The 71,498-nt window shown below is 44.5% G+C and overlaps 1 protein-coding gene across 2 annotated transcripts; it reads left to right on the top strand.

Annotated features, from left to right (window-relative positions):
* Positions 1-30,420: 30,420 nt before the first annotated feature.
* On the top strand, positions 30,421-61,647 carry GATA6 (GATA binding protein 6). Of its 2 annotated transcripts, XM_012746253.3 has the most exons (7): positions 30,421-30,626; positions 31,998-33,163; positions 37,477-37,643; positions 41,368-41,493; positions 42,446-42,533; positions 42,629-42,732; positions 60,254-61,647. In XM_012746253.3, the coding sequence occupies exons 2-7, from the start codon at positions 32,035-32,037 to the stop codon at positions 60,419-60,421; spliced, it is 1,782 nt and encodes a 593-aa protein (XP_012601707.1). In that variant the 5' UTR covers positions 30,421-30,626; positions 31,998-32,034; the 3' UTR covers positions 60,422-61,647. The 2 variants fall into 2 exon arrangements, with proteins under 2 accessions (XP_012601707.1, XP_075849712.1); XM_075993597.1 differs by lacking the exon at positions 30,421-30,626 and having other exon boundaries at positions 31,750-33,163.
* Positions 61,648-71,498: the final 9,851 nt, after the last annotated feature.

Below are 71,498 nucleotides of genomic sequence, written 5' to 3'. Positions count from 1 at the left end.
TGTGGCCAGGTGAGGTGGCTCATTCCTGTAATCCTAACACTCTGGGAGGCCGAGGCGGGAGGATCACTCAAGGTCAGGGGTTCGAAACTAGCCTGAGCAAGAGCAAGACCCCGTCTCTACTATAAATAGAAACAAATTAATTAGCCAACTAAAAACATATATAGAAAAATTAGCTGGGCATGGTGGTGCATGCCTGTAGTCCCAGCTACTCGGGAGGTTGAGGCAAGAGGATCACTTGAGCCCAGGAGTTTGAGGTTGCTGTGAGCTAGGCTGACACCATGGTACTCTAGCCCGGGCAACAGAGTGAGACTCTGTCTCAAAAAAAAAAAAAAAAAAAAAAAAAAGCAAAAAAACCCGATGCAAACAAAACTTACCTGTTGTCATCCCTCTAAATAACTAGTTTGATAGGCATTTTTTTGTTTTTGACAGTTGACTTGAGTCCTAATACACCGGGTGTGTTTTATTTTTATGGTAGGCGTTTTGATGGTCGTGTTGTAGAGTTTTGATGGTCAGGTTGAGAGACAAACTGTTTGGCATGGCTGCTGCCAGCATTCATGTGACTTCGAATGTAAGACATTTAGGAAAATCTTAGTTTAAGTCACAAAGAGTAGAGTTTTATAAATGTTTCTGTTACATGTAAGAAAAAATAAGAAAATAAAGAAGAAATTAATTATTAAAAAAAAACAGAGTTTTATACTCTATCCACTAGGGCTGGCTGAGCTGGATTATGGACAAGGATTGACAAGGATTTCCAACCATTCACAAAGATATTGTAACAAAACACAATAAAACATATTTAAAACAAAAACATCCTAGCACTCTGGGATGCCGAGACGGGAGGATCACTCAAGGTCAGGAGTTCGAAACCAGCCTGAGCAAGAGCGAGACCTCGTCTCTACTAAAAATAGAAAGAAAATTAATTGGCCAACCAAAATATATAGAAAAAATTAGCCAGGCATGGTGGCGTGTGCCTGTAGTCCCAGCTACTCGGGAGGCTGAGGCAGGAGGATCACTTGAGCCCAGGAGTTTGAGGTTGCTGTGAGCTGGGCTGATGCCACAACACTCTAGCCTGGGCAACAGAGTGAGTCTCTGTCTCAAAAATAAAATAAAATAAAATAACAAAAACGAAACAAATTTCAGAGTGGACTTCAGTTAGGGAGGTAGAGGGTTGCAGAGGCAACCATAAGAGTCCCTATGGTCAGGTGACTTTGCAGCTCCTGAAGTCTGTGCTTTGTGAATAGAATATTTAGGTCTGAAGGAAGGGTTTGGTCAGCCTGGAGGAGAGAAGAGAGAAAGGAAAGGGGCAGGGTAGCTGCTCCTTGTCCTGGGAACAGGGGACGGGAGCGTGGCCAGCACTCCTAGGCTGGGACAGGGCAACAGAGACAAGACCCGGGTGCAGGCGCCGGTGTTTGTATTCCTGAAACACTTGTACAGCACTCCTAGGCGAGGCGTTCTTCCTCTTCACTGTGTCAGGCAGGATCAGAAGGGTTTCTAGGAGATGCCGGAGACCCTGGCTTCTTGGAGCTGCCCAAGTAACCTGGATCTTTCTCAAACATTTTCCAAGTTCAAAAATGACTACTTTCAAAGATGCATGAACACAACTTGAGGGACAGAACTGAACTTTGCTTTGATCTTTTAAACACGGACACTTTAAGAAATATATTACTGTGATCACAGATGTAGAGGGAAGGGAGCCTTAAGCATCTTCATGAATTGTCCAAACAAAATGGTCTCTTGCTCTCTGCTTTACAATTGGAAACTCTGTAGATTGAGATAATTAGAAGATATTAAGTAAGAATCCAGGAGCCTCCTTAAGTGTTTAAAGAGGGAAAACAGAACAAAACAGAATTACTATATTTCTTAGCAGTGTAGTTTCCAAAACTGTCATATCATATTGTCATATCAAAAATTAAAAAAAAAAAGATTTTCCAGGTCAAAGATATATTTCTGGAGTTATAAAGTAATGCAGGAAAATAATTGTGTCTGCACAAAACAACTCCATTCCAAAGAAGAAATAAAAATACCCTTAGGAATGGCACAGAGGCCGGGCGCAGTGGCTCACGCCTGTAATCCTAGCTCTCTGGGAGGCCGAGGCGGGCGGATCGCTCGAGGTCGGGAGTTCGAAACCAGCCTGAGCAAGAGCGAGACCCCGTCTCTATATAAAAAAAATAAAATAAAATAAAAAAAAAAAAAAAAAGGAATGGCACAGGAAGGGAGCTGTGCCTGTGCCCAGCATAAACAGGCAAGATTAGCATTATTAACAATCACTCCTAGTGCAGTAGTGTGTGCACCACTCACCAAAACAGTTCCCATTTCCACTGGTTTCCTCCTTAAGAATCGGACTTTCTAATTCCTTTCAGGAAAGAAAATGAAAGTGGATATTGCACCTCAATTGTTTTAAAAGCATGGCCCCATGTTCAACTGAGAGCTCCAATACTGAAGGTAATGAATGGGTTTGTCCTGAGTTCTTTTTTTTTTTTTTTTTTTCATGGCAAGATCTCATCATGATGTCCCGTGTCCTGAGACAGGAGGGATCTCCCCCACTGGCCTGCCCTTCCAGCTGCAATTTGTTTTAGGCTCTTCTGGTCTCGAGAAGGAAACAGTACAGTGGCTCACGCCTGTAATCCCAGCACTCTGGGAGGCTGAGGTGGGCGGATTGCTCAAGGTCAGGGGTTTGAAACCAGCCTGAGCAAGAGTGAGACCCCTGTCTCTACTATAAATAGAAAGAAATTAATTGGCCAACTAATATATATATGTAGAAAAAATTAGCCGGGCATGGTGGCACATGCCTGTAGTCCCAGCTACTCAGGAGGCTGAGGCAGGAGGATTGCTTGAGCCCAGGAGTTTGAGGTTGCTGTGAGCTAGGCTGACGCCATGGCACTCACTCTAGCCTGGGCAACAAAGCGAGACTCTGTCTCAAAAAAAAAGAAGGAAACAGTAGCTCTCAGGCTTCCCAAAGCATCTAATCGTCATGTCACATGAATGATGCCAAAACGTGCCTCCCCTTTAGGGAAAAAGGAGAAAGCCGGCCGGGCGCTGTGGCTCACGCCTGTAATCCTAGCACTCTGGGAGGCCGAGATGGGTGGATTGCTCGAGGTCAGGAGTTCAAAACCAGCCTGAGCAAGGGCGAGACCCCGTCTCTACTATAAATGGAAAGAAATTAATTGGCCAACTAACATATATATATATAGAAAAAATCAGCCGGGCATGGTGGCGCATGCCTGTAGTCCCAGCTACTCGGGAGGCTGAGGCAGAAGGATTGCTTGAGCCCAGGAGTTTGACATTGCTGTGAGCTAGGAGGAGGCCATAGCACTCACTCTAGCCTGGGCAACAAAGTGAGACTGTGTCTCAAAAAAAAAAAAAAATAAATAAATAATAATAATAAATAAATAAATGGCCAATAAACACAGGAGAAAGTGTTCAACATTGTTAATCATAAGGAAATGCAAATTAAAACCACAATGACATACCACTACACACCTACCAGAATGAGAAAAATTAAAGTGACTGACAACACCAAGTGTTGGTGGAAATGTGGAGCAACTGGAACTTTCATATACTTCTTATGAAAGTGTAAATCGGCCCAGCTCTTTGAAAAACTTTTAGTCAGGATTTACTAAAAAGGAAAAAACATACCCCCTACATTTAATGATTTCTCTCCTAGGCATATACCAAATAGAAACGCGTATATCTGTGGAACAACAGACACATAAAGGAATGCTCAGTAAAGCACCATTTGTAGTAGTCAAAACTGGAGATGATAAAGTGTCCATCAACAATGAAATACATAAATATGCAATTGTATTTATGCAATGGAACACTACACAGCAATAAAAAACCTGCTTACTGCAACAATGTGTATGAATCTCACAAACCTAACACTAAACAAACGACAAACACAAAGAAATATATTTTGTATGGATCCATTTATATACTTCAAAATTAAACAAACTTATTTATGGTGATGGAACTTATTTATGGTGATGGTTACTTTTTGTGGGCAGCGACTGTGAGGGGACACGAGTGGGCTTTTGGAGTGGTGGTGATGTTTGATTTCCTTTTCTGAGTATTGCATGCATGGCTGTATTTGCTTAGTGAAGATTTATTGACCAATAAATCCATGATTTTATACTCTTCTGTATGTATAAATATCAAGAAAAGTCCAGTCTAAAAACTTTCATTTAACTAGGAAGATGATGTATTCATGATGCTCTCAGAGAGTTTAATTCTTTTTCTTAAAATGAGTTGGAATAAAAGCAACATTTCTAAATCACCATATTTTTTATATGTGATTTTAAATGTAGAACAAAAATTAAAATTAAACATTATAAGTAAAAATATATAGTTGTAAACCTTGTAAAAATATTGCAACCATTTTATTTTACTTAACATAAAAAGCACATTTTATGTTACTAAAAATTCATCATAAGTATAATTTCTGTTGTCTAATGTAGAATCAAAATTTGTAAACATTTCTCCTCCTGTGAGACTGAGTAATTTTAAATTTAACGATATTATTAAAAATGCTGCAGTGAATATCTTGATGTATAATTTTTTTCTATAGTTCAAATTATTTCCAGATGTGGAATTACTGGGTTAGAGAGTATGGAGATTTTTAACTCTTAATATATATTACAAAATTGCTCTCCTAAAGGGCTCCTCCAATATATGCTCCTACCAGCAATGTATGATTGTACTTCCTAAAATTTCACCAACACTGTTCTTTTTTTTGAGACAGAGTCTCACTCTGTTGTCCAGGCTAGAGTGCCGTGGCATTAACTTAGCTCACAGCAACCTCAAACTCCTGGGCTCAGGCGATCCTCCTGCCTCAGCCTCCCATAGCTGGGACTACAGGCATGCGCCACGATGCCCAGCTAATTCTTTATATATATATATATATATATATTTTTTTTTTTTTTTGAGACAGTGTCTTGCTTTGTTGCCTAGGCTAGAGTGAGTGCCATGGCGTCAGCCTAGCTCACAGCAACCTCAAACTCCTGGGCTCAAACAATCCTTCTGCCTCAGCCTCCCAAGTAGCTGGGACTACAGGCATGTGCCACCATGCCCGGCTAATTTTTTCTATATATATTAGTTGGCCAATTAATTTCTTTCCATTTATAGTAGAGACGGGGTCTCACTCTTGCTCAGGCTGGTTTCGAACTCCTGACCTCGAGCAATCAGCCCGCCTCGGCCTCCCAGAGAGCTAGGATTACAGGCGTGAGCCACCGCGCCCGGCCTATATATTTTTTTTTGTTGGCCAATTAATTTCTTTCTATTTATAGTAGAGACAGGGGTCTCGCTCTTGCTCAGGCTGGTCTCGAACTCCTGACCTTGAGCGATCCTCCTACCCTGGCATCCCAGAGTGCTGGGATTACAGGCGTGAGCCACCGTGCCCAGCCAACACTGTTCTTTTTGTGTATTTTTTAAATCTTTGATGGTTTGACTTGCGAAAAATGGTGTCTCACTATGAGGATAACACTTCAAAAATACTGCATTTGCTGAAAATCTCTTGTTTGCATTTGTGTGCAGAAGAGTTTTGGTTTGTTTTGCTTTGTTTGGGACAGAGTCTCTCTCTGTCACCCTGGTTAGAGTTCAGTGGTTTCATCATAGCTCACTGCAAGCTCAAACTTCTGGGCTCAGGAGATCCTCCTGCCTCAGTCTCCTGAGTATCTGGGTATACAGGCACATGCCATTATGCCTGGCCAATTTTAGTATTTTTTGTAGACATGGGGTCTCACTATGCTGTCCAGGCTGGTCTTGAACACCTGGTCTCAAGCCATCCTCCTGTCTCAGCATCTCTAAGTGCTGGGATTACAGGTGTAAGCCACCATGCACAATCAGAATAGATTTATTAGCCATATAAGAATGGTTTTTACACAAATAACATTTTTTTAAAGCCAGTCAAATTTAGCAGTGGGGGGTTGAATACCAACTTTAGTGACACTAATGTTCATAAGTTCTGATAACCCACTACCATCGGACCAGCCTACACAAATAACATTGACTAGCTTTAAAAATGCCTATGTTGACCAGACACTTGAAGAGTCATTTCAAGCCTTTTTATTTCCAGTTGTATCTTAGAAATAAAATTATTTGTAAATATTTCAGTATATATCCTAAAAGAACTCTTTTTAAAAAAACATCCTTGATTACACCTTAACAAATATTTAATTTCATTAAATACCTCATCAACATTCATTTTTCCCAATTTTCATATAAATGTGAGTAGTTTTTCCACTTGTGATTTTTTTTATTATTTTATTTTATTTTTAAGTTTTGTTGTTGTTGTTGTTGTTTTGAGACAGAGTCTCACTTTGTTGCCCAGGCTAGAGTGAGTGCCATGGCATCAGCCTAGCTCACAGCAACCTCTAACTCCTGGGCTCAGACGATCCTTTAGAACTAATATAAATAAATTGAGAAGAGCTATATAGTATGGGTAAGCAAAAGTGAGAGAAACAACCCCCTACATTCCCAGATCCTACACAATCTCTGTTAGTGTGTCACATGTCTATCTGGGTGACGTGCTAAGCACACATAAATATAAGTTTAGGTTTTGGATAAATATAACTCGTGGTTTAATAATGTCTATATGCATATTTAAAGATCTATACAATTATTTTTAGTCTTAAAAAATTGTTATGTTTGTTATTGGTTTTTAATCCTCCAAATGACTAGCGCAATGCATAACACACGCGTAGGTAAGGCCATTTTTAAGTAGGGAGCCAAGGAGTAGAAAGATCACATGATTTAGCTGAGGTCACAGAGGAAATGTCAGAGCTTAGAGGAGACCTTGAATTATCTTGTTCTCAGACCCAATTGAGTCCTCCTAGGGGTTCTTTTTTATTTATTTATTTATAGGACCTTCAATCCTGCAGACCTCCTAGGAGTTCTTTTGCCCAGAGCCTGAGGGCAAAGCTGCTGGGATTACCCTGAACCCTTGCTGGAAACATCTGATAGTCCTGAGGTATAGGGGCAGCATTACTGGCCTAACCCCTTTAGGGCAGTATTAACATCCCAAAAAAAGGAATTCAATGTGGAGTTTTTGAAAGAACAGAAATGTCACCCTTTAGGGGACTAAATCTTGCCCACTTTTCAACAGTATTTTAGAGCTCAAATTACTCATTCCACTTCAAGAGTGGAAAACCTGAGAATGCAGTGAGCTCTGAATCTGAGAAAATTGTCCCCAGAGACCTACGGAGACCCACGTTTGGAGCCAGGTGCCATACTTTGATATCACCTGCTGCCACTTCCCAGGGGTGGGATTTGAACACCTGCTAGCAGTGTATAGAGCTATTGAGTGGGAAAAGTTCTGGATCTCGGATTGGGCAGACAGGCCAGCAGGCAAAGCTGTGGAGAGCAGACCTGAGGCTTGGGAAGGACCCTTCCTGGTGACGGAAGCTGGGATATTGTGCTCTGGTGACGCCCCCCCCCCAATACTCACAGGGACCCTTTCAACACCTCAAGGGGCTTTAGATCCCTCTAGGACTGCTGCCCTTCGGGAAGGACTAAACTCACCAGACTCAACATCCTAGGTGCTGTGACTCAGAAATCTAGGGACCTCCTTTCAATGAATCTTGATTCCTCAACCTTTCTCAAAAATTTCTGAGCCTTGATAAAAGTTGAAAGAACGGTACACTGGACACCATGATATCATGCTCCTAAACTCACTAATTCTTTCAACTGAAATTTATTGAGCATTTATTATGAGCTAGATGCTGTGATAGTCTTTGTTTTTTTTTTTTTTTTTTTTGTTTTGGCCAAGGTCTCCAAAATTGATGTGATAGTCTTTGGGTGCACAGAAATGAGTGAGTTCTGGTTAACAAGCTCAAGCTGCTTGGGCTTATCAGAAAAAGGAGACCATAAAACAGAAAAACCGTGATATGGCCTGATAATGCTTTATTACTGACAGGCATAAAGTACTGTAGGAACAGACATCAGAGAATACCCCTGGTGACGGTGGCGTTCCTGGGAAGCAGCGTGGCTGAAGGCATGGAGATTTGGCACGCCTGGAGGATTTGGAGAATTGCAACTCAATGATGAAGCGATTCAGAAAGTCCCAGCTCTGGTCCGGGTGGGCTGCAGCGGCCTGGCGTTCAGCAGGACCAGCATGGCTTGGAGGAGCAGTACGTGCACGATACACTTCTTTCAGGATCTAGGAGATCCCAAAGCTGACTACCCTAAAGGTTTTAAGCCAAAAATCTTTTCTAAAATTAGTAAGGGAATTGCCTACGCTCCTTTGGGAAGGAAAAATAAAATGTTTGTCAGGGCTGGCGGCTGTCAGGGCCCCTGCTTGAAGATCAAGGGTTGTTGAGTTACTTAAGGTGACTCAAGCGTCTTGGGTTACTCAGAATAGATGCGCCAGCAGGGGCACCCGGAATGCACATGTTGGGGACACCTGGCCTCAGCGAGCTCTAGCAATAACTTGCTTCCCAATCCTGGAATCCATCAAAAGTGAGGCTTGTATATAATTACTCTGAATTGTTACAACTAATTTCTGAATGAAAGGGTAATGAACCTTCTTTATTTATTTGAAAAGGAGCAAAGAAGACATTTGACATGTAAGGAAGACTTTTATTTTTTTATTTATATTTTTTTGGACACAGAGTCTCACTTTGTCGCTGCAACTAGAGTGCAGTGGTGTCATCAGAGCTCACAGCACCCTCAAACTCCTGGGCTCAAGCCATCCTCCTGCCTCAGCCTCCCGAGTAAATGTGACTATAGGCAAGTGCCACCATGCCTAGCTAACTTCTTCTATTTTTAGTAGAGACAGGTTTCTCTCTTGCTTAGGCTGGTCTCAAACTCTTGAGCTGAAGTGATCCTCTTGCCTCGGCCTCCCAGAGTGCTAGGATTATAGGCGTGAGCCACCGTGCTTGGCCCGAGGAAGCCTTTTAAAAGGATACAAGACTCATTTTCCTTCCAAAGAAAATGACACCTTAATTTTTCTAAATGTCTGTGAATCAGTGGTTGGTACTGGGTGGCCATAGCTGCAACCTCTCATCTCTGGGAGGATTTCATTGTCTTTCTTATACTGTAGTCAAGAGGACTAAGTCCTCCCGCGCACAAACCATATTTGCTTTAATGTTTTCATTTAATATTTAAGAAAACAACTCATGAGGACTAAAAGCTGTGACCTCTGGTGACCTCTACTCAGATATCTAAATTGTATCATCTTACTGGTCAGAAGGAAATTCACCTGCATTGGACTTGTTAGATACAATCCTTTCCTCACATTTGAATGTGGGCCTGCAAGACAAGTGGTGCTCTCACCTTGGCCATCAAGCTGTGTCACAGCATCCTGCTGGGCACAGCGCAGTAGTTTCACTGGTCAGATGGCATGCTCCACACCCACAGGGATGGGCTGCTAAGCATTACTGTTATCTTAGCATGAGAATGCTCATTTGGTTAATCTCCTTGCATCTCACTACTTACGTTTGTTGAGTTTGAAAGAGGGAAGGCCTGATACAGGAGTGGCAGGTCGTCAAGATGTCTTGTTTTACTGAATTTGGATTTACGGATTGAAATGATGGCCTTTTGGTTTGGGATGAGGGGCATAATAAGGAAATAATAATTCAGTTAGGAGTTTACTGGATAAATAACAATTTTTCATGGAGCTTTAAAAGAGAATAGCTAAGAGAAAGGGAGGAAAACAGCCAGGCAAACCTGTGACCCAGCTGCTCTGAAGAGAAATAGGCATAACGTAGAAAGAAGAATGAGGGATTGGGAGGTGCCTGGTGATTCACATGAGAAAACAGCTGAGGAGGAGGCCAGAAACAATGCTCAGGGACTTAGGTGTCTGCGTACAAACACACAGGGCACAGGTGACAAGTAAAGTCAACTTGGGGTTATAACAGCAGGTGATAAACATGACTGGTCTCATTGAAACCTCGTGGGACAGGACCTGAGACTGACACTCAGTTAGGAAATCAAATATCTATGCCCTGCTTAAAAGAAGCTTACCTATGAGGTAGGGAAGGCGACTGGTGTGTGTTGTAGAGGAATAAGTGCAAGCCAATAGAAGAGCATAAAGATGAATGTTTAGAAGGAGATTTAACATGAGAACATTAAAGCAAGGCAGGGGGCTGTGGCTCATGCCTGTAATCCTAGCACTCTGAGAGGCTGAGGAGGGAGGATCACTTAAGGTCAGAACTTCCAGACCAGCCTGAGCAAGAGTGAGACCTCGTCTCTACTATAAATAGAAAAAATTAGCTGGGGGTCATGGTGAGCGCCTGTATTCTCAGCTACTCACGAGGCTGAGGCTGGAGCACCGCTTTAGCCCAGGAGTGTGAGGCTACTGTGAGCTATGATGACGCCACTGCACTCTAGTCAGGGTGACAGAGCAAGACCCTGTCAAGAAAACCCAGAAAAACCAAACAAGACATACACACACACACACACACACACACACACACACACACACACACACACCCCACATGGGGGCTGCCAGAGGTGGGCTGCTCAGACAAATGCATTGAGATGAAAGAACATCTTCATGTAATCTGCGTTTACACCTGATTTTCTGAGTCTTCCTCAGATAATTACAGATCATTCTGCCAAAGAATCAGAAGTGTTTTTAGATATATTATCCTTAAATCGTCACTGTAAAAGGATTAAGGAGATACAATTGCCACTTCCATTCTACAGATGAGAAAAATAAAACCCTGAGATGTGGATGCATTGCCCTGATCAGCTAGAGACACAGGCGGGACTACTTTCCAGCATGGGAGAGTTTCAATGCCTATCTGAGACCTCTGTAAAAATCACATTACTTCTATTTGGATATGGATAACATAGTACATCTTCAAGAAAAGACATTTGCTTCTTCTTTTTTTTTGAGACAGAGTCTCGCTTTGTTGCCCAGGCTAGAGTGAGTGCCGAGGCTGCAGCCTAGCTCACAGCAACCTCAATCTCCTGGGCTCAAGTGATCCTGCTGCCTCAGCCTCCCGAGTAGCTGGGACTACAGGCATGCGCCACCATGCCCGGCTAGTTTTTTCTATATATATTAGTTGGCCAATTAATTTGTTTCTATTTATAGTAGAGACAGGGTCTCACTCTTGCTCAGGCTGGTTTTGAACTCCTGACCTCGAGCAATCCGCCTGCCTCGGCCTCCCAGAGTGCTAGGATTATAGGCGTGAGCCACCACCCCTGACTGATATTTGCTTCTAAACAAAATCTTTATCAATAGGACTACCATTCTTTTGGCTAATTATTATGTGCATTTTCACCCATTATAATCCAATCTATTATTTGCAAACGACAATACTTATATAAATAGAATCTTCTTGAAGACATAAATTACAAAAATTACTTTTACCTCAAGCTGAATTCTTTTTTTTTTGAGACAGAGTCTTACTCTGTTGCCTGGGTTAGAGTGCCGTGGCATCAGCCTAGCTCACAGCAACCTCAAACTCCTGGGCTCAAGCAATCCTTCTGCCTCAGTCTCCCGAGTAGCTAGTAGGGACTATAGGCATGCGCCACCATGCCTGGCTAATTTTTTCTATATATTTTTAGTTGGCCAATTAATTGCTTTCTATTTTTAGTAGAGACAGGGTCTCACTCTTGCTCAGGCTGGTTTCGAACTCCTGACCTTGAGTGATCCTAGCCTTGAGTGCTAGGATTACAGGTGCGAGCCACCACCCCGGGCCCAAGCTGAATTCTTAATGGCAAAAGTAATTCTAAATACAATTTTGAAGTGATGGTCCTTACAAAAAATAGAAAAAAAAAATACATACCGAATCTTCCATTTTTCCAGAACAGTGATGAGTTTCTGGTTAATTGAACATTATCATATATAGCAGAGTCACCGCTCTTCAAAGAATCCCAACACGAAGCTTCAGGGAAAATATTTACTTCTTTATAATCGGACAGTGTCTCACATCAGTATGAACTGCAACTGTCACTGCATAGTCCCTTTTTAAAAGGATGTAGATCAGCTGAATTTTTGTAAATCCATCCCTTATGTTACCTTGTTTTCTACTCATTTATCTTCTTCTTTTCCTAACATGACAGGTAGGAGAAAATTTTTAAATTATTTGGATTTTCTGGCTATTGGTGTCTTGGATTTTAAAAAGTTACTATTATATGTTGTTAAACTGGCTTCTTTTCCTTAGGACCCCAGCCTACAGGGGACAGAAAGCATGGACCTTACACAACACTCCAAGCTCATTTTGAACTCTAAGTGCCTCAGTGAAGCAGCCCTTCCTGGTGGGGGTTGTTTTGTTTTAGTTTTAAGTCATTTGTGTTCCCAGTGTTTGTCCCCACGCCTGGCACAACGTAGGCAATGGATAAATATTTGCCGACTGACCTGCTGACCCACTGACAGCCAGACTGACTTCACACCCAGGGCGAGGGCCCCGCTTGGGCCTTCCTGAATCCCTGGAATTTCTTTTTTTCTTATTTTAAATAACAATACATGCTCATTATAGAAACTTGTAAAATAGAGAAAAATCATATGCACGAAAAAGAGAAAATAAAGCTCTCCATATCTTACCAGCCATAGAGATGATTATGCCATAAAGATAAGCATTTTCCCTTTCATTAAATATTCTGCAAAACCATGTTTTTAATGGCATTTTAATGATCCATTGTGTGGATATGCCATATTAACTGTTATTATGTTGTGGAACATATAAATTCTTTGCGATTTGTCGCCATTGGAAATAATGTAATATTATGCAATAAACTCTCAGACTGTAAAAGCTGATGATCAAGTTACTTTACAAAACGATTATATCCATTTAAGCCCACTTGCTAGTGTCCCATATATTTGAAATGTTGACAGTTGAGACCAGGGATTGGAAACAACCCCTTTCCATTTAAGCAGCCTTCATCCAGGATAAGGAGAGTGAACTTGCCTTTTCCTCCAGACGTAACCCTGGGCCCCTGGGAAGGGTGCGGTAGATCATAGGTGAGTAGATCATTTGGTAAACATGCCTTGAAATCTCAACCTGAATTTAGGAGAGAGGATTAGCCAGAAAGCATTCGCCCTTTTAAAAAAGCTTATGAGATGAAGCCAAGGAGCATTATAAGGACATGCCAAACTAGAACTTCATGGTCCCAAGAGTCAATACCCAGAATTGAGCTATTAAGTAACACAAAACAACTAATATCTTTATGTTCATTGTTGTCACTTTATCTCTGACTCCAAATTAAAAACCATTTTTTTTATTTTTTCTTTTCTTTTTTTTTTTTTCATTGGTGTTTTCAGTTGTATAAAAACCATTTTTTTTCTAGGCTGGGCACCATGGAAAAATCTCGGCATTTTGGGAAACCAAGGTGAGGGGGATAGCCTGAGGTGAGGAGTTCAAGACTAGCCTGGGCAACATAGTAAGACCTCATCTCTACAAAAAAATTAGAAAAGAACCACTTTTTCTTTACAGAAGAGAATATCACAGTATTTAAAAGGAACAGATGTTTGGGAGAGAAAATAGAAGGAGAGAGTATTTTTTAAAAAAATTACATTCACTTCTACTCTGAGGAACATACCTGTTTCATTCTGAAACCAAAACTTTGTTTTTTAAAATAATATATAATAAAAGCCAAAACTTTCAAAAATTACTTGCCATTATTGTGAAGAAAATTCTATTTTAGCAGTTGTCTTTTTCTACCAGTGCATTCCTCCTCAGAGACTGGTAGACCACATATCAGAATGGAAGCTTTGCTCAGTACCTACCACAAGTATCCTGCTTCACTTCAGCCCCTAAATGCAGCACATACACTTCTTGTTATTTAGTCAGAATTTAAAATCACTGTAAGCCATTATAAACATCTAAAATAGTAGTAGTATTGCAATAGAATAGCTTAATTCTTTTAAATGTAACCCTTAATAGGACAATTTATTTTCAAGCTTCCAGTCAAGTAAAGGTGGTTCTACTTGGAACCCTGTGGAAAGTTCTAGAGATAGAGTCCTGGGCTCTGAGCCAGTCACTCCATGGGAAACCACCATTTTAGAAAGTGGGATTTTAGGAGTAGAGTGTGAGTGAGACTGAAAGCAGTCTTTATGTGGGGCAGTTTTACTGAGAAACCTGAATAATTGATCCTTTCTTTTACTTTCCTGTTGCGATTGATCTTCATGCATCCAATTCCAGCTTAATTAATCACAAGCCTATTTATTACCTTTTACAACTTAGTGGATCATGAGTGAACACTGGAACCACCCTTAGTTAAAAAGAGAAGGATACTCTGCAGAGAGTTGGATACATTTACTTTTGTTGATAGTAGGGTACTTGGGAAAGCAGGGTTGATCCATCCCACTTCCTTTGTATAGTTCTTTAGGTATGGCTAACCTTGTAAATTCTTAGTGGATGATTGACTAAAGTCAGACCATCAAAAAAGTGGCTTCCAAGCCACTGTAGTTTTTGTTTGTTTGTTTGCTTGTTTTTTGAGACAGAGTCTTGCTTTGTTGCCCAGGCTAGAGTGAGTGCCGTGGCGTCAGCCAAGCTCACAGCAACCTCAAACTCCTGGGCTCAGCAATCCTACTGCCTCAGCCTCCTGAGTAGCTGGGACTACAGGCATGTGCCACCATGCCTGGCTAATTTTTTCTATGTATATATATATATTAGTTGGCCAATAAATTTCTTTCTATTTATAGTAGAGACGGTTTCGCTCTTGCTCAGGCTGGTTTCGAACTCCTGACCTCGAACAACCCGCCTACCTCTGGCCTCCCAGAGTGCTAGGATTACAGGCGTGAGCCACCGGGCCCAGCCGAGCCACTGTAGTTTCTTCCCAAAGCATGCTGGGAAGTCAGTGAGCACCAGAGCTACTTTGTCAGGGGACAAAGAATGAGTTATATTTCCAGCACCCTTATGTTTCTCTTGGACAAGGAAGTGGAGTTGAGAGGAAGATGGAAGACATGTAGACACATGATGATGCAGGGGAAGATGTACGTTTCTGTTGATATTTTCCTTTCTGGTGGAGGTGGCAGACCCTAAGTTTTGCACTGGCGCGAAGTAGTCTCTGTAGCTGGAGTTGAGACAGAGAGTGGGTGTCTGTCTGTGGTCGGGGAGTTGAGAGGCTGGGGGTTGAGTGATCCTGGGGTAGGGTGAGCGGAAGTAGAATCCTTCCGTTTCCTCCCTCTGCTCCCCACACGTGCGCCTGCCCAGATGATCTAGCTCCCTTGGCTGTGCCCCATAGCACCTTCCCACTGTGGTTGAGTGGGGACAGTGGGAAGAGGTGGCTTAGGGGACATTGTTGGTCATCTATCCATTTCTCCCCTTCACTCGTCTCACAATTTTATCTTAGTTTACGTCATCACCGAAGTACTTTGGGGGGAGAAGACCTCAACCCTGACGCCCCTAAGGTCATTGGCTCATGGGTAAGCATGTGACTCATGGGGTCCAATCAAGGTGAATCTCAGGACTCCCGCTCGGGATCCTGTGATAGTAGTTTTACCTCTGTCGTCTGGATGCCGGGATGTGCAGGAGCCACCACAGTCCCTTTGCCACCTGAAAAAAGCCACTCAAAAGCGAAGTCAGAAATAAGAGAGGCACATGCAAGAGAATTGCATAGGAATTGGAGAGCCTGGTTAAACTGAGTCTAAAGCCTACTCTTCTCTGAATTCCCAGCTCCATGAACACACGAATGTCCTCACTGCTCAACCAGTAAGAGAAGAGTTTCTCTAACCTTTTACAGAGGGTTGTAGGTGGCTCCACTCTCCCATCCCTGGGGTCTGCGTCTTCCCTCCGGCATGATGTTATGGATGGTAGTTGGTTGCTCATGCTCATCTCAAACATAGATTAAACGCGCACACTTGCAGCGAGCAATGGTATAAAACAAGTGTTCAAGTATACAGCACTACTTATCGAGGAGGAGAAGGGCCGCATTTGGGGCTCTAAATATTATTTATCACATTATTTCTATGGGGAAATCTGTTCCAAGTTCCACATAAGCAACTTACAAATAAAAACATGGGGACTGTCTGGGTCTCAGGTTTCTCATGAGGGTATCATATTAGAGGAAGTCGAAGGTATCTCCTAGCTTTCATAGTCTATGATTCTTTGTTACTGGTTCATTTTAAGTAAGTTTTCAGGGAATTCCTGACATAGGGCAGCATTCTTGAGTAACATGGCGTTTGAAGAGTGTTCGTTCCCCATTCAGCAAGCTGTATCTTGTTTGTTTTCACTGCAGTTGAGGATTTACCATCATTATTTTAACCATTTTTGAAATTCTAGCATAGCACTCGCATCTTACCACTGAATATTTATACACAGAATTCCTTATTTGTTACAGCAAACTCATTATTTTGATTTGTCAGCTTTATGGAAACCAGAGAACCAAACAGGCTCACATTTCAAGCAAAAGCAAATAGTAATTTCCTCCTTCTCCACCCAGGGGTTAGTCAAAGCAGGGACTTTTTCTAAGAGTAGAGATAGTGGCTGTCTTTAGATAGTTTCAACACAAAAATGTAAAGGTTCATAATACTTTTGATTCAATATTTAAGTTATAGATTGAAAAACAAGTGATCCAGTAAGCGCTGAGAGTGCCTTGAAATAAAAAAATTCATGTTTGTAGTCAGAATCAGGCAAAACCTACTTTACCCATAGGTGTGGCAGGTGATTGCCTACCTGGTAGGAATTATAATAAATGTTTCTTAGAGACTACCTCCAAAAACTCTCTCCCAGGACACTGCCACAGAATCTGAAATTCTACCAATCACTCCTTTAAAAAACCATATCACGCAAAAACAGTATGTCACCTCTGGAGGGCTGCCTTTTTTTTTTTTTTTTTTTTGAGACAGAGTCTCACTCTGTTGCCCTGGCTAGAGTGAGTGCCATGGTGTCAGCCTAACTCACAGCAACCTCAAACTCCTGGGCTCAAGCAATCCTCCTGCCTCAGCCTCCCGAGTAGCTGGGACTACAGGCATGCGCCACCATGCCCGGCTAATTTTTTCTATATGTATTACTTGGCCAATTAATTTCTTCTTCCTATTTATAGTAGAGACGGGGTCTCGCTCTTGCTCAGGCTGGTTTTGAACTCCTGACCTCGAGCAATCCGCCCGCCTCGGCCTCCCAGAGTCCTAGGATTACAGGCGTGAGCCACTGAGCCAGGCCTGGAGGGCTGCCTTTTAACCCTTTCACTCCAAGTAACACGCTAGCTGAGACCAGCCCGATGGCCACCTGTTTGGGAGTGAGTGCTGGGAGAGAGAACAAGGGAAGGACAGAATCTAGGGAAGCCTAATGAGAGTCCCTGTTGGGTACACAGAACTGGGTATGGGGGCAGGGGACCAAAGACAATTCGACCCGTTTCGTAGCTTTGCTTTGCTTGGGTGTTCCCTATACATCACAATTCAAAAGAAATCAATGGATCTCAGCTGGGCGTGGTGGGTCACACCTGTAATCCTAGCACTCTGGGAGGCTGAGGCGGGAGGATCACTCAAGGTCATGAGTTCAAGAACCAGACTGAGCAAGAATGAGACCCCCGTCTTTACTAAAAATAGAAAGAAATTAGCTGGACAACTAAAAATATATAGAAAAAACTAGCCAGGCATGGTGGTGCATGCCTGTAGTTCCAGCTACTCGGGAGGCTGAGGCAGGAGGATCGCTTGAGCCCAGGAGTTTGAGGTTGCTGTGAGCTAGGCTGACGCCACAGCACTCTAGCCAGGGCAAAAGAGTGAGACTCTGTTTCAAAAAAGAAGGAAAGCAAGCAAGCAAGCAATGGATCTCATTCTCCTTTTTTAGTCTCAGAGGGTTCAGATTAGAATACCTCTTCCTTCTACATCATTCTCATTCTCTGCCCTGTTGTCCCTCGTTGTCTGGTCACCTACAAATATGTCTTATTGGGACCTCAGTGCTGTGGCCTGGCAGTTGTTGTTTAGGCAAAAAAACATCTGTTCAGATGCTGCTTCTGCTTGGATTGACTTAGTGTGGGTTATGTCCAGAAATGCCTCTTTGGAGAACCCTTGATTTGGTGCATGCGGGGAGGAAGTGAGAGACACTTCTTTTGCTTCTTCCTTATTTCCAGTCTATTATACTCCTAGTATCTGCGTAAGAAAAAACGTGATGCTGACTTTTGCTCTTGACATTGTGGAAGAGAAGCACAGGAGAATTGTTGTGAGTCTGTCTGTGCTTTGTATCTAGTTGGAGTGCATCTAATTAGGTAGGATATTTTATGGTGACAGTTTTTAAAACAGGATACTGTAGGGCAGAGACCTTATCTACGGTGTGCTTGTAAGGGCTCCACCTTTAGTTTCCTTAGCAGGTCTTGCCCTGTGTCCCCTGTATTTGGAGACAAGGAGAGATGGCACGGTGAAGGGATCAGCCTCTTGGGCTGGAGACTTGGTGTGGACCTGGGCAGGGAACTGGGCTGGAGACTTGGTGTGACCAGCTCTGTGGTTAAGCTTTTGAACTCTTTGGGCCTCAGTTTCCTCATCTGAACACCAGGATAATAAGAGTACCTGCCTCACAATGTTGTCATGAAGATTATATTGAGATAATTCAAGTGAAGAGCTTGGCTCATAGAAAGAGCTGGGGAAGTGTTATCTGCAATTCCCACTACTGTTAGTACTAACCCTAAGTGTTCAGAAAAACATTTCCACATTTGAAAATTTGTCATTGTGAAGGCAACCCATTGGAAGGAAGATAAGATGTTTTCACTTTTATTCTTTTCTTTTTTTTTTTTTGAGGCAGAGTCTCACTGTGTTGCCTGGGCTAGAGTGCCATGGCGTCAGCCTAGCTCACAGCAACCTCAAACTGCTGGGCTCAAGCAATCCTCCTGCCTCAGCCTCCTGAGTAGCTGGGATTACAGGTATGTGCCACTATGCCCAGCTAATTTTTTCTATATATTTTTAGTTGGTCAATTAATTTCTTTCTATTTATAGTTGAGATGGGGTCTCACTCTTACTCAGGCTGGTTTCAAACTCCTGACCTTGAGCAATCCACCTGCCTCGGCCTCCCAGAGTGCTAGGATAATAGGCGTGAGCCACCGCGCCAGCCAAAACATTTTCACTTTTAGATCAGAAGTTTTGACATCATGGAGTTCCTGTCTAATGCTGGGCCAACATTTTGGTTGGCATCTATGACTGAAAGATGGCAGAATGTGGTCCTCATTATTTGCAGGTTCCATATTTGCAAATTCACCTACTCACTAAAATGTATCAGTAACCCCCAATTCAATACTTGGGTGCTTTCTTGATCATTCTCAGACTCGTGCAGAGCAGCAAACCATTTGAGTTGTCCAATATGCTTGTTCCCAGCTGAGGTCGAACAAGGTGACTCTCTGGCTTGTTTCAGCTCTCAGACTATAAACAAGTGTCCTTTCGAAGTCTCTGCAGTGCCACGTTTTTCCCATTTGTGTGCCTTTTGTTAGTGAGTTTGCTGTTTGATATGGCCTCTAAATATAGTACCGAAGTGCTGTTAGTGTTCCTAAGTGCAAGGAGGCTGTGAGGACCCTTACAGAGAAAATACATGTGTGAGAGAAGCTTCATTCATGTATGAGTTACGGTGCTGTTGACTGTGAGTTCAGTGTTAATTAATCAACACTATATATGAAATAAGGTTTCTTTAAACAGAAACACACATAAAACAAGGTTGTGATTGGAGGTTCAAAGAAACCTAACCCTGTACTTCCCCTAGGAGCAATGGTTCAGTGGTCACTATTCAGTATTTGTGGTAACTATAGAACATTATTAATATGATTAACTGTATGTGTGTATATATATATATATAACATATATATGTGTATATGTGTGTATCAACGTATGTGTGCATAGATACATACATGTATACATATGTATATATTTTTGTTTTTACAAAATCACTGATAAATTTGTAAGAGAATGAATGAGTGGGGCTCCTTTGAATTGAGAGTCAACTTTGAGTTGGGCCAGCTTATTGGAACAAAGCCAGGATGTTGGGGTTGGGGATGGAATCATATTTATAAAGAGATTGTTTTGAATTGTATATTAAGTGAAGAATTTTAAACCTAGCTCCTCTTTGAGTGGTTGCAGGAAGAGGATATTGATCTTGTCCTAGTCCCTATTTTGAGAGATTGGTTTTTAAAGCCTCCCATTACTGTAAGGAAAATTCCAGATCCAACAGATGGATCGGCAGAAGTGTCTGAATTGGTTTCAGCTGCTGATGGGAAGGAAGAATCCATAGCGTGACTGTGAAAGATGTGACAGTACCTGCACTCTGGAGCCAGGCTGCTTGTATTTGAGGTTAATCTCTGTCACTTAACTAGCGGAGTGACCTTGGGCACTTTTCTTAACCTCTCTGTGCCTCTCCTATAAGATGAGTACCTACCTCATAGAGTAATGCAGACAAGTTGTAAAAGTTCTTAGAACAATGTCTGGCCCTTGGCATGTGCTCATCAAATATTATCTTTTATTAGCATCATTAATCTTCCGAGCTTCCCTCGATCTCAGTCACAGCACCACTCATTCTCTCTCCAGACACTGAGCATGTTCTATGTGTCAGTAACATGACAAGCTAACAGCTCACTAGAGATGTGAGGTTATAGATACACAGGTATTTTAAACTCTCCTTCACACTTGCTCAGGCTGTTCTCTAAGTCCTGACCTCAAGCAATCCTCCTGCCTTGGCCTCCCAAAGTGCTAGGATTACAGTTGTGAGCCACTGCACCCGACCTCTTTTGTTTTTGATCACTTTCCTACCTCACTTCTTTGAGTCCTTGGTACCTCTTCCCTTTCCTTCACCTCCCTTCCCCATAAGAAGTGGCCTGAAATAGATGTTTGTGTTTCTGCTTATTTATCAAACATTTCAAATAGCCTGTATGTTGAGCCAGACACTCTTCTAATCATTTTATAAATATCAACTCATTTAGTATTCACGACAATCATACCAGGCGGCTACTGTTGTTACTACCTCCTTTTTACAGATGAGGAAAATGAGAAGTAGAGATAATTACAGAATTTGCACAAGGACACACAGCTAAAGTCAGTGAGCTACATAGCTGGGATTTGAACCTATAACCCTATGCCTTCAACCTCCATCATGGGTGCTTAAACTAGGTCCAGGTGCAGTGGTACACCTGGTTTCTGGTGCTGGTCCAGAGAGCTGGTATGCTCTTTTCTGTTCACTCGACTTTTTCACTTCTGCCCAAGGCAGGCTGAGCTCTTGACAGAAAGATGCCTTTGAAATGTAAAGGTTGACAGCTTTATTTTGTGGATCCACACTGTGGTTTTTGGCTAGAGTTTGCTAGGTACTGGCTATGTGGTAATCAATCTTTAAAAATGGTGTAATATTCACATTGTTTTTGTTGGATAATTACATACCTTAATTTGTGATGTTGCAAACAGAGCAGTAATCTGGCTTAGGAGAAGCCAGAAAAAGTTATTTGATACGCATTAGGTCAAGGTTCCATCTTCAGTCACCTCTGCGGACGTGAATACGTGGCCAGGAAAAAGCAACATTGTAATACACTCTACTGGTGTCTTTTGACTAGATAGGTAAAATATGAAATAAAATAAAAATAAAATCCTTTGAAGACGGTAGGCAACAACCCTGCTTCCTTCTCTAATAGGTTAACACAATTTCCCCCTTAGGTATTATGACAATTTAGTACTCTTTCGGATATGAATGTTAAAGGGGAGAAAATCACATCTTTTTAGTTCATAGACTTGGAACAGTGATTTTTTTTTAAAAAAAGACCTACTTAAAATTGCTGCTACCTAAAATGTTTACCCTAATCAGAAAATTCTGATAATTCAAGATAAATGAAAATATTAACTCATGCAAAAACATTATCTGTTTGGTAAATACAAAGTCCCCATATAGTAATCATGTTGAAAATAACAGTGTCCATCCTAAGTGATTGGTTTTGTTCAGTGTTCTGGGGTTTAGTGGATATTTACAGACACAGAAGAGATTATTTAGATGGTATCTTCCATCAGAAGACATTTCAGTGGTTTGAAAACTTGCGTCTAAGTTAACTAACTGTTCAGCTTTTGGAGATGAATTGTCCCTTTTGTTTAGCCCACTGGTGTAGTATTTAGATTAACATGTAAGTTTGTGTTGAACCTGACGGAAACCAAAGAGCCAGATGAAACATATGCTAGCAGTCTTCTTGGAGCTCTGGCAGAGGTACATGTGGGAAAGAGGACCCAAGTCATTAGTTTGTGATTAATGTTTGTAGCAAGTAATATTTCTACCATTTTATGGATGGAATAACTGAGGCACCAAGAGGTTAAGTGTCTTGCTCTTGATCACAAGGCTACTTAGGAAAATCCAGCACTCACAAGCATTAACCATGATTTTGTACCCAATTCGCACCGATTCAAAGTTTTGCAAATTACAATTCCTATATGGGCCCACAGGCAGGTACAGACTGGAAATTAGAAGTAAAACAAGAGATGTTGATAATCACTTTCTAGGGGCAGGAAGCAACCACAGTTTGCTGCGGATAACTGAGTTGACAGGATAACTGAGCTGACGCGGGGTTGACGTTCCCTGTGGGCCCGACCCTCTTGGACCCGCTGGCTCTGTGCTGATCCCCAATGGCTTCTGTCCATGAGGATTCAATCAGCCTCGGGACGGCTGGCCGGGGTGGGGGGCAGGAGGACTGTAAATCTGGGAGAACTACAAGTATTCAGGGTCTTGAACTTTATCAGGTTTGAATGTGTGATTGTGAAAGTAAAGAGCAGAGAAATGACAGCACTCAGTAAATCAAATGTAGAGAAGATCAGAACTGTCAAAGACAAGAGAAAAACAGGCTCTGGGCACAAACCCGGCAGAAAAACCTCAGGGAGGGGAAGACTTTTATGTTCCCTCCAGACTTTGCCTTCTGAAAAACAAATCTCTTTCTCTGTCATTTTATCTAGAGAACAGTGTTCTTTGTTATGTCCCATGGATTTCTTTTTTTAAGTTTTTATTATTGGGGTTTAGATCTTGTTTTAGAAGGCAGAATACAATAAGAAAAGAACAAAAAACAAAACAGAAAATCAGTTGAAAAATGTCTGGAGTGGCCTATCAGTAATGATGTTGCTAATTTCCTTATCAATAATATATTCCATAGCTTCTCAGAAATATTTTTCTTCCTTCAAAAAAATGTTATTAAAGTAGAATAAGTCTCCTGCATATACAGCAGTACCAAACTGAAAGTATTTGTACAAATATGTACAAATATAAAGTTAGATGATTGTAACTCTGTACAATCAAAATGTACAAATATAAAGTTAGATGATTTAATTAGTTCTGTTTTTCCTCCTAGTATCTAATGCCAGTCCTCAAGGTTGCCCTGCTTAATGGCCCATCTATTAATTCACTCCTGTCTACTGCCAGAAAGAAGTTCCCAGGGAGGGGTGCCGCTGTGGACTGGGATTCTTTTGTTGGAACAGAGGAGGAGCCTCAAGATTACTATCTTTGTGCTGTAGGAGACCCTGCAGTCTGCTGCTGGCATTTGCAAGGGGAGCAACAAGGAATGTTTCCTCTTCAAAGGAACCAAAAGCAAGTAAAGGACCTATGTTTGTCTCACCCCTCACCTCCTTTCCTACCATAATGCAATAAATAAAGTCCTCGCTGCTGGCACGCAGAAAAGCCTTGAGATCTCTGGTGAGTGGTGGGTCCCAAAGTTGAATGGTGGTGGCTCAAAGAAGTCCTCTTCTAGGAATTAATTTAGTCCCGGGGGACAGCTGGGTCACACAAGAATTTGAAATTTGGTGTAGTATATGCAAGTCTATTACAGCATAGATATTAGTAACACCAGGTCACACTTATAAAGTGCTTACTATGTGCCAGGTAGTATTAGCTAGCAGTTTACACATAAGAAATCTTTTAATCCTCTCAGCAATCCTGTAAGGGAGGTACTTTTATTATCCCCATTTTACAGATGGGGAAACTGTGGCACTGAGAGAGTTGAGCTACTTGCCCTGGTCACACAGCAAGTAAGTGTTTGTTGCATCAAGACTCAAACCCAAGCAGGCTGGCCCAGAGTTCTGTGTTCTTTGTGCAGGCCCAGCGGCTCCTAGAAATTTCCTCAGTGTGAGAGCTAGAGTGACTCCTTTTCTTTTCTTATTTATTTATTCATTCATCCATTTAATTTATTTATTTAGACAGGGTCTTGCTCTGTTTCCAGGGCTAGAGTGCAGTGCAATGATGACATCATAGCTCAGTGCAATCTCCAACTGCTGGGCTCAAGTGATCCTCCTGCCTCAGCTTCCCAAGTAGCTGGGACTACAGGAGTGTGTCACCACGCCCAGCTAATTTTTCTGTTTTCTGTAGAGAGGTCTCCCTCTTGCTAAGGCTGGTTTAGAACTCCTGGCCTCAAGCGATCCTCCTGCTTCAGCCTTCTAGAGTGCTAGGAACTCCTTTCTTTACAAGCCCACTGGAAAGCCTAGAGGACAAACTGAACTTGAGTACTTTTCTAGAGAAAGGAAAAAGACTTAGTCATCTCCTTCCATCTTGGAAGTTGTCTGAGGGACTTTGCCTAACTGCCTTTACAGAGGAGCCAACCTTCTAGACTGTAAACACTTCAAAACTAGGAGCTAACTCTTTTATTTCTTCTCCACGCAGTGTATACTCAGTATATGTTGGACAAGTGGCAGGAAACTGGAGGACTGCATGTTGGTAGATAGCCCTTTGGTTCTAATTCTCTGCATATTTGCAACATAGCTGAATGGAAAGGTCATATTTCCGGGTGGCAAATGCATTATTTTTGGGGCTTTTTCCCCCTTTAACTGACTCAAGAGGGACGTTCATAATTTGGCAAATCTCTGAAAGCTGATTTCCTTCTTTTTCTGCTTCCCTTTAGCAATCCTGCCCACCCATTCAAACAAGAACGACAAAAAACAAACAAACAAAAACAAACCACCCAGCAGCCAACAAGGTCTCTGAGCTGAGAGGCAGCTTTGGAGCAGTGGTATCTGGACCCTGGCCCTAGAATTGGCACGGTCTGCACACCTAGTGATACCAGAGAAATCTAGGAAGATCTAGGTCCTGCCTCTCCAGTGGTTTGGAAATTTCTGCATCCATATTGTCTTTCACCTTCTTTGAAGCAGAAATGATCGCTTTTCCTCTATTGCTTTGGTTTTCCCAATCCCTAGAGACTAAGTTAGGGGCAAAGATTAGATAAGTAGATGACTTTGGAGTTTGGCTTATTTAGAGAGGGACAATAAGAAAAGAGAAACGTCTTTAACTTCTGGGTCCAGTGTGAGGTGACAGACAGAAGACCCTGGATTGCCTTTTGGAATTGAGAGTCCCGCCTCCAACATCTGTCCTCAGAGAACACATTGTGGAAGGCAGACGACTTGGGAAAAAGCCCTACTGCGGGGAAGCCAAGGAGGTCTCATCTCCCTGCCCTCCTGCCCCCACCCCCAGCTTCTTGCCCTGTCCTATCTCAAAGTGGTAGAAAAAGCTTGTGCTGGGCTGGAATATGGGGGAATGCTCCATCTGCTTAAGGGGAGGAGACAACTTCAGAAACATCAGCATCTGACTCTCCAAGCCACTTCCCAGCCCTGGATCAGGAAACTGGATATTCCCTGCCTCACCCTTTAGTGAAAAGGAAGGGATGCCCCCAGGGGCAGGGCCTCCGCCCAGCTGGCAGCCCTAGGCTTCGTGTGGTGATGCCAGCAGCAATTAATAATGATAATAAACACCACACTTCATAACCAAACTCTACCTGAGGATGACTGAATGACTGGACCTCTGCCTCCCACCTGCGGGCTGTTAGTCTGCGAGTCCACACCCTCGAGGCCAGCTAGCCTCAGTCTAACCCAGCTGCCCGGTTGGGTTGTGCCAACCACCTTCTGCCTGGGGTTCAAAGGAAGGTCCGCTCACCACGACCAGAGGTGTGGAGCATTAGGTCGTCCCTTAGAAAAAGGAAGTGGGGCCGTGTAGGTGGAGAGGGTTGGCTTTGTCTCTATAATATTTAGTACCATAAAGTAATCAAAATGGGATAGTCATTTAGGCCCTCTGAGCTCTGCTTTTCTGCGACGCGCAGGGGGCCATGTTGGGACCCCCAGCCCCGACCCGACCCGGAGTTCCACAGCGCCCGGGAACCCCAGTGTCTGCCTCCGCCCCCCGGACCTGGCACTCCCAGGCCCCGCAGCCCCGACACCCACATTCCCCGGCAGCGGCCACACATCGGGGATCTCAGGGTGTCAGGGCGCAAGCAGGCCGCGAGGAGGGAGGCCGGCGCCGCTGTGGAATTTCTTTATCGGGATTTGCGAGCCGCAAGCTTCTCCTTCGCCCCTTTAAGCGATCACCGAAAGACACCTTTCGATCTTTTGTCAGACATCTTGGCCCTTAATAGCTCGATTTATTTGGTTTAAAGCGGCCACGGGAGAAGCAGGGGGGGGAATCTTTCGTCGGTCATTGGGTGGCCTAGATAACAAGCTTTAAGAGAGAGAGGGAAGAAGAAAGTAAAAAGGTTAATGGACGAGGGAGGGCTAGGGCGCCCAGCGTGGGGCTTTTACAGCGACGCTGCCCCGGACGCCCCCTTATCGCGGCCCTAACCTACCCGCGGCGCACGGAGCACATTAAGCCGCGTAAACAGCGCGCGGAGAGGAATGCCACTGCGGTGACCTTTCGCGCGCCGCCGCCGCGAGCCCACCTCCGCGCCGAGCTGGCGGCCGCCGGCGGCGCGGGGTCGGCCCGGGGCTGCGCCGGGAGAGGGGCCGGGCCGGGCCGGCCGCGCCTGGAGCCGCCGCGCCGCGCCGCGCTCCCGGGCCCCGCGCCCCCGGGCCTCGACTGCCAGCGCCCTGGGGACCCCGGCGCCCGCTCCGCCAGTGCCTCACCCACAGGGCTGGCGGCGGGGAGCCGGGGCGGGGGTTGGGCGAGCTTCGCGCTTCCGCCCCAGTCACCTGACGTTGCCAAAGAGTACTTCTAATTCTTTTGGGAATTAAATGTAAAAGAAAGAAAATCACCATCAGGCCTCTGGGCAATGGCCTGCGTTGGACTTACGGTCGCTGACTGTGGGGGACACGACACCCAGACCCGGCTACTGGGCCTGGACGCTGGCGGCGATGGGGGGCGCTGAAGTGACCCCGTGTCCTTGGGTAATAGCGTCGCCGGGACAGGAAGAAATATGGTATAAGCGAGAAGGCCTCATAAATCTGGCTTATAAAAATCTAACGCTAAAACTATATTTCAAGTCAGAAGTCGCGATCTTTTTCTTTCGGAAACGCCGCTGGAGCAGCCAGGAGCCTTGCGAACTAAGCCAATGAGCTTGAGTTTGCGGGGCTAGACGGGTAAGGTGGGTGACGGTGACGCGGGTCCTCGCTCGGGTCTCGCCGCTCCTCCGGAAGCGGCGCACGGTTGGGTCCCTGAACACCGTCCCGTGTGGCAGCAAAGCCCCCGCCCCCTGCCCAATTGGCTGCTGTGTTCTGGCTGGATTCGAATCGCGAATAGTGGTGTGGCGCGGCCCAAATAAATCAACCCTGGGGACAGGCCGCGCCCCGGAGCCAGCCCTCTCTGAGCGCGAGAAGGACGGCTCGCTCCAGAGGGGCTGCTCTTTGGGTCTAAATAGTCCGGAGGGAAACAGTTTCGTTAAAGATTAGTAAATCCCGAAAGAGGGGACAGGCGGGGGTGAAAAAAAGGAAAAGGAAGAGGAAAGAAAGCAAGAACGTCTAAGAGCCTGTCTACCTGGGGCACTGTGGGGCTCTTCTCTCCAGTTCTTGGGTTTCTCCCTAGTTTGGGGTGCACCTCTTCCCTCCTTACCCCCATTCTGCCTGCCTCCCAGACCAGCTGGGGCGCGCCGAGGAAGCTCAGCTCGCGGGGCCTTGGGCCCAGGAAGGTGGCTTTGGAAACTTGCCTCTCCCCCGCGGTGTTGTCCCCAGCGCCAAGGCCAACGCATTGGGTAAAAGGCAGATCCGGGTCGGGCAGCCTGGTTTTCTGTCTGAATCAACTCTACGAGTTAAACAGTTTTCTTTTATTTTTAAATTAACTGACATTAAAAAAAACACACCCCATTTCACTACCCATTCCCCCGTTTGGTTGGAAAACCAGTCTAAAAAATAAATACAATGCGTGACCCTGAAAAAGAGCAATTACCTATTTTCTCCTTTGTTCTGGGCACTACTAAAAAAGAGATGGAGAATCCGGAGAGTAAAATGCGAGATCCTTTCTCGAGCCCTTAGAGCCCGAACGTTGTCGAATCGGTCAATGTCCGTCCTGCCGCCCACCGCCGTCCCAGCGGCCGGGGCTAGCGCGCCCTCCCCGCGCGGCTGTGGCGCTAAGGAAAGCGCAGGTCCCGGGGGCTAGCTATTGTCCAGGGAAACCCACACAGGCATCCTCTACTTGCAAATATAAAGAAACACACGGGACAGGAATCAGGCTCGCGCCGGGGCTCGATCTATTTGGGGATTGGGCTGGGAGGCCATTGACAGCCTAGACGCAAATTTAGCCAAATATTTTATTTTTAGCAAATAAGATATGAAGTTTTTCTTCTTTAAATTGCTTTTAATAGTAAACCTGAGAAACATTATTTCAAAACAGTGGACTCAAAAGAAATCAAACGTCCACAACATTTCCGTGACTGCTTACAAATGAACTTCTGCAAAAACCCAATCCATTTAAAAATTTGGCCAGAACTCACGGAAGAGCCAAAAACAAGGCATTCCAAGTCCTGGTGGAAGTTGAGCGGCTGCCGAACGCCAGGCTACCTCTTCTGGTCGTCGCATTCGATCGAATTCAGGTTAAAATTTAAAGCCCCTGGATCCTGCTCCAGTCGCCAGTCTCTCCATTCCAGAGTTTTCTACCTTCAGCCTTTTAGAAATTCGGCCATGCTGAAACTGGGAGCCGCCGCAGTGATTGGGGGGGGGGGGGCAAAGAGGAATGTAATAAAAGTGACTAAATAGTATGAAAACGGTTTATAGACCTTCTCGGTAGCAATTTAAAATTCAGAAGTGTTTAGGAGCAATTTACAACGAAGAATGAAAAAAGAAGAATTCTCGCCAACTTCCTGGATAGCGCGCCCCCTCCCCCGCACAGCCAAGCCCTGTCCCTCCTGTCCCTCCTGCCCCCTCAGGACCCACAGGTTCACAACTCACAGTTACGCTGAAAGGAAACCTACACTTAGCGACGAGGTCTCACAATCTCTCGAAACCGTATTTTACAGCGCACCTACCTACCCCGACTCGACTCTGCTTAGGCACCCTCTCCCTTCCCTAACTGGAAAAAAGCAAAAATAAAACAAAACAAAACCAAACCAAAAAGCAGAGCCTAAACGCTTTCAAAGACACTGACCTTTAGGAAATCATTTACTTCGATTTACCTGGGAAAAAAGTGTAAAAATTCCATTCTCACAAAACAACTCCTCTTGCCCTACTTAAATTCTCTGGGCAGCCTTCTGGGGTCACGTCTGTCGGAAGAAATCCTTTTTGTGAGCGAACGGGAGCGGGGCATATATCAGGGCTCGCGCCGCGGGCCGGCCTGCAGCCGCGCGGCTCTCCGCTGACAGATCGGCGTGATAACCCCGCGATGCTCATTTCCAGTCCCTTTGCCCGCTGAGGACCGTGTCAGTTTGCACACAGTTGTGATAACCGTTTGGAGGCAGCGAAGAAGGGGTGTGTACATGAGGGTGGGGGCGGGGAAGCGCTGGGTAAGGCAAGGTGACCCCCCACCCCGCGCCCCGCTTCGCCACCACTCTCCTGCAACTAACCCGAAGTTGCCCAGGGCAGGCTCAGAGCGCACCGGACTTCAGAACTCGGAGAGCGTCCCCGGACGTGACCGACAAGGAAGCCCTTTTCCACCCTGCACACCCCATAGACTAACCTTTCTGTACACGACGACCTCAGTTAAAAGTTCCCAAAGGTTAGCTGGGGAATGTCGTCGTGAAGCTCCCGAAACTTCCCAGGAATTCAGTATATATTTTAAGAGCAAGGGAGAGATAGGAGCTGGGCACCTGGGTTCCCTGTTTCCCAGATTGGGGGAGCCCCAACCCCTAACGGCCACCGTGACCCGAGCCCTAGCATCCCAGAGAGGGTCGGGGAAAGTTTAAGGTCACACACGACTGCAGAGCAGAAAGCTTACGGGGGGAGAGGGAGCAAAGCCTTTTCCCCCTCATCCTGGGGGCGCGCTGACCCGGGAGCTGGCGCGCCCCTCCCGCCGCGACGGCGGCGCAGCGTGCACTGCCAGCTCCTCCTGCGCCAAGGCTCCCTCCTCTTTCTGCGTGTGCGTGTGTGTGTGCGCGCGTGCAACTGGGGGCGCCGGAGGGTGCTCGGCGGCTGGATGGGTGTGGGTCGCCAGCCAGGTCAGGCGTTCTGTCTCCTCCACCCCTCCCCCGGCGTCCCTGGGCTCGGCGCCCCCAAGGTGGACTCGCCCCCACTCCGGGGACGGTGCTCGCGGCTCAGCCCACGCCCGCAGGCTGCGCAGCGCTCATTGTCTGCCAGGGCGGCGCGCTCCCCTCCCCCTCGCCGTCCCCTCCCCACCCTTTTTCTCCCCTCCCCTCGATCCCTCCTCCTCTTCACCTCCAGCGCCCAGCGGCTCGCAGAGCGCAGTTCCGACCCACAGCCTGGCACCCTTCGGCGAGCGCTGTTTGTTTAGGGCTCGGTGAGTCCAATCAGGAGCGCAGGCTGCAGTTTTCCGGCAGAGCAGTGAGAGGCGCCTCCTCTCTCCTTTTTATTCACCAGCAGCGCCGCGCAGACCGGGACTCGCGCTCGCCCGCTGGCGCCCTCGGCCTCTCTCGCGCCCGGAGCAGCCTCGGCCGCCGCCGTTCTCCATGCGCCGCGCCCGCTCGAGGTTCGGCCGCTTCCTCCCTCGCTCGCTCCCCGCCTTCCTCCCCTCCTGCCCTGCCCGTCTCGGGCCTCCAGGCCTCGGCTCTCTGGCCGGGTCGGCGCCGAAGCGTCTCCCTCCTCCCCTCCCGGAGGGCTGTAGCGGCTCCCAGGTTCCCGGGACACCGCGGACAAACTTCTGGTGTCTTTCTGTCCCCGTGGCGCTTATCTGCGCGCAGCTTATCTCCGAGTTATCTCGGCGCAAAGGGGCGGGAGCCGGCAGTCGGGCGGGCAGAGAAACTTCTTTCTTGCTATCTAGCGGAGGTCTGTGTATGTGTGGGCATTAATTTTAGTGTGGTAATCTCCGCTGAGCCAAAGCGATTGGAAAAGCAGCCCGGAGGAGACCAGCCCTGCTGCATTTTGCCTCCCTCCCCCACTCCCTCCGCGTCTCCCTGTCATTCTTCCTGCTCTCCCCTTTGGGGTGGCCTTGGCTCCGGGGCGGTCTCGCCACCCCCCACCCCGCCCTGCGTTTTCCCCTCCTTTTCTCTGCGCTGCGCCCCACCCCGCTACGTCCGATTCCGGAACGGTTCGGCTTTTCCGCGGCTGAGGATGACCGCGGGCTGGGCCGGGGTGGCCGGGCCGGCGTGAGCGCGCGCTGCTGCCTGCAGGCGCGGGCCCTGCGTAAGGTGTGTGGCGCGCGGGCTCCCCGCACCGCCAGTGCCCGCCAGTGCCCGGAAGGTCCCGGCTGCGGGCTCCGCCCTGGCGCCCGCTTTCCCTGCGTTGGATTGCATTTCTCTCTGGGGCTCGCGCTCGGTCTGGTCGGCGCAGCCGGGGAAACTCTGGGAGAGCCAGCAGGGAGAACGCGGCGGTTTCGTTTTCGTGGACAGGTCGCCTTCTTTGCGCTAATGATTTTCCCGCGGGGAGCCCTCACGCCGAGGAATTACGAGAGAGGGGCGTCCTCAGGGAGGCGGGAGGCGGCAGAGCCGACACGCACTGCTACTTAATTTCTTTTGTGTGTCATCAGCCCCGAGGGAGACTCTTTGGGGCGGAAGGAAAGCCTAGGCCAGCTTCACCGAGATCACCCCTGGGATCTGGCGCGCGCACGGAGGAAGGATGCTGCCGAGGGGTGCGCGGGGAGGGCAAGGGGATCCTGGGGTGCCAGTGAGGGAGGGCGGGTCTCCCAGTCCTTTGAGGACCTTTTGGCGGCTGCGCAGGCTCCATTCCCCGCTCCCTCCCCAATCCCCACGCCCTGGGCCGACCTGGGATCTTCAGGGAGTCTTAAAGGTCCCATTTGACTTAGATCCCATTAGAGCTAGGAAAGGGAGTGGAGGTTGTCATACGCTTTTGGTAACCCGTCTTTATTTCTCCTCCCGTGTCCGTCTCCTCCGCTTCGCCTCAGGAGCTAGAAGTTAGCTTGGAGCGGCGCGGGACCGTGGATGGCCTTGACTGACGGCGGCTGGTGCCTGCCGAAGCGCTTCGGGGCCGCGGCTACAGACGCGGGCAACTCCGGGGCCTTTCCAGCGCCGGAGCCCTCCACGCCACCTTCCCCCATCTCTTCTTCGTCCTCCTCCTGCTGCTCCCGGGGCGGGGAGCGCGGCCCCGGCGGCGCCAACCACTGCAGGACGCCGCAGCTCGACTCCGAGGCGGCTGCCGGAACCCCGGCCCGCTCGCTGCTGCTCAGCCCCTACGCTTCGCATCCCTTCGGGGCTCCCCACGGACCCTCGGCGCCCGGGGTCGCTGGCCCCGGGAGCGCCCTGCCGAGCTGGGAGGACTTGCTGCTCTTCACTGACCTCGACCAGGCCGCGACCGCCAGCAAGCTGCTGTGGTCCAGCCGCGGCGCCAAGCTGAGCCCCTTCGCACCCGAGCAGCCGGAGGAGATGTACCAGACCCTCGCCGCCCTCTCCAGCCAGGGGCCAGCCGCTTACGACGGCGCGGCCGGCGGCTTCGTGCATTCTGCGGCCGCGGCAGCAGCGGCCGCGGCGGCGGCGGCCAACTCCCCAGTGTACGTGCCCACCACCCGCGTGGGTTCCATGCTGCCCGGCCTGCCCTACCTGCAGGGGGCGGGCAGCGGGCCGGCCAACCACGCGGGCGGCGCGGGCGCACACCCCGGCTGGCCCCAGGCCTCGGCCGACAGCCCCCCGTACGGCAGCGGCGGCGGCGCGGCGGGCAGCGGGGCCGCCGGGCCCGGCAGTTCTAGCTCGGCCGCGGCGCACGTCTCGGCGCGCTTCCCCTACTCCCCCAGCCCGCCCATGGCCAACGGCGCGGCGCGGGAGCCGGGGGGCTACGCGGCTGCGGGCGGCGGGGGCGCGGGCGGCGTGAGCGGCGGCGGCGGCAGCCTGGCGGCCATGGGCGGCCGCGAGCACCAGTACAGCTCGCTGTCGGCGGCCCGGCCACTGAACGGCACGTACCACCACCACCACCACCACCACCCGAGCCCCTACTCTCCCTACGTGGGTGCGCCACTGACGCCCGCCTGGCCCGCTGGACCCTTTGAGACCCCGGTGCTGCACAGCCTGCAGAGTCGCGCCGGAGCCCCGCTCCCCGTGCCGCGGGGCCCCAGCGCAGGTAAGGCTAGCGCCGCAGTGGGGGGCGCGGGCCCCGGCGCTGGGGCTCAGCGGGTGTGGAGCAGTTGATTGACTGGGGCCAGGATTTCAGGGCTTTCCTGTCCCCTCTGCACAGAGGTCGGCCTGGCTGCGGAAAGGATGCGCAGGCCTGTGTCAGGGTGACAGAGTCTGGTAGCGCTGATGCGATTCTGTTGTGCGGACTCTCTGGGTTCCTTTACACGGAAGAGACTAAGTGCACGTCCCTACCTCAGTGCCAGAGGGAAACTCGCGGAGTTCGGCTATTGGGGAAAAATGAGGCTGGGAGAGAACTGACAGGGCCTGAGCCTGCTTTGGGTGAGTGGAAAAGTGAGATTCCATGGTGGGGGTAAGTTTGGGGGTGTGTTGGGCGCTTGATCCGCCCTCTCTGCAAACACACACATGCACTTGCAGTCTCACCCAATCTCGCTTTCCAAAGGCGAGGAGTTGTGTGTGTGTTCCAGGAGAAGGGTATTTTTTTAAAAGAGTAGGACAGAAGGACCTAAGGGCTTAGGTAGCTCGTAGGCATCTCTCCCCAGGGAGGAGAGGGAAAGAAAAGGTGAGAGGACACCTGGACTGGGCAGCCCTTAGGCTTGGCATCAGCTGGACCTGGCTCTGTGGCCAGGCTGTGACCCTCACATCCTGGAGCTGGGGCACTTACGCTTCCTTTGGAGTTTAGCCCACCAATTTCTCAGCTTCCAGTTGCACTCATACTCTAACTCCTGTGTCTGGGGGCCACTGAGAGGTAAACTGGGAAAACACAATTGTCAAAAATACCCGGAAATACCTCATTTTGAAGAATGTTCTGTTCTGATCCAGCAGGGAGGAGGGTGTGAGCCCTGCGGTTTGGGTTCTTTCTCAGGCACACCAGCCGCAGCATTCCGCTTCCTCAGTGCTTTCACTGGTCGCTCTTGCTTTGTATTTCACCTTTCCTTTAAGGAGAGACAAAACCTTTTTTATTGTTGCTGTTTGTTTGAGGGGAGCTGTGGAGCGGCCTTTAGGTCACCTGGGTGGCAAGGATAAGAGAGACCCACCAGGCCAAACTGTCCCGCTCCAGTGTCTTGTGTACCCCAGGTCTGGGCTTCTTGTGGGAGCCTCGGTGCCACCTCAGGAACAGCAAATCCTTTTAGGGACCCTGATGCGTTAAGATGAAGTGGAGCATTTGCCTATCTTGTGTTCAGAAGACATACTGGAAATGCTAGTGGCCTGAAAGTGAAGGGACTGATTTGAACAGCTCCCCACTAGGAAAGTTGAGAGGGGCAACAAACTTCTTGGTAACAAGCCCTTCTTCTTTTCTCCCAGGAGCTCCAAGACTTTGGTCACAAAATTCCCTCTTCTTCCTTCTGCAAAGCTGGTTCTGGAGACCATCTTTACTGTCTGTGTCTGGAATGGGGTTGGGGACCCTGTTGAAATTTGCCCTGTTAGGTTGGGCTTTAAGAGAGCAGAGGGCTGCCACCCTTCCTGCTGCATAGGGACCCATATTTGGCTCCCGGGAGCAAAGAACGGGAGACCTCGGAGACTGGGAATCTTCAAAGGACGGGAAGAGGGTGGTGGGTGGGTGTAAAGTTTCTTTTGTCAGTCATGGAGCCTTATAGGGAATCTGAAAGGGTACGTTAGTTGGGTGCAGTTAGAGCACAGTCCTGGGGCTCTGCCTGTTTCTCCACACACCTTAGCTTGGTCTCTAGATTCCTTTCCCCTCGTCTTCCAGCATTTTACACGGCTGAGAGTGAGCTAGTCCAAAGGCTGATCAGGAGAGTCTTCAGATGTTTACAGTAACTGGTTCTGTATGAGAAATCCTTTTAGGAGCTGTATGGCACAGTTGCAGGCGAGTAGTAAGTTTCTTTTTGTTTTAAACTGAGCCTGTCCTTTCCTTGATTTGTTTCACCTTCTGGGCATGACATCACAGTTAGAAAAATCTTCTGTAGACCCAGAGTACATTTAAAAAAATATGGGAAGGGATTTGGAAACACTCAATTTTGCATGAAAAGTCTGTTAGGAAAGCAGGAAGCCACTGGGACCAAGCCAGTGTTTGGGGTGGGTGACCCTAATTTTTGTCTGTCCTCATAGGTGTTCTGATGCCAGCTTCCTAGCTAGATTTCCTGTTTCTTCACTTCGATTTTTTTAACAAAACAAACCATTTTTTGGAGGCAGACTCTTTAATTGATTTGAGCAAACACAAGGGCTAAAACCCAAGTGCTAAGCGTTATCAACCTGCACAGTTTGGTTTTTCTAGAAACCCACTTAGTATACCTCTCCCTGCCTGGGGGTGGATGGGGTGAGCTCAAGGTCCTCACAGCTCTTTATTCCCTGGGTGCTGCACCCTCCTAAGCTCCCGCCCCAACTGTCACCCGCAGCAGCACCCCAGCAGCCCTGTTACAAAAGGATGATGAGCTGAATGAGGGGAGCTTGGTGAACAAGCTTTCAGCACAGATTTTATAATTTTTCTAAAACTTTTTTTTTTTTTCCATTTTAGTTGGTTATAGAATTGTAGCTGCCTGGTGGGGGTGGGAGGGAGGGAGGTAGGGAAGGAATGAGAGAGATTTTCTTCAATTAGAAATAAGCAAACTTCCTAGATTTTGTTTACCCAAAGCGGACTTTAAATGAAATTTTGTCTTTGGGTTTTCAGATGAAGAAAGAGTTCTACCTGGGGGTTCACGCCACCGTTTTCTCCTGGGCGTCTTTATTGTTCCCAGCAGAGAGGAAGGAGGCCAGGCTTAGGGCTGGGTTTTCCAGGGAACGCCCCACTCCTCCATCCAGAGGGGCTCTGATAGGTAACATTTTAAAGTCAACAACAAAGACGAATACCTTGTTTAACTTCAGCGTCCTTGAAGTCCTGAGCATTTTACTGATTACCGTAGTCAATAGTGGCTTTTAGGGCGGAGAAGAATAAATCTTTGTGATGTGTTGTAAGTTGCAATATCCCCATGACAACTTTGAACTCGGGTTGTGTAGGATGCTAGGTTCTTTTAAACTTAAGACATAACTCAAGAAATCAGGAGAAAAGAGACTTGTTTTGTAGGGTAAATAGTATTGATGGAATTAAAGAGTTTCTATGCTAAAGTCATATTTAAATATCTTTACCACACAGTTGATGGTAGGCACAAGCTATGAATTGCAGGGGAATGTGTGGGAGTAGAAAAACTCTAAAGCGTAATGTGTATTTACTTTAAAAAGTAATTCAGAAATGCTTTTTCAAGAATGCCAAACTAGAACATTTACACCCTCAAAGAACCCTAGGAAACATTTTTTTAAAAAAGTCTACATAAGAACCTATCTCATTTTTGAGAATAGATATTCTTATTTAACCTTCTTGAGGAAAAGTAATAAATGATAGAACCATGAACTCTTAATTAAGAATTTGTTTTTATTAGCAGGCTCAGGTTAGTTGTGAATTCTAAAAACTAACCAAATAATAAAAATGATATAAAATAGACACAAGTTTAAATAGATTGCATAAATTGAAATTTTAGTGTAGGAAACTCAAGACTATTATTTATCATTGGGAAGTTCTTGGTAATTTTCTCAATCAGTAAAGTGTCAACCTTTTGTAAAACCTTTGCAGTTAGAAGCAATTAGACACACTTCTAAATCAGAATATTTAGTGTTTGATCCCGTGGCAAAAAAGTAAAACTTAAACTCTGTACTTAATAACGTTAGTGCTTTTTTTCCCACCTGAGAAGACCGGAGTAATTTTCCCATTTATAATTTCTAATTATCGTAAGTTCCCAAGAACGGTACTTTTATTTCACTTGACTATTTTAAATTGGAGAAAAGGTGAATAAGGAAGGGTGGCAGATACAGAAAATACCTTTTAAAAATTATTTGAGACAAAAGTAAATAAGGCATCCCCACTGCGTCCCGGGACATTTGTGGGTTGCAGCGGGGGTCAGTGATCTGCGTTAATAGTGTGTGGCTGGGGGTTGGCAAGTGGCATCTTGTAATTCTGATGGATTTCAGTTTTAAAAAGCTCAGGGGGAGCCTGAGAGTAGGGATCAGGGGACCAAGCCGACCCCTGAGGTCCTCTGCTTTCAGCGCTGACTCCGACCTTCCCAAGGTCTCTCCTGGGGCGCCCACTCCTGGGGGTGCCGGAGTATCGGACAAATGGTCCGCAGATCAATAGCGACCGAAGCAAACCCGGGCTCCGGGCGTCGCGGCCGGGAAAGCGCCGCGCGGAAGGGCGCGGCGGGGAAGCGGGACAGGCGCCTGCGGCAGCGGGTTCGGGGTCTGGGGTGTTGGGGTGCGGCGGGGAGGCGGAGGGGCGGCCCGCGCGGCCTCACCCGGTCCCCTGCTCTCCCGCAGACCTGCTGGAGGACCTGCCCGAGAGTCGCGAGTGCGTGAACTGCGGCTCCATCCAGACGCCGCTGTGGCGGCGGGACGGCACCGGCCACTACCTGTGCAACGCCTGCGGCCTCTACAGCAAGATGAACGGCCTCAGCCGGCCCCTCATCAAGCCGCAGAAGCGCGTGGTGAGTGTGACCGCCGCCCTGCCCCGCGGCCAGCCCCGGGCGCCCCGCGGGGACAGGTGCGTCGCCCTGCCCTGTGGGTCCCGCCGGCCGCCCGGCCCCAGCGCTCACCGGCTGGCGCCCGAGCAGAGGTCACCCTGAAACCCGCGTCTGGGAAGCCAGGGCAGCCTTGCCCCGTATTTGCACTTAGGGAAGGATGTCCCTAAATGACAAAAAAGGGAAGGTGCTACCATTTTTTAAAAGTTCAAAAATCTATATTTACACATCTCTAGATGTACTTGCCAATGCACTGAGATAATTCTGGAAGAACGCACCAGAAATTGGTAGTGGTGGTAACCTCTGGGGAGAAAAGCTGAGTAGACCGACCGCGGCCAGGGGAAGGAAGATTTTTTTCACTGTGTACTCTTTGGTCTGGTTTGGATTTTATTCCCGAAAAACCACGCTCACTTAGAACATTCCCCTCAAATAGAATATGACAGAAACACACCCACCCGCGTGCCCTCGTCACAGCCTCATTCTGGGCCCCTTTCACTTTGTCCTTTCTGCTTCTTGGTCCCTTCTGTCTGTTACCCGGGAGAGGGACAGGTTTAGCCCCAAATTCCATATGTCTTTTGGATTGCCCTTGAGGCTGAAAATTTAATCTTGTTATTTTGCAATCTGGTTGTTGAGAGAACTACATAGAACTTGAGAAACCATGTAGTCTGTATGCTCTCAAGTTGAGAATTTTCACCAATTTGGACACATTTGACCATGTTTGCTCGTATGGGAGTTCTGATTTTCTTCTAGAAAGTTATCTCCTATTGTCATTGTTAAGTGTGCTTATTAGCAGGAGAGGGTATTTACCACTGTAGTGATTAGAGAAAATAAAGTTTTCACAAACCCCATTGTAAGGCTAACATTTGTTTAGCCAAGTACTCATAATCTAATAACCTTTTAAAGCTAAATATTTTACAGTTAGATGCCAGACGTCTTAAGTATCCAAGTAATTTATTTAATTGTTATACTCTAATTAGCAGGAACAAATGCTATACACGTTGTTTGTGTTAAATAGATTAGAGTGAAATTGCATCACAATGTAAGTCTGACACCTTAAAGAGAAGCAATTAGTTTTATGGTTGTTTTGTTTTTAATGCATTTAAAATAAAGTGGCCGAGGTTAATTTAATGAGTATGTGCCTTAAGCTTGTTACAACCTCCCACAGCTTAAAATTTTCTTTAAAGGACACACTTTAATTTCATCGTGTGACTCTCTATGGTTTTCATTTTTCTTAAATGTATCACATTAAAAAAGAAAAAGTCGCTGGAAAATATTCCACAGTTCCTTGTTTCCATGTATTAGAGAATGCATGAACAATGAAACTGATTATTACCATTTTGAGGGGAAGGCAACATTGAGCTGGGTACTAGCTGAGCTCTAAAAGGTAACATTTTTCTTGAGATTGAGCAAAATCTGGTATTTGGAATAATAGCCATTTAGGTTCTAGTTGCATTATAAATTTGATCTAATAACATCCATATTTAGATAGTGCTATTTGTTTTGTACGCTTACCCGTAAAAATAACTTCCCAGAAAGAAAGCGGTTTTTTAAACATTTCTGAACTCATTAGTTTTCTCCCTGTGAGGCAGGTGTCTTGGCAGTAACCAAGGTCAGCCAATATGCTTTGTAAATGGGTTATAAATGATACCAATTGAAGGGTGTGTTGCTATCAATTAGTTCTCCTTGTGGGCTTCTTATTTATGGTTTTGATGGATCTAGCTTAGTTCTCAGAAACAGAATGTTGAACTCAAGTTTGTTTAGCTAGCAGTACAGAACCAATCACTGTGAATCTGAACTTGTAATACATTGCAAAATAAGAGATTTATGGTGTAACTTGAATTCCTTGTCAGTGAGGAATATAACTGAGATCACTTGTTACAAGGAACTTTTATAACCCATTCACCTGCATTTCACATGTTTATGAGGACTGGCTTCACTTATGATCTGCAGTTGACAGTCATAAAGTTCTTTGTTATAATGGCAAATTCTGATAACAAGTTTGCTTCACATTGGCTCTAAATTCCACTGGAAACTGTCATAAATGGCCTGTTTAATGAACCTTCCTGTCCCTCACCTAGAAAATTATTTTATTTTAACCATAAGGAGAAAAAAGAAAAGCCTTGATGTGGAAGGTTTTGTTAATGTTTTCATCATTTAGCAAAGCAATTTCCCAAGTAGTTCTTCTGTCAGCCAAGCATATTCATTTCAACCAAAAGTCAAATTGATTGTTAGCACTGACTTCTTAGAAATGTTGTAGTGCTAAAAGGTTTAGCAGTATCTCTTTGTTTTTTAATTTGTCTGTAAAGAGTGATGCTAAAGTAATGTAACAGGGTATGAACTATAAATGAAAAGTTCAATTTCTTCTTCTAAATTTGCAGGCAAAGATTTTGGAAATCTCTCTTATAATCTGAATGTTCAGTACCTGCTCAGTTTACATTTTTGTTTTCTATTCCTTTACAATTTCTTTTCTTCTCAAGTTTTGTAATTTTCAGTTTGCTTGGGTCCCTGAGTTTTCCCCAGAAAACTTTTTATTGAGGTTGCAGCACAATTTTTATAGTAATTTAAAACAACTTTTTTAAAAAATTTAGATTTGGTAATTTTAAAACAAATTTTGTATTTTGCCATTTGGGGTAGGAAATTATATACTAGCTTAAATTTTCACTCTTTATAATTGACATGCAGTAATTTAGAGAAAACATTTATTTTAAGGGTGTTATGGACATAAAGAAGACAGAAATGGGAGTGATAGTGCCTGACAGGTAACTTTTCCCGGTAATAACAATTAACCTTTAGTATGAACAAAAGTAGAACATAACAGATGGAGCAAATAAAATATATTTGTGTCACTGTGTATAAGACAATGCCAGTGTTAAAGCAATGCTGTGAAATTTGCTTGTACCTTTTGTGAAACGTATAAAATAAAAATTCAGGAAGTAGGCAGTCACAATGATAATTATGGAATGTATTAAAATGTATTTCTTTACAAAAATTTTATACCTTTCTTAAGTCCATTTCCATTAATGTATACAGACCCTGGTAACATTTCTGGTTTATTCCTCTACACATATCTAAGAAAACTGATTATCTCCAGTTTTCAGGGGAATTGGAGACTGCCCAAAGCCATTTAGCACATTGGCAGGTGGCTTGTGATTGCACTGCATGACTTATATCTCAGACCCGTGACAACAGTGCACAGCCAACTGCTGTGCGTGGACCGGGTGGGGGGCTTTAATTTGAGAAGTCTAATTGTATGTTTCAGAATGTAACTATTTGGGCAACTTTTAGAAAGTGTGTTAATTCTCCTTAAAAATTAACGGTAGTAACTGAGAAACAGATTCTTGGAGAAGAAACCATGAGCGAGGCTCTCCGTGTTACAGTGCTGGTAAAAGCTTTGCATGGAGTATGAGCCAACCGTGTGACTGCTTTCCAGTTATTCTAGAATCTGTGCTGATGCTCTGGAAGAGCAAATCAAATGTATGGTATCAAGCACACTTTGCAAACCTCAGGTTTCTCGGTCCAGGAAGGTCAACCTAATTACACTTGAAATTTTTTCTCAAGAAACATTTCATTTATGTAATTAAGCAGGCACATGCTTGTTGATGACAGGGACATGATACATCAATGTATGAATGTCGAGTATACATAAAAATCATTTATTATTTTTCTACTTGCATTGTTGTGCTGTTTCTAGCCTTCGTCACGGCGGCTTGGATTGTCCTGTGCCAACTGTCATACCACAACCACCACCTTATGGCGCAGAAACGCCGAGGGTGAACCTGTATGCAATGCCTGTGGACTGTACATGAAACTGCACGGGGTGCGTCGATTATTCTGCTCACTCATAGATGCATAGTGTCTGGTGTGTACATGGTTTCAGTTTAGAAAACTGGACAAATGAAAGGGTGTTAAAGTGAAAAATTTGAATGCATATTTTATTGACTATACTCTGTATTCAATATATATGGAATATATCCACTTTATTGAATCTATGGTGCTATTAATTATAACGTAAACTATGCACCAGTAAGAAACAAACAAACAAAAAATGCTGCCAATTAGACTATCAGAAACATCCATTGTAAGACACATTGCAATTTTAGAAACGTTAAAATGTGGAAAATGTTCATTTTAGAATTAATAACATAGTAGTAAGCCTGAACAGTTAAAGAAATCAACTAGGCGAGCAATAACTAGAAGTAATCAAAGACTTTTGTGCAAAGGAGTAATATATTTGGTAGTTATAGTTTGAAAGATTTCATTTCATTTCTTTTTTTTCAAAGATTCTGTTTCCAAATAATCATACTTCATTTTAAAAGGTTGCACAAAATATTACAAACACCTGAATCTTAAAAAGAAAATAACCTTGCATCCGTCAGAGGAACAGAATATTTGATCTCTTTAAAAATACTTATTTAATAAATACTCTATAATTGAAGTCATTTTAAACAATAAACATTAAGTTGAAGGAATTAAATTCTCCTTGGCAAATCACCTCATTTCCCCTGAAAGAATCTCTACATTTGATGGGGAAAGTGTAGTCTTTGTGCACTTGGAATCTATTGAGTGTGTATAAAAATTGGATTGAAACTTACACCAAGTTCTTTTTATTTATTTATTTATTTATTTATTTATTTATTTATTTGGCTACATCTGTGGAATACACCAAGTTCTTTTAAATGGGGGCTTTCAGTACCAGTGTTGAATCTTGAGTTTGGTTTTTCTTCAGTATAATATTGATTAAGCTTATGGCCTATGTGAAAATTTTTTAGGTGCCTCGACCTCTGGCTATGAAAAAAGAGGGAATTCAAACCAGGAAACGAAAACCTAAGAACATAAATAAGTCAAAGACTTGCTCTGGTAAATATAATAAAATGCCATTTGATTTTAAAGTATTTGCCTGTCTTAACAGTAGCGTATATGTATATTTATAAGGTTCATTTTGAATGTTGCAGGTAATAGCAATAATTCCATTCCTATGACTCCAACTTCCACCTCTTCAAACTCAGATGATTGCAGCAAAAATACTTCCCCTACGACACAACCTACAGCCTCAGGGGTAAGTGTTGAAACAATGTAGACTCCTTCTAAGTTAGTGAGTTGCTCTCTAGTAAATTATCTCAAATTTTATCTTATCTGGTAGTACAATAGTCTAAACCAACAGTTCAGTTTAGTTAGCTGATACCTAAGAATAGTTTTTAGAGGAAATTACATTTAAATGTCAACAAAATGACAAACTGAAGTACTTTACAAACCTCTTAATTAAGATCGATATCGTTTTTATGGTTAAATTAACCCAAGTAAAAGCAAGAAGTTTTGGTTTTAAAGAGCTTTAAATTGTTTTATTTCCAGGTTTTTATTAGAGCTGCTATGTATGTATGTATATGTGTATTTCTAATATAGATCAGAAAAGCTAAAGGCCAGTGGTTTCATAGGTTCCAGTGTCCATGACATTAAGTTGGTTTTGCTTATAACATCAACTCCAGCTTTCCTTTTCTTCTTCCTTTTTTTTTTTTTTTTTAATCCAAAGCAAAACCCATAAAGTGTTATGTGCTGCAGTATTCAGTGATTTTTTTTTTTCTTCTCCCAATTGTGCTCTTGCTGGGAGACCTTCTTGTCTTCCCATGCACCTTAATTGTTCTGGGGTTTATTTTCAGCCACATGACAAACCTGGCAGCGATTTGTGCCCCTGTAGACAGGAGATGCCAGGGTCTTTGTGAAGATCACAGTTTTTGTAAAGCTGTGATTGAAACTCAGTTTGCCTCAGCTAAAGAGCATTTTCCCTCCCTAGTGTTTCCCAAATTTACCTGGAATGCTCTTGAAAAAAATTGCTGGGCCCCACCTTAGACCTTGGTGAGCCTAGGGCAGGGCCCCTGGGGAAGCAGGATTTTAAAAATGTGCCCTGGTGATTTTTAGGTTTACGCGGAGACTAGCCTAGGAGACTAAACGCTAGCATTTGAATCCCTATTTACTTAGTGATTGTTTTCTACATTTAGTTTTGCATTGGAACTATTTGGGGTACTTTAAAATACTACAGATTCCTGGGCCCCACCCTGGGTTTTCTGAGTCAGAGTCTCTGAGGGTGGGGCTTGGAAATTAGTATTTTTGAACAAGCGCCCCAGGTGAAATTGAAACTGCTGCCCTGGAGGTGTTTGGGAAGCACAGACCTGGTTTCTTTGCATTGTATTTTTACTGGGTTTAACAAACAAAAATTAAATATTTAAAAGAAAATATTTGAACTGTGCTTCTCTTTGTCCTCCGACCAAATTCTTTTGCACTTTTTCTGTAATGGAACAAGACGTCTGTTCAGAGTTTCACAAAGGAAAAAGCCATTTAGTTGTTTTTGTCTGTTACAGATACAGTTAAAGAATGTTTCTAGTCTTTTTAAAGTTGGATTCTGGTATATGATTTTTTTCTTACAGGTGGGTGGGATGTAACTTTCAGGGTCTAAGGTGGTAAATAGAATGTGTTACTTGTGGGGAAATGAAAAGATCAAAATTTTAAGATATTCTTTATTATGCATTAGTCCTCAGAGGCAATTATGTAGCTAAGTGAGCCAGAATAGGGTCTGGGTTTTCCAGAGCATGGAAGGAGCAGCCAGGTGTGTGTCCTCAGCGCCCGCATCTGTCCCAGCTGAAATGAGGATTGTTGCCCTCTCCCGCTCTTTTTTTGGTGACACATCCAAGTTAAGAGAAGCAAAAACCTAATTTGAATGAGAACTGGCACTGAAGTAGAGATTATTTGCCTAACAATGGGCTTTGCGGACTTGGAACTTTTGTGGGTGGGGTTAGTTTTGCTCTAGTGGTTTTGTGATGTAAAATTCCCAAATTCGCTATTAGCAAGTCCTATCAGTTGCCCTCCAGATAAAGAAGAGTAAAAAGGCCGCCCGGTCTGGCTGGAGGGGGCGCCTCGAGAGTTCCACAGCTGGTCCAGGGCTTGCTGGTTGGGGTCCAGGAGCCAGTTGTGGCTGGTGTGTGTGCTGCAGCCGGGGGTGGGGGGTGAGGGAGGTGTGTGTGGGGGTGGGGCTCTTGGTGACAAGGCTGCGCCCCTTTTTGGGGGGGCGGGGTTTGTTGCTGGTCTGGCTGCCTCACCTGCTCAATCCTAGAGACCCACTCCTCCTCACCTCTCCCCAGGGCACATGGCTGCCACCTGGGCTTGCAGGTTTCTGCCCCCCACCATGGTAACTCTGTCATGGATGTGTCCATACCATCATGGATGTTTCCATGAGCCCCTGCCTGACGTGTGTGTTGGAATCAGGCCTCCTTGACAGAAGCCCATCTGCTGGCTTCCTCTGGAAACTGTCCCACCCTAAGAATGATTGTGGTAGACTTGAGTGGTTTCCCCAGGTTGTTACCAGGGAGTACCTGTGTATGCCCATGGGTCCTTTTAGCACTTCCCAGTGTCTTCTCTGGGTGGGCTGAGCCTTCATGCATGTGGCCTGGCCAAAGTGGCAGCTGAGTAGCCGTGAAGAGTTTGCTGGAGGAGCCATCTGTGAGCAGCTGGCAGAAGCATTTTTAAAAGGTAGCTGTGTTGACAAAGGTGTGTCATTTTCCCATTTTGGTCACAGTGCATGATGTTGGTGGGCAGCTGGCTTTGTAACTGATTGCCTACAAATTTTGTGAAATGCTGTAGGTGAAGAAAATATCAGATCCACATAGCAAGGTTGTGTCTGGTGTTTAGAAAGTGTATGTATTACACAGCACCTTCCTTAGCGTGGAGTTTAAGCCTCCTAAGATAACGCATCCACGCTGTGGTCTCCAGTGCTCCCGTCGCTGACTGGTAGAAATGAGCAGTGTAAGGCTACCCTTGTTTAATGGGGCAACTGAGCTACAAAACAGAGGACAATCTCAGGCATGCTCCCAGTTGAAGAGTGAGGCCACACATTCCTCCATTTAGAAATGTTAAGTAGCAACATAACTGCCTAGCTTTAATGATTGTGAGCTACAGCAGGGAAGTTCAGAACTGTTTCAGAGGTTCATATCAAACTTGATCTTTATCTTAATTCCCCCTGGAAAAATCAGCTGTAGGTGACTACCAGTAGGCATTCCCAGCAGGCTTTTTAAAAGTCCTACCGCATGACAGGAGCAGTGTTTCTACTGGGTGGCACCAGGACCCAGGCATGGCTGGCACCAGGTTCCTGAGCTTTCTTGGTGGGGGTTCCGGGGACCGCAGGAGCTGAATGTTCTGGAAGGGGCTGTCAGTAGTGTGCTCCCGCAGTGGGGGCTCCGGCTCACCTCCCCAGCAGGAATGGAGGTGTGGGCAGGATCCTGGTATGCAGCATTCTTCTGGGATAAGTGTCAAAGTGCCACAAAAACTATTCCTGCCCTACTCTGAAGCCTCATTGACTTTTTGCGTGTCTGAGCTTTGTATACTTGTTGCTAATTTGTGCTTTCATGAGACCTGTCTGGGAAAAAAGGAGTCTTTCCTTCTGGTGAGAGTCATCATGTGGATGACGTGGCCTCCTCCCTGTGACTCTGTCTTGGTCGTGGGCTGTGTGCTTGTGGAAGGTGGCGGGAGGGCAGTGAGTTTCTGTCTGAGATTAGCAAGACTCCCGGCATGCAGTCCTGGAATTGAAGTATTGCCTATTTTGTTCCTTTGGGATTCTTTGTGTTTATTAAAAAATATGTTGAACTTAATTTTTGATCGGCAGTTGGTTAATTTCTGTGACAAAAATAGCCTTTCATTCTGGTTAAACATTTTCTTTCTTTCTTTCTTTTTTTTTTTTTTTTGAGACAGAGTCTCACTTTTTTTGTTGCCCAGGCTAGAGGACTGTGGCGTCACCTTAGCTCACAGCAACCTCGAACTCTTGGGCTCAAGCGATCCTCCTGCCTCAGCCTCCTGAGTAGCTGGGACTACAGGCATGCGCCACCATGCCCAGCTAAAATATATATATATATATATATATATATATATATATATATGTTTAGTTGGCCAATTAATTTCTTTCTATTTATAGTAGAGACGGGGTCTCGCTCTTGCTCAGACTGGTTTTGAACTCCTGACCTCTAGCAATCCACCTGCCTCGGCCTCCCAGAGTGCTAGGATTACAGGCGTGAGTGAGCCACCACGCCCGACCTAAAAATTTTCTTATACGTGTAGATTTACTGACCTAAATTTTCTTTGGCATTTGTTCTCCATGGATTGTAAGAATATTAAAATATTTTTTCTTGAATTCCATTTATTGACTGAGTTATATTTTTAAAATAATTTTTATTTCAAAATATTAGAGAAGGTTGAGTAATATTTTCTAGGTTTTTTTTTGTTGTTATTTGGAGAAAAACACAATAACATGTTCTATTTCAGCAATTCTCAAGTAAGACTTAATAAGTCCATAAATGGTCCTATTCCTCCTGTAACTCTTCCTATAACTCAAAAATCACAAAACTGGAGGACGCTTTATATAGCTCAATTCCCAAATTTTATAGATGAAAAGTTTTTTAAAAAAAGTTTCCTTTTGGCTAGGAGAGATTAATCTGGGGATGAAATTAGCACTAAAACAATGTCTGAGAATAAGGAATCGTTGAACTATTTTGCTTGTCTTAAAGTAGTGTTTCTATAAATAATTACTTAAAACTTTAGTGAGACTACAGACACACACCACCATGCCTGGATGACTTTTTTATTTTTTGTAGAGACAGTGTATCTTGCTCTTGCTTAGGCTGGTCTCAAAGTCCTGACCTCAAGCAATCCTCCTACATTGGCCTCACAGAGTGCTAGGGTTGCAAGCGTGAGCCACCTTGCCTGGCCCCAAAATTAATACTATTAATTAATACTTACGTCAATATTAAAACTGCCAATATAATGTTGAAGTTACTATTAACCATAAAATATGAAAGTAAATGGAGATGAGCTATACCTGACTAGCCCTGGCTTTGCTGGCTGTTGTTCCATTTAAGAAGCAATGCTTCATGGCAGGGGCTGTTTATATACTTGAGAAAAACAAGGTCCCAGACCTGAAATTGTTGTGTGGTAGTGGTGGTGGGCCAGGTATCGACATGGATGTTACATTGTCAGGTTTGAAAAAGTTTCAAATGAGTGACAAGTAGACTTGGAAATAGCTTCATAGGGTGGAGGAAATTTGAACTGGTGGGTGGGATTTTTTTGCAGGAGAAAAATTGAGAAACAACAGGGAAATCTCTGGTACTGAAGGGAAACCGGGAGTTCAATGTGGTCAGAGCATAGGTGCAGTAAATGAGGCTGGTAAAAGGGTGGAAAGTAGACATTCGCAAATATTTCAAATCGATATCGAGTCGGCCTTAAGCAAGGCACAGACACCGGGATGGACTTTATCTAACTCCTTCGGTGACAAATGTGTTTTCTGTCTGTAATGCTAGAGTCCAGCAATTAAAACATTCTTAATTGGGAGTGCTGCATTTGGTAATTGATGTAAACAAACGCTAGCATGCTCCTGCTTGACCATTTTACAAGTGAGGTTTCCTCCTTACATTTAGTAGGGAAAAAAATATCTCCTTGGAGCTGATTATATTCGATGACCATAGGCCCTTGCGGCCTGCACTGTGGTCTCTCTTTCTCCAGGGCTTCTTGGGGCAGGCTGGTTGGGGTGGCTGCCCCGTGACTTCTCCTGTATGGAGTGTTAGTGATAGAAAGTAAGTTTCCTCACCTTCATGGGTTCATTGTTGGTGATACACAACATCCATAAAGAGGGATGTGGACGTTCTTAGTCCGAGATAGACTTTTTTTTTTTTTTTTTTTGAGACAGAGTCTCACTTTGTTGCCCAGGCTAGAGTGAGTGCCGTGGTGTCAGCCTAGCTCACAGCAACCTCAAACTCCTGGGCTCAAGCGATCCTCTCCTGCCTCAGCCTCCTGAGTAGCTGGGACTACAGGCATGTGCCACCATGCCCAGCTAAACTTTTTCTATATATATTAGTTGGCCAATTAATTTCTTTCTATTTATAGTAGAGACGGGGAGGGGGGATCTCGCTCTTGCTCAGGCTGGTTTTGAACTCCTGACCTCGGGAGCAATCTGCCCACCTCGGCCTTCCAGAGTGCTAGGATTACAGGCGTGAGCCACCACGCCCGGCCCCGAGGTAGACTTAATCTCAGATTCATCACTGGCTGGTCTGTGCCTTTGAGGGTGGTGGGCCTTAGCCACTCTTTGAATGGTCAGTTTCTTGGTATTAAATTGTTACCATTCTTGTCCCATGTGTGCTTCTGGGACACTACACGCCCAGCAAGGCCTTTCCTAAGACCTTTCCCTACTGTACGAACTTCTGAGCTTCATGGTGGTTGGAAAGAGTTACTGCACACCCCTAAGTACTGATAGCCAACAGCAGTGACCTAGGGACTGACACTTGTTAGGATCGACAATGTGCTTTATAAGGCCTCTGGGGGCTGGTGGTGCCGGCGTGTAGTCCCAGGTACTTGGGAGGCTGAAGTGGGGTGGAGTGCGAATCTAGCCTGGGCAGCATATGGAGAACTTGTCTCTAAAAAAGAATTAAAAAATTATTTAAAAAACTTACAAGGATTTTAGAAGAAAGCTTAGGCAGGTCAATATTTAAAATTCTTTTTCTAGATTTTATTTTTTGTATACAATTTGCATCCTATGGCGAAAATTGAAAAACACCACTTTAGTCCTGCAGCTTGCTATGCATTTTTCAGTGGAGGGGGAATTCTTTATTAGCAGACTTATACTCCACAGTGTTTTTTTCCCTATTAAAAAGCTGAGGGTACGTTCATGAAGGACTTGTGTTGTGCTTACTGTGTAAGTTCCTTTCACTCAGAGGAGCTTGACTATGAAGGGACACTGTCATGCTGGGACTGGGGCAGAGAATTCCTGCTTCACTGTTACCTTGAATATTCCACAAGAGGCTTTAGAGCACTTGAGAGCCGAGCAATGGTGGATCGGTCTTGAGTTTTATTGCCGGGCTCTTGCATTTGGGAAGCGTCCTCCCTTTCTAATTCTTTCTTTCTTATAAGTAGTAGACATAGGGGGGCAGGAAACTAGTAGTTTCTATCAAGTGCCTTGTGTGCCAGGTGCTTCAGGAACATTTTCCTTTTTAATCCTCCCGAGTGGGACTCGGAAAGTAAGGAACAGGCCCGATGTCATGCGTCAAACAAACTAAGAGGCGGGGCTTCGAGCCGGCCCCAGTTCTGGCTGATGCAGAGTCAATGTTGTTACCGCTACGACATGCTAGGTTAGTATGTGATGTTGGTTCATCTCTTTGAAATCTTTAGAGAGGAAATAATGTTTTCTTATCTTGATTAGTGATTTCAGCATCAAATATCCTCCCACTTGAAACACATGGGAAAACAGTGCTGGAGAAGTGATTTGTTCATGACCAAGTATGTGCGTAAGGCACTTAATGCAAATTTTCTTATCAATATTATACTTAGAAAAAAATGTATTATAGTACTATGAACATGGCAGTTGGGTACTATTAGGAAAAATCACAGCAAAAATTTACTGTTGATGTATCTAATGTGTTTATAACGTAGATGCTGCATTTAAAAACCCTTCATATTTGCAAGGTTTTAAAAAAATATCAAATACAAGATCACAGTACTAAAGTCCTCCTAATGGTGTGATTTGAACCCACACCTAAGTGAGTGCAAAGTTTTGGAACTTTTCAGAATGTTTGAATTGCTTTCTATTCATTTTTATGAAATCATTAAAAAAAGCATTTGTTAGTAGGCAAGGGCCCATATTTTTTTTTTTTTCAGAGTCTATCGTCCAAAACGCTCTTTTCTAAATGAGTAAAAAAAGAGTTAAAAAAAACATTAATCTCCCACAAGGGCCTGTGAGAGAGTTGCGGTTAGGTATTATTATTGCCTCATTTATAAACCGGGGTCCGGAGTGACTCCATAAGGTCACAAAACAAGCCAGTGTTGAAGCCGAGACTGGAACCGACGTCTCCTGCCTCCCAGTCCAGGGCTGTTACCACTCCCAGGGAGTTGACCAATCATCACAGTTATTAATATCCCACTTGCCACATGCTACAAGCCACGAACATAAATATTTTGTTGGCATTTTATCTTCACGCTCGCTGTGTGCCAGGCTCCCTTTCTTTCTTTGTTCACAGCCCCTTCTAATAACTCACGTTCCTGTCTGACCACATTGGCCTTCCAGTGAAAGTCACACGCCACCATGCGGAGTTTGCATACTTTCATTTTGATTTCAAGGCTTTTTCAAGACTTCCCGTGTGTGTGTGTGTGTGTGTGTGTGTGTGTGTGTGTGTGAGTCAGAGAGAGAGAGAGAGAGAAAGAGAAGGGGGAATGGTTAAGGGGTAGTTAGAAAATACATTATGCTACATTACTATCCAATGCTTTTGTATGTATAATAGGAAACAGTAAAACTATATTGCTCTTGAAATAGTTTGTAACATTTACATCCACCCAATTTATCATAGAACTGTGGTTTATTAATAAGTGACTCATTATTGACAATCTGATAGCCCTCCGGCTATCTGAGCACTGGGTAAAGAATAAGTGTAAGCAGAAGCGTGTTGGCCTCCAAAGACCATTTCATACGGCCCCATCCCAGAACACAACTTCTCTTTGCAAATTACAGATTTTTTTTGCAATCCCCCCCCACCTCTATAAGAATATACAAAATTGTCAAAAAACATTAAATAATGTTACGGGAAAACAAGGCCAAATTTAAGAAATCTGGTTTACAATGCTCTGAAAGGTTACTGCTAAATGAATCTTCGAAGAAAACGAATTCCTTTACTGGAACAAAAGCAATTTATTATGCATTTCATGGGTGTCTGCCAAAAGAGTTACTAGCAATATGAAGATTCAATGGATATGAATTAAATACAATTTGTTAGCTCTGTTCATGTTTAGACCTACCTGCTCATTTTCTCTGAAATTTTTTTTTCACAGTATTTATTAATGGTTTATTTATCAAGAGAAACCACTCGTCAGCCTACATATTCATAGCTCAGGAACACAGGTCAAGAAATTCTTTTATGTTCCAAATTCACTTTGCACTCTGAAAGATGCCAGCCTTCCTCATCTCCTCAAAATCTTTCACAGAATCATAATTTCTGTAGAAATCTGCATATGCCTTCTTTCTTGGTTCAGCCACACCAAACTTATACAAGGTTGCAACTCCCAGGGATACTATGAATGCTCCAACAATATGAATCCGCAGACGTCTGGCCAGGAGGCCACACATCTGAGGTTTCGCCAAAGTGCCAGAAGCCATGGTAGTTACTGTCCTTGACCGGTATGCCTACCTCAACACGTCCTTCCTGGCCGATGGAGAAATGAACTGCCATTTTCTCTGAAATTTTAATAATTTATAAAAGCAGCTCCAAAGACAGGTGTCGGCAATGTGACAGTTCGTAATTCAGCTACCTGTCATATCAGGCTTTATGAAGGCCAAGTACTCAGAATTTGTGAGAATGAGCAAAAAGAGATTACTTTATTGACATCAGATTTTAAGAACGATTTGAACAAATACACAGCAAGGCATTGACTTTAATGTCCTGTTGGGGTCTTGTGAGTAAATAGAATTCCAAGTCAGTGTCTAAGTGCTGATTCACTTGATCGTTTGCTGCCGTTTTGCTTCTTGGCCTGGCACGGTTTCACCAGAGCTGGGGCACATGCTCCAGAATCATATTTTTATTTTATTAAACACAAATACTTTACATTTAAAGCTCTCATTAAATTTAGTGGCTTGACTCGTGGTGAAGTCTGAATATGGTCAAAAGTTTATTCTGGGGGCTCACAGATTAGCAACTGGAAGGAACCAGATTCAGGCATCTAGGCGCTAGCACGGCTCTGTCTGTGTGAGTATCGTGAGCTGCCAAGGGTTTGTAAAGCCTCTGTTTTCCTCCTGCTACTAAGGGGGAAAGTAATTCCTACCATCTGGTCCTTAGGAATATTGTGTAGCATTAAGTGGGAGATGCCTGGAGACCTCTTTGAAGATCACGAAGAATAGCACTACTTAAATAGAATCTTGGAGGGTAATAGTGATGAGCTTTATTTGCGAGGCATTTCTCTTTTTCTTCCTAAGACATTAGAAATAGATCCTTACTTTCCTAATGCAGAAATTTCGAGATGTTAGAGTCATTGTGTTAAGAAAGTAACCACAGTTTAAAGATTTTTATTCCTCAGATAGCAACAGTTTTTCATTCCTTCTAATGCCTAGTACTTTAATAATACTTTCTGAGGTTTTAAGGGCATTGTAAATGCTGCTTGGTTCTTTGACCATGGGATGCCCTCTCTAATTGAGGTAGAGAAATTAAGATGCCCTATCCAACTCCTAGAAGAGCCAATTTTGTTATAAAAATTAAGATCGTTATTCACCAGGTTTTAAAATCTTGTGTCGGGATCCTTTACCACTTAATTTGAAGATTAGACTAGAGCAGTCCATTCTGATTCGTTTCAGAAGACAAGCTTCTTCTTTAGTGTGCTCATTGACTTCAAGTTGTAGGACAAACCCTCCGCCTTGCAATTTGTATTTGTACATGGGTATTTTACTGATAGTCCCAGAGTACTTATAAACTTCGAGGGATGCCTTTCTTCACCGTAACATGCTTGCTGTTTGAGTGTGCACAGATGCATAAAACAATTTGCTCCTTTGCCCAGAATAGATTGTGTATATAGGGTTGCTTTCCCCTTCTTGAAAAGGGCAGCATCTCTTGGTGTGGATATAACTGGCCTCAGGTCCTCAAGAAGCCAGAGGGGTAGTAGGGGTTGCAGCAGCCAGTGAAATTCCCAGTAAGGAATTTTTTTTAAAAAAATTAAAAAAAATAAACAACAAAGCTATTCTGCTGAAAATTGAGTTAGGGCATCATTTGAGGGGACGATACCTCTCCCATGGGACAGAAAGTGCTTGTGTTCTCTTGTTCATGATGGTGTAATGGGAGAATTTGGGGGTTTCCCTGTGATTGATTTTCACGTGCCCTGGTGGAGACAGAATCTATGTGTGGTCATTTATCATCTTTCATGTGTCACCTTCTTAACTGTTACCGAGTCACTGCTGTGTCTGGTCCTATGTTACCTCTGTCTAAACTATGAAGCCAGCACTGTTTTTATAGTTGAAGTTAAGATTTGCATGAAAGTGGTTCCCCTTTGTTAGAATTTATGCATGGTTTTACGTTTTTCTTTGGAGGAAGGCAGCTATAAAGCACCGCAGGAGTCTAACCTAGAGGTTACAAAAGCAGAGAGGAGCTTTGGCAGTGGGGGACGGCTGGCTTCCCCTCACAGGAGAAAAAACCGTAACCGCAAACGCACTGAGACGTGTAGGAAGGACAGATCAGAGGCGGTGGAAGCCGCAGTCCGACTTGGAGCTAAGGAGGCATTATGGTCACCATCAAAGCCTCATGCTCTCGGAATGATCACACACTCACCCTTCAACCTGCCCGGGGTGCAGTGTTTTCTTTCTTCAGATCAGGACTGCACGGAGGGAGACTGCGTAGCACAGAGGATTGAGTGCTGTAATACCTAACTCTTTTTTTGGTTTTCGTACTCAAAAATGAAATTTATGCACATCACTCACAAGCCAGAGAACCCGTGTTGTTCTCCTGAAAAGGCTGTGCCCTTTGCTCTGCTCTGTCTCCTTTCTGGAGCTGTCTCTACGTGGGCATCCCCCATCAGAGGCTGTCTCCAGCTCTCCCCACTGGGGGACATGTGAAATGGAGGAAAAGAAAGAGAAAGAAGAATATTGTTGGGTAGCCCATTCTGAGCCAGACTCTCTGCTCTGCTGGGCGTTCGTCTGCATGAGAGTTTGTCCAATCAGAAATCTTTGACTGTTTGGATATGTGTCCAAAAATAAGCAAAGGCTTCTTCTCACAGGAAAAAAAAAAATCTGGGTGATGTAAGCATGGCCGGGGCCCACTTCACATCCTGGTGGATGGTTTCCATGTCCCAATCCGCAAGCAGCAGCCCCAGTTTTCCGTGAAGTCATCTATTCCTTTAGGAGGGAGCTTTCCAGCCCGGCCACCCTGCCCGTCTCCCACCTAACCTGGCCTGCTTTCAGTGCTAAGCCGGGGCTGGGGCTGGCGCTGATAACACATTCTTTCAACAGGAAGTGCCTCCATTTTCAGTTGTCTGTGGGAGGGCGGAGGGCAGATAAGCCGTGAATGGAAACACAGAGCAGATTTCTGCTCCACCCTCATATTGCACTTTGATCAGAGAGAGAGAGAGAGCGAGGACCTCCGCCTGGCCCCAGCTGCCTGCCGAAAGGAGGAAGGATGGCTAAGCTGCGGGCATTCCGAAGCTCTCTCCTCCACTTTTGTTCAGGAGCATTTATTTAGGTTGGTTTAGCTTCGTGAAGTGCCTGCTTTTGCTGTGTCGAGATACCTGAGATACCTGTGACCCGAACTGAAGTCCTTTGAAGGATTGAGTTAGATGTGGGAAAATATATTAATCCATTGACATTTATTCTTATGTTTTTTGTGTGTCCATTGGGTCCAGGGCCATCATAAATTGTCTTGATTTTTTTTCCCCCCCAAATCATACTGATTCTCAATAGGTAGCTCTTGAATATCACCAGTGGGGAAAAGGGACTTAAGGTGCACCATGGTATGACAAGCCAGGTTTCTTAAGGAGGGGGGTGGTGCCAGTTCTAACTAAACTCCTCTATGGTTAGAATACCAGTTTTGAGAGCTTAAGTTACCCTGATGCATTGAGATAATGTGTTCAGCGTTTAAGTTTGTATAGAGCAGCGTGTTTCACATGTGCATAGGTGGCCAGGCCCCGGCCTATGCCAGGTGGCAGGGAGATGATTCCAGGAGTGCCTGGGGGCCCCTCTCACCCTCCCTCCTGATGCCTCCCTCTTTTTTCAAGCTACTCTTTGATCCTGTCCAAGCTGGCTCGCTCCTCAAGTGCTTGTGCCTCGTGTGTGTTTCTGGTACTAACATTTTCTGTTCATCCCCAAAGTTAGATTTTACTGTGCCTTTCAGTTAAAGTATTCACAGAAAAATATCCAAAGAAAGGTATAGTTGGCTAACAGACTTGTCCTGTTGGTTGGTCCTCTGTCTCCCACCCCCCTCCTGGGGGCTTTTGTAATGTACATGGATAAATTGTAATTATGACATAGAATTTATGTCTTGGTGTTTTTCACTTAACATTATTACAGGATTTTTTCCATTTTGCTACATAATCTTGTTGTTTTTAATAATTGCATAATAATTCATTGAGCGGATGTGCCCTCCTTTTCCAAGCCATTCCCATATTATTAGACATGAGATTGTTTCCATGGTTTCCACTATTATCAAGGAACCCTGCAATGGATGGCTTCCTTTGTGGAGCCTTTCCCTTCTTTTGAATTATTTCCTTATAATACATTTCCAAAAGTGAAATTATAGGGCTAACCAGGGCCTAAACTTCTAGATGGCTCTAGACACAATGGCTGACTGCTCTTTGGAAGACGTGTGTACCAGAATACAGCTACACCAGTCGTGGGTGAAGGGACCGGTGTTACCACTTAATGGCAGCCTTTTGTAGTATCATACATTTTATTCTTTGCACTATTTCATGTTTAAATATTATTCTATCCCCATGTAAAAGTCAGGCTCTCGGCCGGGCATGGTGGCCCTGTAATCCTAGCACTCTGGGAGGCCGAGGTGGGTGGATTGCTCGAGGTCAGGAGTTCAAAACCAGCCTCAGCAAGAGTGAGACCCCCATCTCTACTATAAATAGAAAGAAATTAATTGGCCAGCTAATATATATAGAAAAAATTAGCCAGGCATGGTGGCTCATGCCTGTAGTCCCAGCTACTCAGGAGGCTGAGGCAGCAGGATCGCTTGAGCCCAGGAGTTTGAGGTTGCTGTGAGCTAGGCTGACGCCACGGCACTCACTCTAGCCTGGACAACAAAGCAAGACTCTGTCTCAAAAAAAAAAAAAAAGTCAGGCTCACGGCTGTCCCATTTTATTCTGTGATAGACTCGACCGTTTTTAATTGCAAATGAGCTGATATTTTTTCAGGAGCACATCACTCCTGTCAGTTTGTCTGCCCTTTGACAGTAGGACTCTTGGCCTGCCATATAGCTGAACATTTTGAATGAGGAAGGAAGACAGGAATTATTTTAGCCAATGGCTCCTGGGATTATTGCTCAGGTGTAAGAATAGTATTCAAGGGATTGACCTTTCTTTAATGTGGCTTGTTTGAAAAGGGCCAGCGAGCCTTTTGAATGGCCTTGGAAGTGTCTTGGTTTCTCTTTATGAAGAGCTGTCAGTGACAGCTTCAAATGGATCTCCCTGGAGGCAGTTGTCACTTAGCTTAGTCCCCACTGCTCCTGTTCCTGCCCTGTGATGGCAGTAACTTGCCTGGGCTGATGAATGAATGGTGGAAAATAAAATGGGTCCTGTCATCTAGCCCTTAAGAATAATAATAATAAAATAACAAGAGTAGCTCACGAGTATTCTCAAACACTGATACAAGGGCTTTATATATATTAGCTAATTTGATTCTTGCAACAGCCTCATGACATAGGTGCCTCATTTTATTTCCATTTTATAGGTGAGGAAACTGAGGCACACAAAGTTTGACGTCAAGCCTTCTAGTTTACCTCTCTCACACGGTCTTTCTTCACCCCTTTGCTTAACGCTCTTCCGTCTCGGCCGGGGTTTCTTCTGAACAGGCCAGGCCGCCGCCTCTCCACCTCCCGCGGCCTGCCTCTCATCGCGAACACCCTTTTCTCGCCAGTAACAACAGCTTCCCTTTCTGGAATGTTTACCATGGCAAGCCATCATGCTGACGCTTCTGCAAACACTAGCTCATTTGTGTCACAACCACACCTGAGGTGGGTGATGTGCTGAGCAGTGCGCAGAGGAGGAGACTCAGGAGGTGACTGAGCCGGGATGGGACTTCCGAGTCCCCGCCATGCAGCCCGCTCTGCGCGCTTGCCAGGAATCCTTGCCTTTCTGCAGTTCCTTTTCTGACTCTCGCTCATCGACCCTGTCTCATCCGCAATGGGCAGCTGAACGGCCTACTTCCCAGCAGGTGTGAGTCCTGGCTCCCCACCTTCCCGGCAGCTCCTCAGGGACAGTGACGAGCTCAGGGTTCTAGCTCTGGTCTCCGGCTCTCAGTTGCTGCTTTGCTGATGTTTCTTGGTGGCGGTGGTCGTGACAGACCCTTTCGCTGTCTCAGCACCCCCTGGCCATTTGAGGCGGCTGCTTCATGAGCCAGCCCGGGCACCCTCTGCGTTTCAGAAAATGACACTTGCCTGCCGCGAAGTCCCATGTGGTCAGACACACGCAGATGTGCCCTTTTTTTGGAGTAGGCAGATCCATGCAGAGTTGGCTGACATAAATCGTTAAAGGAACCCACTCTTCCAATGGTATACTAGTTCCTTTCTAAAACAAACAATTCATCCTTTCGTTTATTTCTTTGAGTGTTAAATCTGGATCCACACTGGATTTGCTTATAATAGAAGTTCTGGAATTAAGGGCTAAAGTTAATCACCATGTTTATAAGTACGACCAAATCTATAGCATTCTGTTGGCTTGACAGGATTATTTCAGCTATTTCAAAATTTTCACAAGAATCCGTTTTCAACTTCAGAAAATTTGCTTTTTTATGCACCGAAAGCCCTCAGTTTGTGTTTAAATAACACGAAAGCCTTTATGTTCCGTGTTATTTAAACGAAAGTTTGGGGCTGCTGTTGTTGCTGGACTTTCAGAAACCCTCATTTTTGTCAGGAAAGAGAAGGACTGGTTGCCCGTGGAGGGGCCAGGCGTGGGCTGTCCAGTTGGGGAAAAGTTTGGATGGGTCATAGGACCTGCTGGGGTAGCTCTCCTGAAGCTCTGCCTCCCAGTTTCATGCAGTTGTTGGGAGGGTTAAGGAGCAAAGCGGATCCTGTTGGGAAAAGGAGAAGGGTAGGAGCACATTCACCCCAGGCCTGGAGGCTCACCACGTCCGTTCAGGGCCGTGTGACTTCGGCTCGGCCAGATAAAGGGCTGCTTTAAGGATTTAATGGGGTTGTGAAGTGCAAAAGAAATTCCTTGAAAAATACAAAATGTTCTTTCTCTGTCAAATAACAAGGATTCAGTAACTTATGGAATGGAACTCTGAAAGCCTGGGAGAAATAAGGGGGATTCCGAGCTTTCAGAAGGAAAAGGGGATGAAAAAGTACACGATTGTGGCTAGACTTTTCAGGACATCTTTCAAAAGCAAACGATTTTCCAAACTGTAGTCTAAACAGATTTTGGTTATTTTGGTTTGATTCTACTAAATTATGTAATGTTTTGTATTTGGCCTTTTTTGTTTGGATGGAAGGAATGAATGAAACAGGGGAAAGGTGAACTTGTGCTTCCAGAAATATTAATAATTGCCCCAATCCTGACAGATAGAGGATGTTAGCATTTTCTTTGTAATGTGGTCTGTTTCAAACAGAGCCTGTTCTTGTAAAGAATTAAGGTAAATGAGGTAGATATTAAAACCGGTATAGGCATGGGTTTATTTTCCATGAAGTCAGCGCCGAAATATTTCATTTATCAGGGAATGCTGAACTGTGTAGCTTTCCTTTTTAGACTTTGACATCATCGCTAAGCCTGATGGCTGTGTATTGTGTGTGTGTGTGTATAGTGCTCTGCATTTTCTCTTTTTTTTTTTTTTTTTTGAGACAGAGTCTCGATTTGTTGCCCAGGCTAGAGTGAGTGCTGTGGCGTCAGCCTCGCTCACAGCAACCTCAGACTCCTGGGCTCGAGCGATCCTTCTGTCTCAGCCTCCCGAGTAGCTGGGACTACAGGCATGCGCCACCATGCCCGGCTAATTTTTTATATATATATCAGTTGGCCAATTAGTTTCTTTCTATTTATAGTAGAGACGGGGTCTCGCTCTTGCTCAGGCTGGTTTTGAACTCCTGACCTTGAGCAATCCGCCCGCCTCGGCCTCCCAGAGAGCTAGGATTACAGGCGTGAGCCACCGCGCCCGGCCTGCATTTTCTCTTTTGAAATGATTAGACTGGGGGTGCATGTTTTTTTTTTTTTTGAGACAGAGTCTCCCAGGCTACAGTGAGTGCAGTGGCGTCAGCCTAGCTCACAGCAACCTCAAACTCCTGGGCTCAAGCAATCCTCCTGCCTCAGCCTCCTGAGTAGCTGGGACTACAGGCACATGCCACCATGCCTGGCTACTTTTTTCTATATATATTAGTTGGCCAATTAATTTCTTTCTATTTATAGTAGAGATGGGGTCTCGCTCTTGCTCAGGCTGGTCTTGAATTCCCGACCTTGAGCAATCCGCCCGCCTCGGCCTCCCAGAGTGCTAGGATTGCAGGCGTGAGCCACCGCGCCCGGCCTGTGGGTGCATTATTAACGCCCATTTACCTACGAGGTGTGGTTTGTTTCACTGTCAGAGACCTTAGAGTTTGGCAACTTTTTGACGAAGAGGATTCCTCTGGTTCTCCTTTCCCTTGTCCAGTCACTGCCATGAGTTCTAAAGTCTCTAAGTGGCCAGGGTGAGGTCGGTGGCACTGCCCAACACCGGGACAGCCCCTGCTTGCCGGGGCCCGGGAGCAGTAGTGCTGACGTCGCTGCTTTTTCACTGGGGACTCCCGGGAGCAGCTTGGGCCTTGCTGCACCGACCATTTGTTCCCTCGTGTTTCCCTAGCAGGAGTGTAACCGTCTCTCTCTCTCCTTCTCTCGGCCCCTGTTTTTTCTGCCAGGCGGGTGCCCCGGTGATGCCTGGTGCGGGAGAGAGCGCCAACCCCGAGAACAGCGAGCTCAAGTATTCAGGCCAGGACGGGCTCTACATAGGCGTCAGCCTGGCCTCGCCGGCCGAAGTCACATCCTCCGTGCGACAGGATTCCTGGTGCGCCCTGGCCCTGGCCTGAGCCCGCGCTGCCAGGAGGCGGGAGGGCCTCCCTGCGGTTGGGTCTGACTTTGCCCGGCAGTCCAGACAGTGGCGACTGTGCCGACAGAACGTGATTTTTGTGCCTTTATTTTGAAAGAGATGTATTTCCCAAGAGGCTTGCTGAGAACAGCAAGAGAAGATGGAGCCGATCCCCGGAAGGGCCAGAGAACCAGCACGTCTCCTCCTCCCTCAGCCAGGGCCACCTCCAGCCAGCCTGCCTCGGGCTCACCACGGGGCCACTTCCAGAAACCTGGACAGGGACCAGGGCCTTGCCTGCTAAGGACTATTGAGAGAGATTTTTTTTTTTTTAAAAAAAAGATTTTATGTGTATTGCCCCAAATCATGTGCTTCTTCTGATTGATGTTGGTTATTTCAGAATTTCTTCGTACCTTTTCCACATCCAAATTTCTTTTTTTTGTGAAGAATACCATGACACACGTCCAAATTTCACATGCGTTCACGGAGAAGATCGTTTGAGGCCATTTGTTTGGTACACAGCTCTGGAGGCTGCGCCTGTGCGTGAGGTCTCTTGTCCAGAACATCACTCAGTTTGCGAGACTGCGTTGTAACTGTAACGTACACTGTGCCTGAGGTTTCTCGAAGTTCATGTCGGGTGACTGATCTGAAGCCAGTCGGGATTTGTAAACAGGGTAGCAAGTGAGATATTTTTCTTCCATGTATACAATAATTTTTTTAAAAAGTGCAATTTGCGTTGCAGCAATCAGTGTTAAATCATTTGCATAAGATTTAACAGCATTTTTATAATGAATGTAAACATTTAACTTAATGGTACTTAAAGTAATTTAAAAGAAAAAATGTTAACTTAGACATTCTTATTGCTTCTTTTACAACTACATCCCATTTCTATACTTCCAATTGTTAAAGAAAAATATTTCAAGAACAAATCTTCTCTCAGGAAAATTGCCCTTTCTCCATTTGTTAAGAATTTTTATACAAGAACACCAATATACCCCCTTTATTTTACTGCGGAATACATGCTGGAAAAATTGCAACAAAACCTTACTACCTAACGGATAGCATTTGTAAATACTTTAGGCAACTGTAAACACTCTGATGAAGTCTGTACAGTATGACTAACCCACAGGCAGGTTGGTTTACATTAATTTTTTTTTTAATGGGATGTCATATGGAAACCTATTTCACCAGAGTTTTAAAAATAAAAAGGGTATTGTTTTGTCTTCTGTACAGTGAGTTCCTTCCCTTTTAGCTTCATTTCGATTCTGTATGTGGCTATAAATATTCATATAAGACAAGTGCATGTGAGTTTACAAATTGCTTCCTTCCAAAAGCATGGTCCTTCTGGGAGCTATTTTATACCTTTTATATCTTGGTTTATTTGAAGTTGGTACAAGGAGTTAGTTATCAATTTCTATTCCATTGGGGACAATTTTTATAAGTGAGAAGGAACCAGTGTTATATGACATTATCTGAGATTATAAGCATTCTGTTTAGCATCAAAACATTTTAGAAAATCCAGATTTTCTTTTCTTGTCAATGAAATACACTTTGCAGCCCAAGAACAGAACGGTTTCCTTTCTAGTTCCTTCCTTTTGCAAAGTGCCATGAACTCAACCGAGGTTGCAGACCTTCCATTCCCCAGAAGATATGTAGAAATGATGTGAACAGCCCACAGCCTCTTTGTGTTCTGTGCATTGTTGGGTGGATTTCAGGAAATCAGGAGGCTGCCGCACAACACAAAGTGGTGGCGTTTTACTTGGCCCCCTGAGTGTGCAGCATGTTTGTTTCTTTTCATGTACTTGATACTGCCACTCCACGGGGTTCAGTCTGAGTCTTTCGGGAGGAGAGACGTCTTCCTCAGTGGTGGCGGATGCCAGACTCAGGGCTGGTGTGTGTCCCTGTCTGGGGAATTCAGTGACGCCCACATGCGCCTGATACCGAACGTTGGGCTGGAACAGTGGTTGACAGTGCTGGGTGTGCCGTGGGGCCGCTGGGCTTGAAGTCCCTCCTTGGCCTTGGATGAGCCCTGTGACCTTGGGCACGTTATCCACCGCTCATTCTCCTACTCTGTAAAATAAGGCAAATAGCGTGTAACTCGTAGGCTTAAGTGAGACAATCCGTACAAAGTGCTTGGCACAGAGGAAGCGTTAGTGTTAACGACGTTAAAATGAGTGTGGCATGTCAGAAGATTGTGCTCTGTAAGAGTCTGGTGTCCCGTGGTCACCTGTGCTTCCTGAACAAGGCTGAGGAGGGTGAAATGAGTGACTCCCCCCACCCCAGGGGGTGGCAGAGCTGGAGGGAGGATGCATGAAAGGTCCCAGTCTGACTTGGGCTAATCGTTTTATAGAACAGGGCTGCTCCAACAGCAGAAGAAAATTACTATCGCCTTCCTTTTACAGTTCTTATTAATTTGAGTGCTTTCTGGTGGGTTGGGAGTTATTATAATTAATATGCTTTGATTGAGAAGTGAGTTTTTCTTATTGGGGCTTCCAACTGATCTTTTTTCTGGGGATGGTCTCAGATATTGATCCTTCCAATCCTAAAATGTCACTGTGTTGCTAAGGCTCCCGTCTTTTTTTTTTTTTTTTTTTATCACAAAGTGGAAAGGTTTCTAGTTCTCATGAAATAAATTATAAGGGGGAAGGGGCTTCTTGTAGCCTGTCCTAACACAACAAACTCCACTAATCTGGGCCTTTTAACACACTAACTGCCATGTGAGTTGTATTTAACTCATGCTAATTTTGAGCCCAGAGCCTTGTGAACCATGTATAACTCAAACGTCTCATCACCTTGGGAGCCCCGAGAACTATTTTCCAAGTTGCATGTAACTCACACAGAAACCAATAAGAAATAACAAATTTTTCGTTAAATTAGAAAAGATCATTTTGTTTTCAAAGTTTTTATTCTATTTTTGTAGAATAAAATTTTTTTTTCTGGTGTGGCAGTCAATAATGTGTTAAATGACTACTTTCTTACCTCTGATTCATAAAGCAAAATTTTTTTTGACAATTTGTTCCAAATACACAATCTCAGCACTCCTCCCCCAAAGTATGACATGAAAACCCAAAAACAAGTCATTTCTTATTTAATTATTTATTTTTAGCTAGTGAAATTTAGCAGTGAGCGTTGCATACCGACTTTAGTAACACTAATGTTAATGAGCTCTGATAACCCACTACCATCAGACCAGCCCAAGTCATTTCTTAATAGGGAATGCATTTAAATAGATGGGACATTTCAGCTTAAAGAATCTGCAGACCTGTTACCATGGGTTGTAGGATTTATGTCCTCTGTCACCCATGGCTGATTTTAGGTGATCTTATGTAAGGGAAGGCTCTGTCAGGGATCTCTCTTCAGGGTCACTTACTGTTGTTTCCTGGTGCCTGTGGGAGGGTCAGGAAAGCAAAGGGAACCATTCATTTCCCTGTGCAAATAAATTAACTTTTTGCTCATGGGAAATGTTTTCTCCAGTCCTTGGAAATTTGATGTAATTTCAGATCATAGATAAATTAGCTGCTGGGAGGGCAGCACAGAAAGTCTTTACTGCCAAATTCTAGACTCAGTTTGTAGTGTGGTGGCTTCGTTGTCCATGGGATCTGTGGATTCCTGTGACTCCAGTGTGTGGAGAGCAGGGCAGGAGGCAGAGGGCAAACATTTATTCAGAATCAGGCAGCTCTGGCTCATTAAAATGCATTTTGTTTCTGGGTTGAAATAATAGCAAGTCAGTTTGGCAATACTAGTTATCTTCTGTTGCTTGGGAGTTCTAATTGGCAGTCAGATATTTTTTGATTATTTTAAATGGGAAACAAACAATACACTTGCTAGGCCAATTTTTTGAGGCAGGGTCTGTGGGTAAAAATGTAGTACCTACAGCTCTGGCAACTCAAGGCCTCGGGATGGCTTCTGTGTGGCTGGGTTCCGAGCAGGCTGCTTCGCTGGGGATCTTTGGTTCAGGAGGAGCAGGTGCAGGAAGGTGATGGGAGTCTGCAGGACGTGCAGGGGACATAGGGTGTTCTCAATTGGTCAACTGCAAAGATGTAGGCGGGCTAACAGCCTACGTAAGTTCATTGCAACTTTAGATAAATAAATTATGGTTGATCGTTCTAACAGGGAAGTGAGGGTATTGCAGGTGTGTGTCAAACCCCTAAGACTCAGGTCAGACTGAGCATCGACGCGTCCCTGAATCTGAACTAGGCACCTGGAGTGACAACCGGTGCTTCACTGTCCTTCCTGCTCAGTAGCTGTCACAGGGAAGTGACCGTTGTACAGTTGATGCCACTATTTCCGTTCCAGAGATACTTATGTTGCTTGGTGGTCTTCTTTTAAAGTAATGGACATTTTTAAAATGACTGAAGTAGAGCGATTAAAGAGTGTATAATTATTAGAAGTGCTTATATTTCAGTTTTTAGTGGTCCCATCTCTGAAGATAATCTAGATACCCCACGGCTTTTGGGGCTCGCTCTCGCTGGATCTCGGGCTCAAACAGTGTGGGCTGGGAGGTCCCTTCCATCTGCATGTGCGTCCCACAGTCCCAACGGTGGGCTCTGTGCAGGGTGACTGATGGCGAGTCTGTGGCCTGGTCTGGGTTTCCCGAGTTTGAGGAGCCTCCCAGGGCCCCTCCACGACTAGGGAGACTGGTGGCATTGGAATCTCCTCTATCCGCTTCCGGTCTCATCTGTCTGGAGGCGAAGTCCTCACGTAGCCTCAGCAAAGAGTGGGAGTCCTGGTCATGGTCATGAACACAGGGCCTCAGTGAGAGCTGCCACCGCGCCCAGCACTGAGCCTCCGTGGCCTGGGGCCCCCGTATAAAACGTATACGATAGAGACCCAGACCGGAAAATGGAAAAGTCTGGCAGCTGAGCAGTCCGCAGAGCAAGGAAAAAACAGCTTTGCTTTGCTTGGCCCATTGCTTCAGTATCTTGTAGTTGGTTTTTTATTTCTTGGAAACAACCAATGTTTCATTGTTATTTGCCTTCTGTGTCTTCTCTTTAGCTGTTATGGAGTTTTCCTCTCTGTCTCTCCGCTCCTTCCACTGTTTCTACCCTTATTTTTGTGAATTTGGTTCCTTTAACACTTCCAAGGCTGATGTAATAACAGTAAGTATTTATGTAGCACTTTGTGCCCGTTTCTACACCAAGTGCTTCACATATGTTTGTCTAATCCTCATACCAAGTAAATGAGGTGGTACTATCCCCATTTTACAGATGTTTCAGTAGACATGGAGGCACAGAGAGGTTAAGTAACTTGCCCAAGATTGCACAGTGGCAGGGCTTGGCTTGACAGTATGGTTCTGGAGCACAACCTCTTTATCACTACACCGTGTTGTCTTTTCATCTTGATTTAAAGGTGAAGAAATGGAAGAACGCAGAGGAGAGGCCAACACTGTCTGAGATTTGAGGCTTTTTTCTCCCCTAGCTCTCAGAAATACACAATTATGATTTGCAACACAAGTATGCCTAGATTGCAGAAACCTAGTAAATGTCCACGTTTCTTTCAGTTAGGTATTTCTTTAGAACGTACGAGGTGGTGCCTGGTAGTTAGCTGGAAAGTGGTGAGTTTGGAGGCATCGTCTTTGGAACGAGTCCCTTCCCCTTTTCATGTAACTTCAAGTATGGCTTGTTAGGCTCTTACCTAGCTCAAAAGATTAGGGGAAAAGCATTTCGCAAAGTATAAAAAGCTGGTGAGATTATTAATAGTGGTTAAATTGAACACCACAGAGAATGAGGAAGACCTCCTTGTGTAAGATCTTTCTGGGCTTAGTTGTGCCAAAGACTTTTTTTCCTCAGGAAAACTTGCACAAGCTTTTGGCAGTGGTATCCTGGGCTTTATCTTTTTCAGTAAGTGCTCATTACTGCTGACATCATTGTTGCTATTATTATTTTGATAAGTGAGCATTACCAGTGATGCTCTGTGTCAGGGGTTCTCCAACTCCCTTGTGCACGAGAATCACGTATTACAGGGCTTGTTAGAACTGCAAAAACCTTAACTCCCTCCCCAGAGAATCTGATTCTATGGGTCCTACGTAAGGCCGAGGAAGCTGCAGTTTTTGGCCTTTGCGTTAATTGAAATTTCTTGACTAGTACAAAATTCAGAAGCTATAAATTAGAATACAGTGAAAACTAATTGTCCTTCTTACCTGTCTTCCTCAATCACTCTGTTTCTCTCTCAGATGTAATTTCTTATTTCTTGTATAGATTAAATGCATCGACTGGAGATATACACATAAAGATATAAAAGTATCTATGTTCCAGTTTTTTCAAACTCCTGACCTCGAGAAGTCAGCCCGCCTCGGCCTCCCAGAGTGCTAGGATTACAGGCGTGAGCCACCGCGCCTGCCTATGTTCCAGTTTTTTACACATGGGATAGCATACTACATACATTGCTTTGCATTTTGCTTTTTTAAGTGAGTATATTTGGGTAGTTCATTATTTAAGTAGTGCCCTATTGACATTTATTTCCAGTCTTTTGCTAGTCAAGTAATACAATTAATATCCTACATGTGTCATTTCACACATGCGCAGCTTATACCTAGGAGATGAATCTCTAGAAGTGGCAACACGGAGTCAAGGGCACCTCCTTTTTATTTTGATAGATTTTGCCTCTCACCGAGGTTGTACCAATTTGCACTCCCACCAGCAATGTACAGGAGTGTCTGTTTTTTCTTAGTTTCTTTGTGAATCTTCATTCTCTGAGTTTTATTTTACATTTATCTTATTGTGAATGAGGTTGAACATCTTTTCCTATAATTAAGAGCCATTTGTAGTTCTTTTTATGTGAACTCTTTGCACATCTCTGTTCATATTCTTTACCTATTTTTTCGACTGAGTTATTGGTCTCACTGATTTGAGAGCTCTTTGCATATTAAGGAAAGTAGCCCTTTGTCTGAAATATACATATATATATATATATATATATATATATATATTCCTAGGTTTTTATTTGACTTTGTTTATACTTTTAAAAAATCATGATGATCTTTGGTTTTCTAAGGTAATTCAACTTGTTGATAATTTCTTTTATGGCTTTGAAGTTTTGTATGATATTTAGGAAGGCCTTCCTCACAGTTAAGATTCTTTTTTCTTTCTTTTTTTAAATAGAACATAAGGCAGTGTTTCTTTTCTTTTTTTTTTTTTTAACTCCACAGTTAAGATTATTTTTTAAAAGCCCATGTTTTCTTCTAGTATTTTTATGGTTTTGCTTTTGAGATTTTCATTTTTTTTCCATCTGGAATTTTTATTGTTGGTTGTTGTGACATGTAGAGTATATATTCAACCTTATGTTTTTCCAAGTGGTGACCTAATTGTCCCAGCATCATTTCCTAAATAATCCATTTCTCTCCCACTGATTCAAAATGGGAATCAAAAATATATATAAATTCTCATATGTATATGTATTCTTGTATAAATTCTTATGTGGATATATGTTTAATACAAATTTTTATATATATTTTGGTCTATTTCTGGATTTTTCTATTCTGCACCAATGGTATGTTTGTTTATGCTTCAATCTCATACATATTAATTTTATTATTATACAAGCATGCCTTGCTTAATGACAGGAATACTTTGTGAGAAATATATCAAGCAATTTGTCCTTGTGCAAACGTCAGAGTGTACTTACATAAACCTACATGGTAGAGCCTACCACATACCAGGCTATGTGATACAGTCTATCGCTCCTAGGCTACAAACATCTATAGCATGTTACTATACTAAGTACGGTGGGCGGTTGTAACACAATGGTATTTGTGTATCTAAACATCTAAACATAGAAAAGGTACAGTGAAAAATACAGTATTACAATGTTATGGGACCACCTGTCTGTCATCGGCCAAAATGTTATATGGTACATGACTATACTTTGCAATGTGTTTTAATATTTAGAGGGTTAGCTTCTTCACATTAAGAGAATTTGATCACTATTTTTTAAAAGAATTTTATCACTCTTCTTGTATATTTATTTTTCCATACAAGCTTTAAGATCAGCTTGCTCAGTTAAAAAAAATCCTGTTGGTATTTTTATTGGAATAATATTAAAATTTTAGATTAGCTTAGAGAGAATTAGTATCTTTATTTTGTTAAGTCAACCTATCCAAGATGAAGTACATCTTTTCATTTGTTTAAATCTTTTTCCTGTGTCTCTTATTAGCATTTTAAACTTTTCTTCATACAGATTTTGTGTATGTTTCTGCTTAAGTATATTCCTAAGTGTTCAATACTTTTTGATGGTTATTGTAACTCTTCTAATTGGTTTTTATGTTTATTAAGAGTATAATAAGCTTCTTTTCCAGAGTCATTCTGAGTTCTCATATATATATATATTTTTTATTTTATTATTATTAATTTTTTTTAGTTGATTCTCTTGTGTTTTCTGAGGGAATATGCAGTTTTTGCTTGCACTGCTTGTGGTTCATTTGCTGGTCGAAACCCTGTTCTTGGTATTGTCTGATTAAGGAAATATACGTACCTCATACTGCATGTGTTCGCTTAAATCATGGATTCATGTAACTGTAGAGATGGAAGAGACCTTGCTGAGGTCTGTGTGAGAAAACCGAGTCTCAGATAGGTAAGTCCTAGCTAGTCAGCATAGAACCCGGGTTTGCAGACTTGTGGCTCAATTACCTTGGCGCTGGGCTAAGCTAAGTCGCTGAATGAAACTCAAGGACCAACCAATGTGAGCAAACGCTTGGACTTTGGCGGAGGCTGGTAACGTCTTACTATGCTGAGCAAGAATTCATTAATCAGTGTAGGAATTAACAAGATACTGAGACTTGCGCTAACATGGGTTTTCAAAGATAAGCGTATGTCTCCAAACACCAGCTATGCATTACCTCCAGGGAGTAGCACAAGTGACCACTGGTCTCCATTGAGTCATCAGCCTGCATTTGCCGGAATAAATGAAAGCATTGTGAGAGCAGGAAATCGGGACAAAAACCTACACTGCTAACCCTAACAGCTTCCCTTTCTGAACCCCTGGAGATCAGTTATCACCAAATGGACAGATAGACTCTGCAAAGCTTTTGCAGGCTTCACAGCGTATAAATAAGAGGCTGCATTCTTCATGCTCCCCTCTCATTGAATCTGGCAGAGAGGGAGGACCTCTGACTCCAATCAGCTGGGCGATGACTGGGAGCTGGGCTGGCTGGGAGACAGTGATGACTCCATTTGAGTAAACTTTGTAAACCCCACTATTCTTAATTCATAAGACCCTATCTATTGAGAACACAAGGCATCTTACTCAGGAAAATCATGTTGGGAACACCTGATGCATATTACTTATAATTTATAAAGCCACACCAAATACAAATTGGTCTGTGTTGAATACATTGGTGTAGATTGCATACTGTTTAACATTTCTGTAACTCATCATTCCCTTAATTCTTTCTATGTTCTTATTATTCTTTGTACTTTTACCAGGACTTCCTTTCTGTAGCTTTGTTTATTCTATTCTTCCATTTACATTTTGTCAGTTGTTTGAGTCTCCAACAAAAATTTCTGACTCTTTGATACCATGAAATTCAGTTGTGTAATTTCCAGATGGGTCATTCCAGAACAAATTCCAGAAGATGTCTCCTCTTTTTTTTTTTTTTTTTTTTTTTACAAGTGGATTAGAGATACTTTTTTTTTTTTTTTTTTTTTTTTGATTTTTTTGTTTTTTGAGACAGAGTCTCACTTTCTTGCCCAGGCTAGAGTGAGTGCCGTGGCATCAGCCTGGCTCACAGCAACCTCAATCTCCTGGGCTCAGCGATCCTGCTGCCTCAGCCTCCCGAGTAGCTGGGACTACAGGCATGCGCCACCATGCCCGGCTAATTTTTTTTTTTTTTGTATATATATTTTTAGTTGGTCAATTAATTTCTTTCTATATTTTGGTAGAGACGGGGTCTTGCTCAGGCTGGTTTTTTTTTTTTTTTTTTTTTTTTTTTTCCTTTGTGAACATCCAGGGGACTCAGGCTGGTTTTGAACTCCTGACCTCGAGCAATCCGCCTGCCTCGGCCTCCCAGAGTGCTAGGATTACAGGCGTGAGCCACCGCGCCCGGCCTAGAGATACTTTTATTTTGGAACTGACCGTGGAAGCCTTCGGTTGGTGTTTATATCTTGAATCAGGTCAGCAGATCGGCAGATAGAGCTCGCCCCTGCCTCTCGTTCAACCTTCATTCTTCGGCCTCTTGAAATCATTCGCCATTGTGGCCCACTCCATCTTTCCTGGAACTCTCTCCACCTTTGACTCTCAGGATGTTACAGATAAATCAGGGTGTGGTAAGGCAGAAACAGCAGGACTTTGGAATCATGCAAATGTGGGTTTGAATCTTGGCTCCACGCATCAACTCTGAGGCTGAACTTCAAGTTCAAGTTCTTGAACCTCTCCAAGCTGCAGTGTTCTCACCTTAAAAAGGAAAGCCACATTAGCCTCCTCATATGCCAGTCATCAGCCTTGAGCCTTACTCAACTTTAGCTTTGTTGGGGTAGGGGAAGCATTTGTAACCCTGGGCATGATGCTAACACATTGCCTTCCACAAGGTAGTGAGATAGGCACTCACTGATGCAGCTGCTTTCTACTTCCCGTGGCAGCCTAGAATGACATTGTTCATCCATGCTCTATGTGTTAGGATTCTCCAAAGAAACAGAGCCAACAGGATATATATGTGTATATATATATATACACACACACACACACATACATACACATATATGTGTGTGATGTATATGTATATATAGAGAGAGATAGAGATAAAGAGTGAGAGAGTGAGAGTAGCTTTAAGGAATTGGTTTATGCATCTATGGGGGCTGTCAAATCTAAAATCTAGCTCTCTGGGAGGCCGAGGCGGGCGGATTGCTCGAGGTCGGGAGTTCAAAACCAGCCTGAGCAAGAGCGAGACCCCGTCTCTACTATAAATAGAAAGAAACTAATTGGCCAACTAATATATATAGAAAAAATTAGCCGGGCATGGTGGCGCATGCCTGTAGTCCCAGCTACTTGGGAGGCTGAGACAGAAGGATCGCTTGAGCCCAGGAGTCTGAGGTTGCTGTGAGCTAGGCTGACACCACGGCACTCACTCTAGCCTAGGCAACAAAGTGAGA

Source organism: Microcebus murinus, chromosome 17 (assembly GCF_040939455.1).
Source record: "Microcebus murinus isolate Inina chromosome 17, M.murinus_Inina_mat1.0, whole genome shotgun sequence".
In the NCBI taxonomy this organism is placed as follows: domain Eukaryota; kingdom Metazoa; phylum Chordata; class Mammalia; order Primates; family Cheirogaleidae; genus Microcebus; species Microcebus murinus.
The sequence above is the reverse complement of the archived record's forward strand: the minus strand, read 5'-3'. Positions and strand labels throughout refer to the sequence as shown.

Bases quoted from the DNA above. Each gene is read 5' to 3' on its own strand.
- GATA6 (XM_012746253.3), top strand. From the start codon at position 32,035: ATGGCCTTGACTGACGGCGGCTGGTGCCTGCCGAAGCGCTTCGGGGCC. The intron at 33,164-37,476 runs GTAAGGCTAGCG...GCTCTCCCGCAG, and splicing joins GCCGCGGGGCCCCAGCGCAG to ACCTGCTGGAGGACCTGCCC. The intron at 42,733-60,253 runs GTAAGTGTTGAA...TTTTTCTGCCAG, and splicing joins CACAACCTACAGCCTCAGGG to GCGGGTGCCCCGGTGATGCC.